Raw genomic sequence first — 72089 nt, 5'->3', positions numbered from 1 at the left:
GTATAAACACATATGACTTTTCTACCCTTTACAAAAGTATTCCCCATTCCAAACATAACGTTTTGCCATGATGGCTTTGTCAGTTTGTTTTCGACTTATGAATTTAGGGGCATAGTTATTGCATTTCACCATTTGTTTCTTGCAAAAACACTACACATTTTTGTGTACATTTACATGAAATGCCAAAGTTACTAGAGACTGAAAAAAACGTTTTGTAGATTATAACGTTAAATGTCTAACAATGATTTGTTGGGTTTTATGTTGCTTGATATGCATCTATGTCAAATGAATGGCTTTGTTATTGGTATTATAAATAATCAAACTAGATATATTTGCCTAAGTGTTTCCCTTAGTATCTCATTAATTATAACGCCTTGTTACAAACCTGTATACTAGAAAAAAACCCGCGCGAGCGCGGGTTGAAGACTACTTGAAATGTTTATGTTGATACACAGCTTGAGTTTCGTTTTTCTCAAACTGTTTTTATGCACTGATAGTTTTGATAATTAGTTTGTTAGTTCTTCCTCCATAGGAGTTCGAATGTCCAATTAGTAGCTACTATATCGGTGTTACACAGGTGCTCCTAGAACGGAGGAAATAACTAGAGAAAGAACACTGATCATTAAAACATTTCTCAGTTGTGCTAGGTTGTAGTATTTCTTTGTTTTCGTAAGGTTCGAGTCAAATTATGTCTCTGTGTAACACGGGTGCTCCAAGAACGGAGGAAATAACTAAGAGTAGACAATCTAGAACTCTCTGATGGTTCAGAACATTTCTTCAGTTGTGCGAGTTAGTAGTATTTTTTCGAGTGGTGCGAGTTCTGTCTCTGTGTGACACGGGTGCTCCGAGAAAGGAGGCATTTATTAAGAGAAGAAGAAAACAATCTAATGATTAAACACATTTCTTCGAGTTTGTTATATTTCTTTTTTTTTTAGTGGTGCGAGTTTGATAAAGTGATGCAAGTTGTTATGATTAGTGAGAGTGTTTGAGTGTTTAAGTAACCAGCTACGGAACTTTATTTGGGGTTTAATTAATTAAGCTACGCTAATTAAAGCAATTACTGTATGAAGTTATAAAGTCCATTACATACATTATACTAACTATTTATTATTATATAATATTTCAGACGATCGTCGTCTCGGAGACAAACCGGCTAAACAATTTTGGTCTCCAAATTTAATAGTATAGATTGGAAATTTCATGATCATCAATCATAATATTGTTTATAAAACTTGTCAAAATAGATTTAACATATCCAAAAGCAGTTTTCACATAAGCATGATAAGAACTGAATCAGCATTGGTTAGAAAAAAACAGAAATATTCAAATGGCCAAGTTCAGCAGTTGAAATCCAAGAGACACGTCGCCGTTTTGGAGAACGTTTTTAATTCCAAGCAAAATACTTGGTGCTATTGATAGAACTCATATCGTTATAACTGCACCAACACAACTTTCCCATCCATATTTTAACAGAAAACGTTTCTATTCGGTCATCCTACTGGCATCTTGCAATTCTAATATGGAATTTAACTATCTTTGGACGGGAAATTCCGGGAAGTTGCCATATGATGCAACTGTTTTTAAGAAGCTGTGATCTTTTTACATAAAGTTCTGAAATTGTTCCTCGAGGGTGTGTAATACTTAGAGAGTCAGCTTTTAGAATTCAAAGATGGTTGACAACCTCATTTCGGGATCATGGAATCTTGTCTAGAGAGAGAGAGAGAAAAAAAACACAGTTTAACAAGACGCATAGTTCATGTCTTGTGATAGACAGAGCATTTAACTTTATAAAATATAGGTTTCGCCGACTTTTACAATTTGAATTCAGAGACTTTAAAGTTTTAATAAATTCACTCTTGGCTGGATGTTTTTACAAAATGTTTGTTTTAAGACCAATGAAGAATGCGATTTCCCAAATGCAGGCAACATGGTCAACTTAGAAGAAAATGAAATATTTCAAAGAGATTGATATGACCTGTAGGGCATTTAAATAAGACAACAAATGATAAATCAGGTTTTAAATTCGGTGTGATGACTGTATTATGTTAATAAATGCAATGTGTACTTGTATACATCTAAAAAAATTTACTGCTATAATAAAAAAGAATTATTAAAAAATATTTTTGTAAGGTAGAAATGGGTCTTGATTAAAAGTCATAATTTTTTTTTTATAAATTGTCAAAAAGTAGTATAAATACATGTTTTTTTTCAAAAATATAATAAAAAGTATGAGTCACTGGGCTTATTTTTCACGCTATAGGTTGTGCCAAAATTGTCAGATTTTGTTTAGATTATGCATTGAAAACCCAATTTTGTTTGATAAATCTACACCATGAAATTTTAATAATAAAATATAAAAAAATAGCTCTAATAATATGCTTTCAGATAAGAAAAAGAAAAAAATGGGTCACTAGACTCGTTTTCTTGCTACATAATAAAATAGATAAATTCCCAACACATTCTATTATAGAAGTTCCTTTATCTGAGTTAATTCCCCTTATGTGGCAAAGTTGAAAAAAATGAATCAAACAAAATTTTTCTGTTTTTTGTAAAATACAGCCAAAATATATGATACACATAATTTTTCCATATTAACATGAAAAGTTTTACACGTGAATTACATACTACTCTCGAAATTTGCACATTTCATTAAAGATGTAAACCGATTGTTATCTGCTATTTCAAAATCCAAGACGGAGGGAGACACCCCTGCTACCTAAATGACTAGGAAAAGGGTAAAACATATAAAATATTTTTTTCAAAACAAAAGAAAAATCATTAAAGTTCAAAATTACAAGAAAATTGAACGACTAGTTCACATTATTTTGTCAATGAGTTTTACATTAATTTGGTTTGGTTGTCTTCAAAACATTTTCATCTCTCTGTTCGCCAGGAGAAAGGAAGAAAGACCATTCACAATCTGTCTTACATTTGTTTTTCTCCTTTTTAATTAGATAAAAATAATAAACCTTTCAAATATAGAGTTCAAAAGATACAAATATTCCCTGTGGACACCTCCCCCCTTTTATTTGTGCTCTCTATTTTCAACCCTCGAATTAATCTTTCGAATCTAATTAAAATCAAAACCTTGCTTTCTAACCAATCTATTCATGTACCGGACCGGCAACTTTCTTTATTTAAATCTAAATAAAATATAAAATCTACAGTGCCGTTATACACATGCATGTTGTTTGCTTGGAGTCCCCGCCCGAAAAGAAATAGACCAACCCCAAGATACTATATTTCTGCATCACGTGATTTTTTCCACGTGGAGATAACATTTGAATAAATACCGAATATGGAAAGTGAAACTATAATTCAAAATATAAAGTCCGAAGGCCCAAATAAGAAAAAGAAAGGTTTTTTAGCTACATAACTAAGGCGAAATGTGACCTTCTGTAAACATTGTAATTAAGTAATGTTTTGTTTGCATTGCAATTAATTATTATTTGTTATTTTGATGTCAAATTCTACCATGAAATTTTTACTATTAAACGAGAAGACCTCATTTTGTGTGTCGCTTCTCTTCCTTCCACAATAAATTAATCATCATGCCTCTGTGTTCTTTAAGTAACATGCATAGTCGCATTTGTCATCCATTCTTATGATTATTCATATTGAGTTATTTTGGGAGAAAAACGACAAAATAGGTGTCCGGATATTGTTTCCGTTATCAGACTGACCTTTAGTCATAGATAAGACTTCCGTTTTTAAATATGCACAAGAACAACCAATCGTATGATAGATTACAAAAATGAAAAATAGATAAGCCAATCAGAGCGTTCTCCATATCATGGTTTTTAGATCGCAAGAACCACAACTATTATACCTCCTTAGAGACAATTATGTTTTTGCGTTTATCCACCTGTAAACTACAATATACAGAGATTCTCTGTATTCTGTCTACTTTTTTCTGAAATATTTACTAACTAAGGGGTCATACCAGTTGCATATATATTGAAATAAGTAAAACATATGGAAACAAGAATGTGTCCATAGTATACGGATGCCATATCGGCACTATCATTTACCATGTTTAGTGGACCGTGAAATGGTAAAATATCTAATTTGGCATTAGAATTAGAAAGATCATATCATAGGGAACATATTTTCTAAGTTTCGAGTTGATTAGACTTCAACTTCATCAAAAACTCGACAAAAACTTTAACCTGAAGCGGGACAGACGGACGGACGAACGAACGAACAGACGAACAGACTAGAAAACATAATTCCCATAAATGGGGCATAATTATTTATTGATGCAAGTGAAAGTAGTGATTTGGCCAAAATGAAGTAGGGTAGAGATTATAGGGAGGTAGGACTTATTCGGGACGTCGGGATCGGGTGTTTTTAAGCTCGGGATTACGGGATTAATCTTTAAGGGATGCGGGAATACTTTTTTTAAATGTCGGATGTCAGGATATGAATTTCGTTAAAATACGCACCTCGGGATTTCATGTTTTTAAGCCCAGAATTTCGGGATCAGGGCCTCTCAGACCACCCCTCAAATTAGCCTTAGTCATTTATACGAGATTCAAATCCTACCATTGGCATGATAATAGGGCTCACAAAAGGAAAAGAACTGATGGACTGTCCTAGAAGCACATTTTATTAGAATAATAATGGTCTATAAGCAGTTTCATTTATTTCATGTTTAAAACGGTGCAAATTTTTAATTTAATTTGACTTTTATCAAAAAATGCATTGAAGCAAAGGGGAAGAATAATTGTGGTATAAGGCCAGAAACACGAAAATAATTGGATTTAGCAGAAAGGAAACACATAACGGACTTTGTAAAAAAAAGGAGAGGGCTTTTAATACCTTATATGCAATTCTCCAGTCATAATATCTTTTACAAAATTTCATCCTACAACAGTTTACAAGCTGTACATGCCCGTGATTTCGCGGGTGTGTTCTAGTATTATTTATATTTGGTGTCCCACTTTTTAAATAATTCTTTTTTTTATAGTTGCTCTTCTTTTTCTGAATTTTTCTTTACTCATATGTTAAATTTTGTAAATAAAGTCTTATTAGATATGACAAATTGTATATGGATATTAAATTCTAATTCGTAAACTCAAACGAACATAAAATATTTATCAAATAACCACAAACTCTTACATGGGAGACGCCACTTGCAGAGACAAGCGCACATTTTATTATAAATATGAGTATAATATTGTTGAAAGTTCATATAAATATATAGCTATTAAGCAGCCTGTACTGGTTCCCCATACTTGTTGTCCACAAATCTGAAAATAAATAATATGATGATTTATTATATTATTTATTTTGCAAAATGCTACTGTACACTTTGACTGCAATGGCTCGAATGACTTTAAACCACATGAGTTCACTCGTGCATGAACTCAATATCCCAATCGAACCGACCTTACTATAATTAACCAAACACGTGTTAACTATAAACAAACAACATTTTACATGTTCGATTTTGTACAACTTTGATAAATACATTTCCATATTTCAATGAATAAATAAAGACACATATCATACTAAGTATCATAACAAATATTTAATTTCTGAATCAGCACTGAATTCAAAACACAATTTGAATTTGCTTACTTATAGAGAATTGTACATGTTATAAATAATAGCATGAGAAAAAAGCACTAAAACATATAGCATAAGAATTATTTCCATATAGTTCATAAACAAGGCACTGATGTACACATTTGAATGTTCAAAGTTCATTTAGTTTCCAAGTTTGAGGATGTATGATGCTGCATCACCATACTAAATATAGTTAGTTGTACCATTGTGTAGGGTTTCCTTCAAAGTGGTGAATCTTTCTTCTATTTCTCTATACTTCTTTGCCCTTCTCCTCATCTTGCCACCTGCTTCACTTTTTTTTTACCTCGTTAGCTGCTTGCTCTTTCTTGAACACATTGATAATTTCAAATATGTTTGGATGTGCATTTTGGCTCTCTTTTTCAGCTTGTTATGCCAGCCCTCTGAATCATTATTTGTCCGGGGTTCTTCTGTTTGGCGGTGGCAGGTTGGTTTTGGGTATCTGCCTGGCTGGAAGTTTTGGTTATGTTGGTTGGAGATGTGGAGAGTTGTCTCATTGGCAATTATACAACATCTTCTTTTTTTTACTTTTACATGTATTATCTTTATTATATAAAATTAACGCAATTTAAAAAAAAACAATTATTAATTTAATTTATTTTATTAAAGTTTCTGTATTATATGTAAACAAGTTTTTTTCTTTCTTTTTTAACTCTTTGTCTTGCATAATGTAAAGGATAATTGACTGATTATTAAGAACTTTCTAATTGCATAAAATTTATACAATTGAAACTTATATTTGTTTAGGCATAAACGAAGCAACTTTCCTACTGACTCATGTTTTATTGGGGATTTTTTTCTTTTAAAATCATAAAAATGGACACTTTTATTAAAAATAATAATCCAAGAGAAACAATTCCCTAATCAAAAGTTGATAAAATTGCTATAAAAACACAGAGGTTTAATTTGTTTATTTGATATTTTTATCTAAATTCACATTTCGCCTTAGATCAATTCCCATCTTTTACCTTTTTTACCTGAAATTCACAGCTAAGGCGAAATGAGAACACACCATTTACAGACATCAACAATGAAAAAAAAACCCGGTTCATTGTTGTCAGGCAGCATAGACAGGAAGAGTTGTGGCTTGGCGGCTTACAAGAAAATATAAGAAATATAATAATAATCATTTTAATATAAATAAGAAAATTAGAGAGATTAAAAAGACAGGACTAAGCCACTGGACTATATATAAAGTGCTCCCTTACTAAATATTCAGTAACAACAACGTGAATTTTAAGTAAACAAATTAAACATCAATGAACGATCACGTGTGTGCCTGTTGTGCTTGAATTTAAAACGACCCATCAGCTTTATTTACACGAATTTTTGCTGAGGCAGACGGTTAAACATGTCTGTTTACATTATAAGTTTTATAAAAAATGTATTTATTGTTATGACTTGTGTATGCATGGAAATATATGAAAGCTAACATTGATTTTTAACGTAAAAAAATGAATACACAACATTCTTAGAGGTGTACAAACAAAACACATCCCACTTTTGTAACGATGGATGGTAAAGTATAGCCACTTTGATAACAGTAAATGTCATTGGATATGCTACCCAAAACAATAAATAATTTGCATATTCATGGCCGGACACGCAATTGGGTCAGCTTTTGTTTTGATGGAAAAATGTAAACATTGGAATCCGCCATTTTGACGTAGGAAACAACCTAATTTTCAATCTTGGATTAAAGGACATTGCGCACATTGCCAGCGTATCAATAGATTACCTTAGCTGTATTTGGCAAAATTTTTAGGAATTTTGGTCCTCAATGCTTTTCAATTTCGTACACTATTTGGTCTTTTTAACTTTTGTGGATTCGAGCGTCACTGATGAGTCTTTTGTAGACGAAACGCTCGTCTGGCGTAAATACAAAATTTAATCCTGGTATCTATGATGAGTTTATTTATCATGTATACCAGTCATGTGAAAAATATATCTTTTAATTTGTTTTCTACACTTACAATTCTATGTTTTAGTTAATTTAATGTTTTAATATCCTACAGAACGGAACATCATTCTCACAAGAGGACGAAGATAAATTATGGGTTGCGCTGTTTGTGGGCCTAAACCAATAAAATCAAGTGTAAATACGGGTACTTTTTGTATCGACAGATTGACCTTTATCTGTCAGATTATGGCGTTTGCCGTTCAACTGTTAGGTTTTCTGGTCTGTACTGCTGTTTGCTTGTCCAGTACTAGTTAATTTCATCTTAATTGGAGGTAAACGTGTAAGTTTTGTTTAGTCATGATGTGAAATTATGAAATATATGCCAAGTTTTGACCCAGATTTAGCAGTTTAGTTATGATGAAATTATGATAAATTAACAAATTAAAGGTTCAGTTTAACATGTTTAAGGTAGTTTACAATGCATTTGTTTTCACATTATCTCTATTTTCCAGGAAATGAATGATGATAGCTGCAACACTGTTATATCAGTTGACACATATTGTGATACTGCTTATGCAAAATATAAGAGACAGGTGGAAAGTTATGAACTAACAGGTGGTTGCGACAAAATTATACCATAGAGGGTAATTAGTACTGTAATCAATATTTTTAAAAGTTTATCAAAATATACGAGTCATGGTGTCTATATCTAGATTAGGTCAGTAAAATATTGAATTTTATTGTCTCGACTGCATCAAAAGTATGCATAACATACAGACTACTATTCTGCGGTGGGGGCGTAAATTATTTGAATAAAGCCCAATATTTCAGAAGGTAGAAGACCTGGATGATTCATACCTTGTATGCAGATACCTTGTATGCTGATACCTTTTGCAACATAAAAATCAATGGTCAGTTGATAATATTTTCTCTGGGTAACAATCTGCTCTATCAGCTTTGTTATATTTATATGAGTGGGAAAAAAAGTTAGTTTAACCATGCATGGGAAATATGTAGCCCCCTCTCTTATTCATGACTTATTTTTCCATATATTTTTTTGAAAACCAGTCAACTGACTTGACCTTAGAAAAATGAAGATAAGAAAGATTTGGTAGAATTGCCAATGGAAAAACTATCCACCATACCAAAACATGCGTTTACAAGGAACTATAGGTACAAAATGTAGCAGCCTCCAACAATGAGTTAAATCAATAATCTATAATAGTTATAAAAGGCTCCAACATGCCATTCTAGGATTCATCTCGCTTGAAGAACCACCAATACTCTTTAATTATTTAAATAAATATAGTGTGTGTGATAATATAATATTTCAAAATCATTTATATAATTAACAAATTTAGCTTTTCCGGGCATTGTAAGGAGCAATTTCTAACAACAAATTGGAATTCCTTTCCAAGGCTTTGGAAGATGGAATACAGAAAACAGCTATACATGTTGAGAAGGCTAGGGCCAGGGAGAGCGTAAAGAAGGTTTTTAAACAGCATGTAGGCAAAGATAATTGCGAAGAGGCTATGAAAAAAATACCCCATTGCTGATGAAGACCTAGAAGTATTTGTTGGTAAGAACAAGAATATAATAGAACTTGATAAGAATTAAACAGGGTCAAAGTTTTGAGTAATTAATTCTTATTGTTAGGTGAACATCAATTTGGGATAGTAAAACCTACGTTTTACATATGCCAAGCTAAAAATACAATACAGTTATCTCCTATCTTGTATCAGTATTCATACTCCAATACTATGTAAGCTATAAAATAAAGGATAACTTCAAAAAGAACCTGGTAACTACGTGTATCAGCTGGAACAAAAGATTTAAATATCAAAATGTTGTTTTTTGAAATTTTTATTGAAGGAAATTTTACATGAAGCATGTACATGTTAAAAATCAATTGAGATCGTCAATAGCTTTTAATTCTAATATCTTAAAAACAGCGATCAATTCTTAAATTTACAAATTGTCAAAATAAGACTTATGTATATTTTTAAAATTTTATTCTGAATCTAAAACTTTAAACACAAACCTTAAACACATTGAGTGTGTATTATTATTAAAGCAGTATCTTCTTTTGTATGTTATATAGGTGAAATGTGCATGGTAGTCTTTATTTCAAATTAGTTAGCTCCAGTTGGATCAAACTAAAGACTTGAGTATTGGTATTTGCTGCTTTTTGCCTCATAAAGGAGTAATAAGCAAAGACTGGTTATATCATAATCAGAATAATGTGTTCTGGTAGGTTGACATGTCTTCCCATGGACTGTTATCTTATGAAATAGCAAGCTTAAAATCTAGCTCAGCGTGTTGGTCTAGTACAAGACGGGGTGTATTCTCATATTTCATATTTTCTTCTTAAATATGCATTTAATTTGCTATCCATTGATCCATAAATTTTTCTTTATTAAATTTTGGTAATATGTTTTTATCATAGGATAATAAATGAAAGTTTCAAAATTTTTATAAATAAAATTTTATTTTATTATTTTGTTAGATGTTTTAGATAATTTAAAAAAAGTGAGGCCAGCTGTATTCACTTAAAATAAATATATATTTTTCTGCAATGTACAACCATTGTATGTATTCTGCAATTTAAAACTGATGTGGTTAAATTTAATTTTAAATCCCAATCATTGGATTTGAATAAAATCAACATGGTATCAGTATTCCTGCATGACAATGATACAGTTTTAAAAAATTTAAGGATACCCCTTTTTTTTTAACTTTAGATAAAAAGTGTAAGAGGAGCTGCTATAAAGAGGCAACTGAAACTGGATCACGTGAATATTTCAACATCGATATCAATATTTTGTATATAGAGAATAATACATGGCAAAATCCGTATCATATGTCGTATCATCCCGAGACATCAATGTCAGCCCAAGGGCCTTGTTTCAAAGGCCTTAAAAGAACTGTTCAATTACTTATCCGAAGCACCTGGGTTACCGTACAATTTGTGTGCTGTTGTTTTAAAAATATTTTGTTTATTATTGTATTAATTTGTGTGTTTTGTATTTTTCATAGTTGCATTTAGTGTGCAAAAAAATATGAAAACTTGACGTTCGTGACGTCACATACAATGTGAAAAGTAGGGGTGTGATAAAGGGTCGGGGTGTGATAAAGGGTATGCGATAAAGGGTGCGCATCAAAGTTGCGCGATATGGATTAAACAGCAGGCTATTTATCACATATGCAAAACTACTGTATTTACTACTAAACATATGATAAAAAGATTTTGAAATTTCTTCTAAAATTACAATTTGAAGAGTAAAGAATAGAAATACGGTAGCATAAAACAAAAGATACATTAATTTTTTAAAATTTAGTATTTGACAATGACTACTGTCACTAGCTGTATCAAGATTGTATGGGGTATAAACAAAAGAAAGCAGACCTTTACAAACTATAACAAAATGTATTTAAGATGTTGGTATGTTCAAAATATGATACAAATGCTAGGTAACAGGGCTTGGTTTTTTTACTACATTTTGTGAAAATTAACAAATTTGATTAGGATTTGAATGGAAACATGAGAAGATCTTTTTTAATTTTTTTTTTTTTCAATTAAACAAATAAATGGAACCAACATACCTTTTTCTTGCTTTAACATAAGACAAAAATATCTACTTTTGATCCCTTTATAAATTCCAATTATCTGATTTTACTCCCCTTTAAAGGTAAGTATAAGAAGATGTGGTATGAGTGCCAATGAGACAACTCTCCATCTAAGTCATAATTTATAAAAGTAAACCATTACAGGTCTTCAACACGGAGCCTTGGCTCACATCGAAGAGCAAGCTATAAAGAGCCCCAAACACTACTAGTGTAAAACCATTCAAACGGGAAAACCAACGGTCTAATATATATAAAAAAAAAAACAACGAAAAACGAGAAACACTTATGAACCACATCAACTACTGAACATAAGATTCCTAAATAAAAAGACAGTGCAGTGAATATTATTGTTAACATGTGATATTGTTAAAGTTAAGAAATATAGCTAAAATTTTAGATTGTGATATTAAGTCTTCCAATACAGTCTAGTTCTTTTATATTTGTACATTTTATTCTCAGGGTGTCTCAACACATTGGCCTAAAAAAAATGCGATCTTGCACTGCTTTAAGAAAATGTTGGCAGTATCTTTTTGTAATTTTGGCATTTTGAACAGTATGTTTCTGAATGGAATGATATAATGTAAGTTTTTTTCTTAATCAAAGTATCAAACTGTAAAAATTTTCAGTTGAATAATATGTTTTTCTTGTCATTGTAAATGTAGATAAATATATAAAAAAAATTAACATTTAATCGTTAAAGATCTATGCCCATCAATGAAAATTTCTTCCTTATCAACCTACCTACAACTATCTTAATTAAAAAACAAAAAAATATAAGGAATTTAAATTGGATGCACTTCAAAAGCTTGTAAATCAAAACTGTGGTTGACTTGATTTGGTATGTTTTATAATATAATACCTAGCAGTTTGATACTATATGTTCACTTTGCAATATGATTTTTATTGCAGTGTGTTTGTGTTGACCTTGAAGTTTAATTAAATATTTTTATTGTGAGATTTTCTTTAGTAAATTGATATCAATTCTTGTAAACATAATTTAAACCTTAAAGCTAACGTATCCTATACATAACAATTTAAATATATGTTTATTTTCAACAAATTTCTTTTCATATTTCCAATGTATCTGAAGGGCTACCCGATTGATTGCTCCATAAAATGATAAAAAAGGATCTATAATATTCAGTTATTTTTCAGTGAAGTTCCAAAGTATGTTAATACTCTTTGTACAATCAAATCTTGGTTTACTGTATACACGGGTTTAAAATCAACCCATATATTTTGATTTCAGATGTCAATGTTTATTACCATGCTAGGGCAAACATCCAAACAAACAAAGAAAGCAAGTCGAATAAGTTTCAATATACAAACATTTGTAGAATAGCTCTAACGTTTCGGTTTTATAATACTTTTTTATCTTGAAAAAATGTAAAGGTCTTCCTTTGAACATGTGACTGTTGCAGTTAGTGTAAAGGTTTAACGTTAAATGCCAAAAATTAAGTCAATTTTGAAGTAAAATACAAATTTGTCTTATTTCCAATTTTTTTTCTATCCTGAACATTCACATCTTTTCGTGTAAAATCCATATATTTGTATTTTAATTATGTCAAGTGAATTACCAGTTTAATATTATCCTTTCGTTTTTTTATCAATTATTTTGAAACAGCTTTTAAATATTAACCATAAAAAATTTTTTACTTTGGAGGAGTAAAATTGTTTAGATTGATGAATTTGGATTGTTTAAGTCATTTAGACGAATGCGTGCGACTAATATCAATAGAAACATTATAGTTTTTACTATTTAATCAACAAATATGATTAAGAACAATCTGTTTTGTAAAACTTTTGTATGAAAAATGAGTTTATGTTGTGTTCACCTCATAGAAACATTTAAATATTAATTTTAAATCTGTATTCGTGGAATAATGATATGAACAGTCAGTGACTGTATATCACATGAATTTAAACAATCAACACATTTCTTTTCTTTATCTATTTAATACAGTGCAATAGATTACTTATTGAAAATTTCTTTAAATTTAATATAACTATATCATTTAATTTTGGATGTAAAACGTCTTCTGATTGGCTAAAAGTGTTTTGTGTATCAGCTCATAGACATAATTTTGTCTCCTTCAAATGGAATTTAGAATTAAGTTATAAGGAATGACTGTAATATTATTTCTGTCTATTCGAAATAACCTTAAAAATGTGCTCCGTAGTTTTAAATATCTCGCTACGTTTCACACCACATTTTTGATGTTATTTCTTCATAGATAGAAAAAAATATTAGTCATTCCTTAAATAAACATAAAAGGGAGACAATTTGTACTTTTATTTTTGTATTTTTATTGTTATACTATCAAATTGGTCATTTGATAACCTTGGAGACTGAGGTGTTATTGTTAATTTTCTTGTCATCTGTATTTGTACAGCAACTAATATGTTTCAAATCTGTTATACATTAATATTTAGATATTTCAGTTTCCATGTTGTTAATTTTTCTATTTTGGAATTTGATGTTCCTTTGGGTCCATCTTACATTGTTGATATATCTCAACTTGTTCGCCATCCATGTATGAAGTGACGTTTTAAATTTCAATAAAAGTAATCAATGTATCACTGATGAATTTTTAGTCCAGGAATTTAGTTACCACACATTATTTAAAACCATTACTAATTTTTAATATTAATACAACGATTTCGTTTGGAAGTTTGGCTATACCTATATAAAAAAACTTATTACAACATTATATCAATTCATTATTTTTAAGGTGATGTTTTTTTACAGCCCGAAAATTTAGATAAGGCCATGCTTATTCATTTGATCTTCTAAAATACTTATGCTAAAAGGTTTATATCAATTTACCACTGTAAATATATCTTTTAATATTGCTTTTGTCAGTAAAAGAAATGTAATAACATTGACTTTAACATATAACTAAATATGTATTGCTATACAGTGACAAACACTTAAGGTTCCTTCATCCACTTGATACTTATATAGTCTGGCATTGCACAAAGTCATGTTTTCCTAGACGTCTGTTTTTGACAGTTTTACACTAAATCCACTGGATGTGGACTAAAGATATTTTGTCTTGGTTACATGAATTTTAAATTAGTTGTTATTGGCTTTGCATCAGCTTAAACATGTTAAAGTAACTGTGGTACTTGTCTGTGTATTTAGTGTTTTCTTACTATTTTAGTGCTTTATATGTTTATATAGATCTGATGAGTCAAATCATTTTCAACTGATTTATATAATTTGTTATTATGTTGTGTTGTTACGCCACTATATCATGTAAGGGGGGGTTGAGGTAGTCTGTCCCAATTCAGGAGCCTTCAATTCAATGGTTGACATTTTGGTGCTGTGTGTAATATTTTTTTTATGCCTCCGCAACTGAAAGTTGGAGGGGAATATAATTTTACCCCTGTCCGTCCGTCCGTCCGTCTGTCCCATTATTGGTACATAACTATTCCAGATAATTCCTCCTACAGTTTGAATGTTAGGAAGTTTTAACTTTGCTGGCTGTTTGTACATTTATTGAAGGTGTGCATGTAGTCAGGGTTTTGATTTTTATTGATATTTGCTCTTTTGGGAGATACATTGTAGTTGAACTTTGTCATTTTTGAAGTATATACTTGCATAAGAGGTGAATAGCTATTCTAGATAACTTATCCTACAGTTTAAATGCTAGGGAGTTTCCGTTTTGTGCCTGTTTGAACATATATTTTGAAGGTGTGCATGTGGTCAGGGTTTTGATTTTTATTGATATTTGCACTTTTGGGAGACAGTTGAACTTTGTCATTTTGGAGTGTATACTTGTATAAGAGGTGCGATTTTGTTTTCGGATAACTCCTTCTACAGTGAACCATAGACCCATTTGTTCCCATGCTCAACATTTCGTATTTTAAAATAACACATTGCATCTGCGGGGGCATCATTTGTGTCTCCCAGACACAATAATATCTCAAAGAAAGTCCTACATTGACTTTGTTATAATAAAGTTACTTCATCAATTTGTCTAGTTTTCATTTGTTGTTATGTACATATGTCATGTCGTTTGTTTTCAAATTTGAATTGAACTACATTTTGTCATGTCGTTTAATTGCTTGCTATACAGTCTGGATTTTGCTCATAGTTTAAGCAATGTGACATATAGATGCTAAAACCTACGTTCTTTAGTCTCTGGTAGATAGATGTCCTTATTGTTCAAATTAAGGAAATTATTTTACACAGGATATTTTATATCAAAGGGAGACAACTTGTATTAATTTAAAAACAAAAAGCAATGGAAATCTTATAATACCAGCATATATGTATGAATATCAATAACATATGAAACAAAGTCCAACAAAAATAAAGAGTAGTGACATATTTACTGCAGCTGTGACATTTGCGCAGTCAAATTGCACTGAACGTATAATCATTTGTGATATACAGTCACTGACAGTATATCGCCTTGTTTATGACATTGACAATGCGTTTCCTTAAGAGTTTTAGTTATGACGTCATTAAAAGTACAGGTTTGCGGAATTTTTACATCGTTCGTTCCAAATTATAAAATGATGGTTTTTATCCTAAATATTTCATTTGGAACAGTTGTAGGAGTTGCAGTATATAAAGAATAATCGTACATTTTCTCGAAATATAAATATACAGTTGAACGGCAAACGCCTAAATCTATCAGATAAAGGTCAATCTGTCGACACAAAAAGTACCCGTATATAATTGTTTACGCCCACAAATAGCGCCACCTGTATTTTTTTTTCTACGGCGACTTTGAGAACAATGCTCCGTTCTGTAAGAAATTAAAACATTAAATTAACTCAAACATTGAAAAGTAAGTATAGAAAACAAATCAAAAGATATATTTTCACATGATACGCTGGCAATGTGCGCATTCTCCTTTAATCCAAGATTGAAAAATAGTTTTTTTACCTACCTCAAAATGGCGGATTCCAATGTTTAAATTTTCCCATCAGAACAAAAGGTGACACAAAAGCGTGTCCGGGGATAAATTTGCATATTATTTATTGTGTAGGGTAGCTTATTCAAATAAACTCATCATAGATACCAGGATTAAATTTTGTATTTACGCCAGACGCGCGTTTCGTCTACAAAAGACTCATCAGTGACTCTCGAATCCAAAAAAGTTAAAAATACCAAATAAGTACAAAGTTGAAGAGCATTGAGGACCAAAATTCCTCAACATTTTGCCAAATACAGCTAAGGTATTCTGTTATATCTATTCCTGAGGTAGAAAAGCCTTAGTATTTCAAAAATTCAAAAGTTTTGTAAACAGATAATTTATAAATATGACCAAATCAATGATAATTCATGTCAGCACAGAAGTGCTGACTACTGGGCTGGTGGGAATTAAAACTTCACCAGCAGTGGCATATAAAACTGTTATATAAATGGCTATACGTTACCATCCATTGTTTCAAAAGTGGGAGGTATGTTGTGTGCACACATCAGAAATGATGTGTATTCATTTTTGTACGGTAAAAATCAATGTTATCTTCATTATATTTCCATGCATACACAATTCATAACAACAAATACATTTTTTATAAAACTTATTATGTAAAGTGACATGTTTAACTGTCTGCTGTAGCAAAAATTCGTGTAAATAAAGCTGATGGGGTCGTTTAAATTCAAGCACAGCAGACAAACACGTGGTCGTTCAATGATGTTTGTTTACTTAAATTGCACGTTGTTGTTACTGAACATAACTTTTGTGTTATCATAGTTTAAGAGCAGATATAATAAATCTTACAATTGCATTTTAAAACTTTCAAGAGTTATATAAACACCATGCCTGAGAAATAGGTCTGGCTAGGTCCAGGGACTTCCTAAACTAGGTCCTTACACACAAAAAATGAGACTGTAATCATGATGTTAATAACCATATTTACTTTGCATTTGATATTTTTCATATACATGTACATGTATGTACATAGAGGAAAATAGAGTATATAAAGATACATGGGTTTAATTCCCACCCTAGGCATTAATTTTAATAGGTTGGAGCAAATAGGGCAGATTGGCCAAAATGCTACAAAATGTAGTGTCTCCAACATCTTTTTTTCTAAGTATACAGCAGCTCCTCTAAGGATTAGTAAGGGAACACTTTATATACAGTCCAGCGGCTAAGTCCTCTCTAATTTTCTTATTCATATTAATATATTTCTTATATTCTCTTGTAGTAAGCCAAAAAGCTATAATTCTACTTTTTCCTAATCTGTCTATAACAATGAAAGTTTGTATATTCATTGTTGATGTTTGTAAAGTGACTTATAACTGCTAACAGACACATTTATTTGGACTCCGGTGGATAGTTTTAGACTGTTATCTCATTTGCAATCATACCACATCTCTTTATTTTAGTACAGGTTAAGTATTTGATTGTTGGTTGCTTAACGTCCAGTGGCAAATATTTCATGCATATTTAGGACGAGAACAAAATAAAAATAAACACAATAGGTAGGTTGTTATAATAGAGGATAATGGTCGGGGAAATTTGGACTGCCACTGGAAAATGAGGGTATATTGGATAGAGACAGAAAAGTTGCCTTGGACCCCTCAGAGAGTTGTTGCAAGGGTTCTTAACATGCAAAGAGCGTTAAGTATTTGAAGTAAATGGCTTACAAACATTAAATCATTTGAAAAAATAATTCTGCAATGATAATGCATGAAAATTAAAATTGTATTAATGGTATCACTATGTTTAAAATGACCACTGTAATTGTGAACAGCCATGACTGTCTTGTGCAAAAATTTCATTTAAATAAGTTCCCTAATGAATAGTATATAGATGTATAAAAACACATGTAATGTACTGATTCAAGGCTATTAATTCAAAAACAATTGATTTTATTTAATTAATTGAATAATAACTTATTGCAATTATCATGATCATGATAATAATACAAACTAGCATTCTAAAATGTAATACATATAATACAACTTTATGCATCTTTTTCTTAAATAGTAATAATCCAGTTATGTCATAAAAAAGAGATTTTTGGTAAAAGTTAGCAAAATTGTCAGTATTTCAACCACATTTAGGCCTAGGAAACTTATTTTTTAAGCATAGAGGTTGACAAGCTAAGTACTGTAAATTCAGAAATTATCATGAGGTTTTAATTAAAGTAAATAAAGTGATCAAATTAATTATCGCAATAATAAGAACTCGCATTCGGATTAGAAGATTTTTTCTGATATCAGAATGATAAATACACGTATCTCATTTTTGTCCATTATTCAAAAAATTTCTGAATATACTGTAGCATTTTGGAAAGTTCAACTTGAATAAGTTTACGTCGAATATATTTTGTGACCTAAAATAACTAGGTACTAGAGTGAAATTCCATGTATTACTTTAAGTAAAGGGGTGTATAATGATGCATAGTTCCGACTAGAATTAAACAAAATGAGTTCAACAGCTCTGTATATAGATAGGAATGATAATCAAAGAATCAAGTTTCAGGCAAAAAGATAACGAACAAATAATTAAAGTGGAAATAACGACCGCAGTTCACTTTGAATAACGAGGTCTGACATGATATTACAGAATGCCGACATGATTGATTTAACTGATAAATCGGTGCACCATTGGTAGCAATGGATGCTCAAGTTTCTCAAGGTTAAATCCTAAAGAGAACGAGGGTTATGATCCCCAAATACGTCGGGTCGTCTTCGCATCAACCCTGGTGTCAGGGAAGTAAAGATTAACAATTTTTATATCTTAAAACTATATAAGCACGCTGAATACATAGTCCATACTATGTATCATAAAGCAGTCAAGCTCGAACTGGTACCAATTCAGAACCAGCCACTAAGGGTAGACATGAGATGGTCTCAACAGAACTTCCTGCGGTACCGCAAGAAAGTAACAACCTAATATGATCCGACGTACAATAACATGAAACGATCATAACCCCTTAATCTTGCCAGATCCCAACATCTTTTTGACTGTGACGAATGATTTTATTACAAAATAATGAACAATTAGAATCAAGTAATCAAGATAAATGCTGATCTTTATCTAAATAAAGTCAAAAGTTAAATGCATTCCAGGTGAAGAACTAATAACAGATAAATAAAACAGCAGCAGACAAAAGAATTGTTATTAGATGGAAGATTGCAAAGGGAGGGGGGTTGGCTTTTGAAACTTTTACATATCTAACAGAGTGGCTAGTTCAATGTAATGCTGAAGTGTCATGTGACGTTGATTAGTAGGAAACGAGAACCGGATCCGACTGATGCAGTAATCATTTCTTTTTCATTAAATTGGTTCATCTTATAAATGAGATAAACCGTATTAATCAAAGAATCAAGTTTCAGGCAAAAACATAACAAACAAATAATTAAAGTGGAAATAACGGCCACAGTTCACTTTGAATGACGAGGTCTGACATGATAACAGAATGCCGACATGATTGATTTAACTGACAAATATGTGCACCATTGGTAGCAATGGATGCTCAAGTTCCTCAAGGTTAAATCCTAAAGAGAACGAGGGTTATAATCTTCAAATACGTCGGGTCTTATTCGCATCACCCCCTGGTTTCAGGGGAGTAAAGATTAACAATTTCTTTATCATAAAACTCTATATGCACGCTGAATACATAATCTATACTATGTATCAACATAGTCTATACTATGTATCATAAAACAGTCAAGCTCGAACTGGTACCAATTCAGAACCGACCACTCAGGGTAGACATGAGATGGTCTCAACAGAACTTCCTGCGGTACCGCAGGAAAGTAACAACCTAATATGATCTGGCGTACAATTACGTGAAACGATCATAACCCCTTAATCTTGCCAGATCCCGACATTCTTTTTGACTGTGACGAATGATTTTATTACAAAATAATGAGCAATTACAATCAAGTTATCAAGATAAATGCTGATCTTTATCTAAATAAAGTCAAAAGTTAAATGCATTCCAGGCGAAGAACTAAAAGCAGGTATTGATAAATTTCATTTTCATACTGCTGGTGTCTGAATATTTAGATAAAAGTGGTAGCCATTTATGAGAATTAGCATTAACATATATAGTTCTCGAACGTATGATTCAGCAAGCAAATCCAGCGGCTTGTTTGTCTCCTCTTTTTTGTCAAAATTTTATAGATCCGGCCTGTTCTGGTCATTCTGAAAAAATAAATAAAACAGCAGCAGACAAAAGAATTGTTATTAGATGGAGGATTGCAAGGTTGAGGTGGTTGGGTTTTTGAAACTTTTACATATCTGCAAGAGTGGCTAGTTCAATATAATGCTGAAGAGTCATGTGGCGTTGATTAACGGGAAACGAGAACCGGATCCGAATGATGCAGTAATCATTTCTCTTTCTTAAATTGGTTTATCTTATAAGTTAGATAAACCGTATTAATCAAAGAATCAAGTTTCAGACAAACACATACCAAACAAATAATTAAAGTGGAAATAACGGCCACAGTTCACTTTGAATGACGAGGTCTGACATGATAACAGAATACCGACATGATTGATTTAACTGACAAATCTGTGCACCATTGGTAGCAATGAATGCTCAAGTTCCTCCAGGTTAAATCCTAAAGAAAACGAGAGTTATGATCTCCAAATAAGTCGGGTCTTATTCGCATCACCCCCTGGTTTCAGGGGAGTAAAGATTAACAATTTCTATATCTTAAAACTCTATATGCACGCTGAATACATAGTCCATACTATGTATCATAAAACAGTCAAGCTCGAACTGGTATCAATTCAGAACCGGCCACTCAGGGTAGACATGAGATGGTCTCAACAGAACTTCCTGCGGTACCGCAGGAAAGTAACAACCTAATATGATCCGACGTACAATTACGGGAAATGATCATAACCCCTTAATCTTGCCACTTGAGTGTGTCTATACACACTCATCAGAATCCCCCACTTTTCCACAACCTAAAAGTCCATGTAGGTGAACTAGCTAAGAAGGCATAACTCTTTGTTAATACGTTTGAATCTTGGACAATCATATTTTTCCTTTTGTAATAGCTTTGTTATAATGGGGCTGTTATCCTTCCATGATATCCCCTCAGCAATATTTGTTTTGGGCTATATCACTTCTTTAATTGTATTATCCATATTATATATATATATATTTAATATCATCATAAAAACGCAATATTTTAGCAGTAATACATCCACTGATAAACCGATCATAAATTATAAATAGGTTTACTAAAAGAGTTATCTCGGCTTAACCGGCTTAGTTGAACAAATTTGTTCTAAAACACATATGTTTGGTACTTGTTAAAATATTTTGAATAATGCGATAAATCAGGAAGTTTTCTTCATAGAGATAAACAGTCTAAGCAATAAAATTGAACATCTGTCTACAAATTAGGAGATTTTGGTAACAACTAGACTGATCGTTAACTGCAAAAGTACAATCCAAGATGGTGGTATACCATGTATCTACCTAATTGCTTTGTTAATCTGCAATATGCACTATTAGTTTTACAAATCTATGTTCTTCTACAAAGTTAACTATAAATGCATTACCAGTATATATAATGTATGTTATTCTAGGCACCCCTTCAAAGTCGTGTACATTGGTATATAATTTTTTTTTCAACAAGTAACGTGACCAATATTTTAAAATCATGGATGTATAACGTACAATATAAAAATTAATTCATTCGTATCAATCAATATATAAAAAGTACCACACTTCCTCTACTACTAAATCGGCAACAACATGCATTCCTACTAGTACTTAAAATTCGGATACAACTAAGCAGCCCGTACAGCTTTTTGGAAAGATCAACTTGAATAAGTTTACGTCGAATATATTTTGTGCCCTAAAATAACTAGGAGCTAGAGAAGTAATGGGTGTATAATGATGTATAGTTCCGACTAGAATTAAAAAGAATTCAACAGCTCTGTATATAGATAGGAATGCTAAATGTTCCTTTTAATAGAAGAAAATAGATTAAGAGTTTTTGAAATAAATTAAAAAAATTATTGAGGCTCCCATTTGGATAATATACATGTTTGTCTGTAAATGTCATTAACTTATATACCACATATTTGTTTTGTTTCTAAAAATAGTTGTGGGAAAGCCCATAATTCGTGCTGACATGTAAAAGAAATGTGATAGTTAAATACAAAGGTATCCTCAATGTTCACATATTCGTGTTATATGATGATGACAATCAAAAATATTATAAACAATACATGCATATATACAATAACATTATCGCACTTCAAAGAAAAGAAGATATTGTGTACCATGCTCTGTCTGCTGCTTCGTGAGTTTAAAAAGTAATTTAATTATAGTGACAAAAGTGCATTTGCTGCAAGTTGTTGATAAATTAATTGTCCTGTGTGCAAGTCTGAGTCCAGTTGCCTAATAACTACTGGTTTGAAGAAGACGTAGTTTATCTTTGTGAACTGATTGAAATGTGAATTTGGGCAAGGTATATAGAGTCGTCCAACTCGTATTCTGGCAATGTTGGTGAAGTAATGTATAGGTTATGTCGTAGATAAATAATTTCTTTACTGATTGTTTTGTTATGTTATGAATAATGGTTGATGTTCTGGTCGTATTAAATTTATTCGTAGCATGTTATGCTGTTGTTTTGGAAGTCCAGTGTCTGTTGCGTATATAATATACTATCAAGAAATTTAGGGAATATTATTTAATAGTTTTGTGTTTAAAAAATCAATAAATCTCAAAACTGCAAAATTTTCAGTTAAGTGGTTGATGCATTAAACCCTCGATATATACTATCAAGAACAACGGTAAATGAGTTTTAGTTAGGTATCTGAATAACCTATACCAAAAGTTGTTGAGGCCATTTTTTTTTAAATATCAACTCAGCTTTGCTTGTATAACTATATTTACCTGCATAACTATATTAACTCTGTTTGCGTAAGTAAGACATGTTATTAAGGGGCGGGCATGATATGTATGATTCAACAACGTGAACATGAGCTCTGTAGATCTCTCAACTGACTTGATACTTAAAATAAAAATCAAATATCAAATTATAAGCATATTATACAACAAGAACACATGCATAATGTAATAGCTAGGCAAACATGCATAAATTAGAGCAAGCAAGCTAACAAGAAAAGAAACGCAAATTGAAAAGTATAACTCACTCATTGTAAGAATTGATATGATTGCCAGTGAGACAACTCTTCTCACAAATAGAAGTACGATGGAACAAATAATTAGACTTGATAACGATATACAAAAATCATTTTTAAAGAAAGAATATTTAATTGGAGTATTTATTGACTTTCAGAAAGCATTTGATATGATATGTAAGTATGGACTTCTAAACAAAATGGTTAAAATTGGGATAAAGGGTAACATGCTCGGTTGGGTTAATAGTTTTCTCACTAACAGAACATTACAGGTCAAAATAAATAACACTCTTTCTGATATTCTCACGATCCAAAATGGTACCACTCAAGGAAGTTGCATCAGCCGGACATTATTCAATATTATGGTAAACGATCTCCCATGTATTAATAATTGTTCTATTTCCCAATTTGCAGACGATAGTGCAATATGGCTGTGTGGTAAAACTATTGGTTATATTCAAAGGAGAACACAGAAAGATCTTGACAATATAAAATCATGGTGTGATAAATGGGGATTTCTCATTTTCCCCTCTAAAACTGTAGCTATTGTCTTTAGTAGAAAGAAAAAGTCTGAGAAGTTATTATTAACGTTAGGTAACAGTCTATCACAAGTAGTCAATGAGGCGAAATTTTTAGGAATAATTATTGATAGTAAATTGACTTTGTTAAAACCTATACAATATATAGAGGCAAAATGCAGTAAAACTCAAAGTATACTTTACTTATCAAGATTACTAAATTCTGAAATTAATCCATTATTATACGAATCCTTTTTACTTTCTAAAAGTTTAGATAATTCAGGTTGCTATACCTGGTTTACATAATTATGTTAAAAATATTTTGAAAGAGGTAAATATGGACGCATCCATTCTTGAGGAAAACAAAAGAAAAAATTACTCAAAGTTGTTAAAAAAAACCTTAAAACATCAATTCTTAAATTTCTACACAAATATATTTGAACAAAAATTTGAAAAAATAGATAAAAAAAGTAAATTGTATTTATATAAAAGTTTAAAGCAAAATTTAGAAATGGAAAACTACTTAAACTGTAAATCTTTTGAAAAGAGAAGGAACATAGCAAAAATGAGAATTAGCGATCATAATTTAATGATAGAAAAAGGAAGACATTTAAAAATACCTAGAGAAAAAAGACTATGCACATCCTGTAATACAATGGAGGATGAAGCCCATTTTATTTTATACTGCAAAAAAATTGCTAAACTAAGAGATAACTTTATAGGAAATGTAATTAAACATATGCCAGATTTTATGTCCTGGCAAGAAAATGAAAAAATTAAATATCTTCTTTGTCCATCAACCTCAAAAGAAGTAGAAAGCTTAGGGTCCTATTTTAAACAGGCATTAGAACTGAGGACAGGGGACTCTTGATTTATTTATAAAATATATTTATATATCATATAGATAGATTGTTTTGCTTTTTTGCTTTTTTTGTTTTCATGGTTTTGTTTGTTAAATGTATTTTGTGTATGTTTATTATTTGTCACAAACTTGTTGTTCAGAGTTTATATGACAATAAATATTTGAATTGAAGTAAAGTCATAAATTGCATGAAACTTTTAACAGGTACTAAGTGGGGAGCAAACAGCCATGCTCTTAGAAACATATATATTGCACTTAAAAGATCCAAAATAGACTACGGATTGGAAGTATATAATTCTTCCTCACATTCCGTAAAGAAAATACTGGACCGGGTGCAAAGTCAAGCACTTCGGATTTGTACAGGTGCATATAAAAATGTAGCCAAAGGTGGACTGCAAGTAGAAATAGGTGACCCACCCTACGAAGAACGTAGGCAGTGCCTTTTTACAAAATCGTTTTTAAACATATTTAGTCATGAAGAGAACCATCCAACTAAGGAAAGTTTAGCAAATAGGCAACATTTCTTTGCTACTCCAGGGAAATAAAACAATATAAAAACATATTTTATTGTTTCAAAAGATATGATTAATCAACATGATGTAGATATTAATCAAATATATAAAAACAAACAATTCCCAACACCCCTTGGCATTTGACTAAACCCCGTGTATGTACACAACTCTCAAATCTCATCTCGAAAAAGGATAATCCACACTTAATTCGAAGTGAAAGTAACTTCATGATTGATACGCAGTACCGCCAGTTTTTAAAAATATATACGGACGGATCTAAAGATCCAAATTCTAATAAAACCTCATGTGCATTTGAAATACCTGAAATGGGAATAAAAAAAGGTTTCAAACTGCCTAAGAATATATCAATTTTCACTTGTGAGCTTAGGGCAATATTTCTGTCTCTTATATGGTTACAAGAATTTAAACTAAATAATGTTATTGTGTTTGTCGACTCTTTTTCAGCTCTCCAAGCCTTAAAGAGTAATTTATTTAAGGTAAAAAATTATTTATTATACGACATTATATTTTTATACAACCAGTTAGTCAAACTAGGTAGAAACATAATATTTAAGTGGATCTCAAGCCACGTCGGAATATTAGGAAACGAAATTGCAGACCAGACTGCCAAAGTGGCTCTAAATAAAGATACAATAGATTGTCATATTCCCCTATATTAAGAAGACATCAAATGTTTAACAAAAAACATTTTAAAACAAACTTGGCAAAAACAGTGGTAAGACAACCCAAAGGGAAGATTACAACACTCCTTCCAAAGTAATGCATCATTTAAGATTACTATACCACAAATGAATAGACATGATAGAGAAAATGAACGAATAATATTCAGATTAAGATCTGGCTCTATTTATGTCAATAAATATCTACACAAAATAGGGAAAAGCCCGAGTGAAATTTGCGAAAACTGCAAAGTCACAGACGATGTTGTACACTTTCTATTAGTTTGCTCAAAATATGATGTTCAACGTTAACAGATGTTTGATACGCTAAAAATAATGGAATCGTAGATCTCTCATTGAAACACCTTCTATCCAGATACACACACAATTTAGTCCCGTGCATAACTATCTACGGGAAACTAATATACTTATAAGACAAAAGGAAGACTCTCAACTACATGTATAAGTGCCATTTAGCTTAGTTTAGAGATTATAAACCAAATAATTATGTATATTGAACTAGTGTATATGAATTATTTCTCAGATGGTCCATAAGTTAAATTAACCACCAATATTAAAGATAAATGAAAAACTCACCCGAATTTGAAATAATTTCCCTTTTAAATTTATTTAGAATTAGCATAAGCAAGCCAAAAGTGCAATGCACACTTCACCTTTGTGTCAGTCTATTAAGCGTAATCAAACAGGGGTCGCCTCGATATTCCGACACCCCATTAGTCCGACACCCCATTGGTCCGACACCCAATAGTCCGACATCCAATTTGTCCGACAAAGGTAAATAACTGCTGTAATAAAAATGTTAGAGAATAATGGCAAACAGTATTAAGAATACAGAAAATGGCATACCAATTAAAGATTACCAGGCTGGTACATGATTGGGGAAAATGTTCGCCAACCCGCCAACCTTGTCGCAAACGTCGTCAACATTCTGAACAGTACCCCTGTTCGCCAACGTCGCCAACATTCCAAACAGTACCCCTGTTCGCCAACGTCGCCAACATTCCAAACAGTACCCCTGTTCGCCAACGTCGCCAATGTCGCCAACATTCTGAACAGTACCCCTGTTCGCCAACGTCGCCAACTTCGCCAACATTCTGAACAGTACCCCTGTTCGCCAACGTCACCAACATCGCCAACATTCTGAACAGTACCCTTGTTCGCCAACGTCGCCAACATTCAGAACAGTACCCCTGTTCGCCAACGTCGTAAACTTCGCCAACATTTTGAACAGTACCCCTGTTTGCCAACGTCGCCAACATCGCCAACATTCAGAACGGTACCCCTGTTCGCCAACGTCGCCAACATTCAGAACAGTACCCCTGTTCGCAAACGTCGCCAACGTCGCCAACATTCAGAACAGTACCCCTGTTCGCCAACGTCGCGAATGTCGCCAACATTCTGAACAGTACTCCTGTTCGCAAACGTCACCAACGTCGCTAACATTCTTAACAGTACCCCTGTTCGCCATCGTCGCCAACATTCTGAACAATACCCCTGTTCGCCAACGTCGCCAACTTTCTAAACAGTCCCCCTGTTCGCCAACGTCGCCAACATTCTAAACAGTGCTCATGTTCACAAACTTCTTAAAACATTCTAAATAATACCTTCAAATCTTCAACATTGGAAACATTCTTAACAGCACTGGTATCACTGTTTGCTTACTATCTAAACATAATGAATGTTCGCCAACTTAAAATTTATTTGATGTTATCTAAATATAACATCTTCTTAGTTTCGCTTGTGTTTGTAACAATGCATTTGATTTAAATAAAAAAAAATCTCTGTATTACTAAACACTTATTACACCAGGGTTTTCATTATCACAAACTAGTCATTACATTGACTAAATTTCATCATTGATACAAAGACATAATTCTTAAATAAATCAACATGCAGACATCTTATATGTTAGGTTCATGACAATTAAGTATTTGATAACCAACCTTTTATGGTAATATACTATACAAAACACAAATTTGTTGTCATTCCTCAAAGCTAACAAAACCTAGTTATTCAGAAGGGATATATCAAGATATAGATATAATCCCATAATCCTGTTCGCCAAATTCCACAACTCCTAAATGATTTTAACAAGTACCATTATTCTGCAGTTTAAGAGTCTTTCAAACTAGTACCACCTGTTTGCCTTAAAATTGCCAACATTCAAATCATTAAAAAAACATATAAAAATAAGAATAGATAAAAAAAACTCATAATGACAATCAATACTTAAGAATATAAGGGATATATACTTGACCATCTTTTGTGAAATAAAAAAAAATCATGCAAATCTAATACCATCTCTAAAAAGTAATAGTTAAATCAAGTTGAACAATTGCAACATATTCAGAAACTAAATAGTGCTACATTTTTGACAATTAAATAGCTATAGCCCATAAAAAGTTTCCAAAAAGGAGTATAAAAATCTTCAAAAAAGACTTATCAGCCTGCTAACAGCCATTTAAACATCATTATAAAATGTAACAAGTGCTTTTAAAATAATATATAATTATATATCTGCATAGAAATAAAATTTAAAAAACATTCAATTCTTTACCTTTGAAATAACTATAGGCTTTCACGAGCCTGTGTTGTTGACCTTAGTCTAAGTGCATATTCTACAGAGGACACATACTCTACAACATTGTTCTTGTCAGATTATCTCAATTCATTACAGTTAATAACTAAATAATACACAAAATTTTCATTTTTAACTGTGTACTATTTTTGACCATGTTTTCCATCTATGTTGGCAGGGGGGCGTGGTCAGAGGACATATTTTAGAAAAACAATACATACTCCAATTATGATTGTAGCCATGTCTGGTAAAATTTTACCTACAAGTTTCAGATTACATTTTTGTTAAAGTAAACCATGCAAAGAGACAATTTTAAATGGACATTAAAAGACAATGACTCCATTCCGTTATTATTGAAGATCTTACCTTGCCGATCATTTTTGCTTATCTAAGTTTTTATTTTAATATATATTATGATAATAAAGATATAAGGCAAACACACAAAATATTAGTAAAAATAGTCATTAAAAGGCAATATTTTACTCTAATAAGGATTTGACTAATGATTTTAAACTTAATGGTAACATTTTTATTTCCTGATCATTCTGGTATTTTAATGTTTTTCTCTAACTATTATATATGTTATAATTTATTTTCTCTGTCTATTATATATGTTACAGTTTTCAAGATAATAAGCACAATTGAGAAAAAAGAGTATTTTTTTTCTTTTAAGGGCAATAACTCTCATAATTCTTAATAAGGTTTTGTCATATAGAACAAATAGCATGAATAGTAGTGCTCGACATTCTAAACATTTTTGTCCTGTCAGATTTTCTCTATTAATAGCATTTTTCGCAATCATTAATAAATCTTAAAATTTATTCCTATGTTCTATTTTTTAGCCAAGTTGGCCATCTTGGTTGACAGTTGAGGTTATCAGACAAATTTCTTAAACTTTATACCCCAATAATGATTTTAGCCAAGTTTACTTTTAATTTGTCCTAGCAGTTTCAGGAGAAGATTTTTGTAAAAGTTAACAACAACAGACGATGACAACAACAGACACGACAGACGACAAGTGATAAATAAAAACCCACTGGGACATTTGGGCCAGGTGATCTAAAAATGTTTAAAACAGTTAATGTCATTGCTAACCCAAGATTGAATGATACACATGTATGTAATTCTGCGACTTTTAAAAAAAAATAAACTGCTTTGCTGAGCCCATCTGGATACACCTGCAGTTTTATGCATATTAGTTGAAGCCCAACGACCATTACTCTGCACAAAATTATCGGATCAAATCAAAATTTAAATTGGAACTGTTACTTGTCATGATAAAGTTATATACTAATTATCAAATCTATATATTCAAGAATGACAAAAAAGGTGAGGAAAACTGATTATTTTAGTAAATTTTCAAAAATCAAAGGACCATAACGTTTAACTCTGCCCAAAATCATTAGACTGGAACAAAATTCAAACTTCTTTGTAACTTGCAATGATAAAATAAACCAGATGCTCCGCAGGGCACAGCTTTATACGACCGCAGAGGTTGAACCCTGAATGCTTGGGCCAAGTATGGACACAACATTCAAGCTGGATTCAGCTCTGAATTTGGATTGTGATTAAATAGTTGACAAAGCATAGCTATAGGTTTCTGACACAAAATGAATGTGGTCTAACGAACTTAAACATTTTTTTTGCTTTTGAGCAATTCACTTTGCTGTTGAATATTAATCCTCTCAAAAAAAAAAATGTTTGAAGAAATTTTCTTCTTATTTCTGAAATCTGAAAAGTTGAACAACCCCCCCCCCCCCCCCCCCTTTCTAATGGTGTTTGCAACAATAACTACTCATTTAAATACATCATAAAATATTAAAATATAAAATGTCATGGTTAAAATTAATTTTAATTAATAGTAACTTCTAAAAAAATAAATGGTGATCGAATGTGTCCAAAGGGACACAGATGATGCCCCCACTAGCATATAACGTTAAAAAGGAACATAACTCAAGAACTGTAAAAGTGAAGCTGCCAAAAATTAAACTTGAACTGAGTTTAGAGGTACTAAGAATTATATAAACATTTCATTAAATTTAGTTGAGACAAACTTAAGTTAAGAGAACAGAAACGAAAATAATCTTCAATTTTTCCTCTTGTAAAGAGGCATAAGCCTTTAATGGTGATCAAAGTGCTTAACATCACTGAATGGCAAAGATTGTTTTAATTTATCAGTTGGTAGTAAAAGTGAATATTGCATTGTATATTGTATATATCATTGATTTAAGTTGATTCAACTACTATTCTTGACAAAGAAAGATAACTCAAATTTTCAAAGAATAATAATCATGGCTAAAAATAAACAAAAAAGCTTCATCAGCAACATTTCATATTGGCAAATTTCCTATGAAGTTTATTAAACTAAAGTTATTGGCAAATTTCCAATGTACATAATTTAAAAGCAGTTTAGGTGAGATAAACAAAAAAGCTTCATCAGCAACATTTTATATGGGCAAATTTCCAATGAAGTTCATTAAACTAAAGTTATTGGCAAATTTCCAATGGAATTTATTAAATAGTAAAGTTTTTGGCAAAATTTCCAATGGAATTTATTTATAATAAAGTTTTTGGCAAATTTCCAATGGAATTTATTAATAATAAAGTTTTTGGCAAATTTCAAATATACATAATTCATAAGCAGTTTAGATGAGATATTCAAATGAGTTTCAATTACCAACCTTACACTGCTTTTAAATTATGTTTTGTACTTAAGTAATTGTCCGTTAACCTGGAAACCCTTTCCCCCTTTTTTGCACCTCATTCCTTAACGGTTTGAGCCATAACTCCCAAAGACAATTCTTACCATCCCTATGTGGTATTCTAATATCCAAAATCTAAATACATGGTTAGATTCAGCATATCAAAGAACCCCAAGAATTCAATGTTTGATGAACATGATGAAATCAAATAAAGTTCAATTTTGGACCCTTTAGACCTCACTGTGGACCAATTTGATAACCGGGCCCAAATACCATAAATCTAAATACATGGTTAGATTCAACATATCGAAGAACCCCATATATTCAATTTTTGTTGAAATCAAACAAAGTTTAATTTTGGACCCCAATTGCCGGTTCGCCGAATATCGGTTAGCCACGCCTACTGCTTAACAACGGTAGTCAAGAAGCGTATGCCCGTCAACTTTGTAAACAAGTATGGCCGACATCTTGCAACTACAGGATGTCCCAGACGACTTTTCAGCATCATATCTTGTTTATTTGCCAACCCTTCGACAAAAACAAAGGGCAACTGCTTTTGTAAAGGACAGTTATGTTAAATCGGTGTCAATATTTAGAGCAGGAAATGAACGTATTGCGATAAAATCCAATGTTTACCGCAGCCAGAGGAAGAGTGAAGATCCACATACTATTAACCTGGACGTGAATGAAACAACACGTAAACTAGAAGATACACACTGTAGCTGCAAGGCAGGGTTAGGATTATTTCTCTTATGTTTATAAAATTTCCTCTTTCTCAATTATTTGCACGTATTTTTCTTTTATAATTTTATTGCCCAAATGATGCAGAGGGGTTTGTTACTATTTGCCTTCTTTTACTTTAAGGGTTCCTATACTTTAGAGTTATGGAGCATTCATGGTTATGGTTAGGTTAGGGGATGTTTTAGGTTAGGGTAAGGCTAGTGTTAGGTTTAGGTATGGGTTAGGGTAAGGTTTGAGGTTAAAAATAGTTTAGTAGAGCTCTTTATGGGTTGGGATGAAATCAAACAAAGTTTAATTTTGGACTCCGATTTGGACTAACTTGAAAACTGGGCCTATAATAAAAAAACTAAGTACATGTTTAGATTCAGCATATCAAAGAACCCCAAGAATTCATTTTTTGTTAAAATCAAACTAAGTTTAATTTTTGATATGTGATAACATTTGCACTGAAATTTAATTCAATTTTTTAGTCGGTATTTAATGTTTGGAACTTACAAAAATAAGGGACATACTGTATACCATTTCCCAGCACTATAATGTTCTATAGCACCAAGTAAGACTCAGTAAAAGGTTAGCGTTCAATTTTCAGGGAAAGTTAGAGAAAACAGATGTTGACAACTTGTGTATTTCCAGAGACAAGCACGGATACATAAGGCTGAAATCCCAATTTAATTTTCGCCATAAAGTTGTTATAATAATATATTTATATCTACATTTAATGTTTACACACATGCTAAACAAAACATAAAAAAATATTTTTTTGCAAACTGTGCAAACAGTTCATCAGAAATAATGTTGGAGATGTTGGTGAATAAAACATACAAAATAAATGTTGGCGAACTTGGCTAAGTTGGCGAACATTACATATAAAATAATGTTGGCGAACTTGGTGAACAATAATTATTATGTTAAGGTTGGCGAACATTAATAATTCTAAAAAATTGGCATAGTTGGCGCACACTTGGCGAACAGTAAATGTTAGTCAAAAGTACAGGTTTCGTAAAGGTTGGCAATGATAGTGACATTGGCAAACAGTAATGTTTTCCTGAATGTTGGCAACCTAAGCGAACAGTATTAGTTCGCAAATGTTTGCGAATAGTTATGACTACATAACTATTGGCAATGTTGGCGAACAATAATGATTTCCTAAAGTTGGCGACGTTGGCGAACAGTAATGATTTCATAAATGTAAGGGACGTTGACGCCATTGGCGAACAGTAATGATTTTAAATGTTGGCCAAGTTGGCGATATTGGCGAACAGTAATGATTTCGTAAATGTTGGCGACGTTGACGAACAGTAAATGAGTTTGTAAATGTTGGCGAACAATATTGATTTCATAAATGTTGGCGACGTTGGCGAACAGTAATGATTTCATAAATGTTGGCGAACAGTAATGAGTTCGTAAATGTTGGCGACGTTGGCGAACAGCAATGATTTCGTAAATGAATGGCGACGTTGACGAACAGTAATGAGTTTGTAAATGTTGGCGACGTTGACGAACAATATTGATTTCATAAATGTTGGCGACGTTGACGACGTTGGCGAACAGTTATAATTTCATAAATGTTGGCGACGTTGGCGAACAATAATGAGTTCGTAAATGTTGGCGACGTTGGCGAACAGTAATGATTTCATAAATGTTGGCGACGTTGGCGAACAGTGATGAGTTCGTAAATGTTGGCGACGTTGGCGAATAGTAATGATTTCGTAAATGTTGGCGACGTTGGCGACGTTGGCGACGTTAGCGAACATTTACTCAATCCTGTACTAGAGACAAATTTTCATTTCTATTTTTTTATGCACAGTTATATTTATACAGCGAAGATCCTCAATAAATAAAATTAAGCATTTCAAAGTATTAATATTTGAGAAAATGAAAAATGAAATAATGTAACTACGGTAATAAGACAAGATAATGACACCGAAAAAATCAAACCAAGGAAGACGAGTCATTGATGCAGGTTGAAGATGCAGATTACACTACAGAAACAATAAACGAATATTGTGAAGACCATGTAGAGAGTGATTTAATGAAGTTATTTTCCATAGTTACGAAAGAAATAGCTAGGTTTGGATTCCTTCGGTATCTTTTGATGGTCTAAAATTTAATAGCAAATAAGAAATTTGACTCGACAAATATTTGCTTGTTATTGTTTTGTGACATGAGGTTTTGGAGCTCTCCTACAACAATATTAATGCGATATCCGTGCCAGGAATGCGCCAACTTATACGCAAACAAACCTAAGGACCTTAATTCCGAATACACTTATGGCCCCATTTCCCGTGTCATAACAGGAGACCTTAACATCGTTTGCGACCGAGAGTTTAAGTCATTCTTCAGTAAAGGACCTACATATCGTCCCCCGTCAATTATTAATTGGAATGAGTGTCGTAATATCATCCACGACTCACTCCGTACCTACTGTTTAAAATGGGTAAAACAGGAAAAAGCTGCTACAAAATCTTTGGATATTCGTATACAACATTTTAAAGAACATTTTACTATTAACTACAACCATAAAAACCCTATTTCGCGTATCAAACATAAACTAAAAGAACTAGCCAAGGAATTTGTGTTTGTCCTGGCTGATAAAGCTGCTAATAATATCATTATTGTTTGACGTAAATTTTATATTGTGGTTCTGCAAAAGGAAATCACGAATTCACTAACATTCCAACTGACTTCATTTTCAGAAAACGACATCTGTAACAAACACAAACTTTTTGCTACTTCTTTACAAGCAGAACTAAATACAATGAAAGTCCCAACTATGTACTGGCTTCCGAAGCTACACATCCCCCAAGGGTGACTGGGGAATAGAAATATGGTCACTTGGTCTTCTCCCGACCGGCAGTAAAACGCTTGCCGAAGTGGGGCGTCCGTTTGGCTGTGCGGGATGTATCAAGTTCGCAGTCACGTCCGGTCAGAAGGGGACGTTAAATCCGATGTCTCGTGTAAAGAGAGTTCCACGCTCTTTGCACGTTAAGAACCCTTGCAACAACTCTTTGAGGGGTCCGTAGGTGGCCTGCTGCAAGGCAAAATTTCTGTCCCTATCCAATATACCCTCATTTTCCAGTGGCAGTCCAAATTTCCCCGACCATCATCCAAGATGGCCTCTATTGTACCAACCTACCTATTGAATTTATTGTGAACTTGTTCTCGTCCTGAATATGCATGAAATATTTGCCACTGGACGTTAAGCAACCAACAATCAATCAACCGAAGCTACACAAAAAACCTTACAAATATAGATTTTTTTCATCTTCAAGCCATTGTTCCACTACTAAATTGTCTATTCTACTTACTAGTACACTTGGTACAATAAAAAAAACCTGATAATAAATTGTTCAAATAAGGCCTTTGAAAATAGAGGAATTAATTACTTTTGGAGTGTCAAAAACTCGTTGGAAGTACTTGATAAATTGCATGCATATATTGGTGATTTTGAATCTGTTCAAAGTTTTGATTTTTCTACCCTATATACCACTTTGCCTCATATTCTAATTAAGAAAAATTTCACATCCCTAATTAACTGGCCATTTAAAAAGTCAGAATGCGAGTACATAAGTTCAAACTCTTTTAGGTCATTTTTAGTAGCAATAAACAACAGAACTATGTCAACTGGAAGGCTTTCATACTATATCTGCGCTTGAATTTTTACTTGATAACATTTGAGTTCGCTTTGGACATTCCGTATATCGTCAAGTTATTGGAATTCCAATGGGGACTAACTGTGCACCACTTATTGTGGACCTATTGTTTTATTGTTATGAGCTACAATTTATGAGTAAAATTAGCAAAGACCCATCGAAACAACATTTGATACAAAATTTTAACAATACTTTTAGATATTTGGATGATATATTGGCTCTCAATAATGACGACTTCAGTATGTATATTAAAGAAATTTATCCTGTTGAACTTACTTTGAATAAAGCTAATACTAACAATGACAACTGCCCTTTCCTCGATCTTGATATCTATATCATTAACGGGAAGCTTAATACAAAAAAATTATGATAAAAGAGATGATTTTTCATTTCCTATCGTTAATTATCAATATTTAGATGGTGACGTTCCCTTGTCACCATCTTATGGTGTTTATATATCTCAACTTGTACTATTCGCTCGTGTATGTAACAACGTATTAGATTTAATTATTTTATGTAATACTGAAAAATTATTACACCAGGGTTTTCGATATCACAAACTAGTCAAAACATTTACTAAATTTTATCAACGGTTTTAGGAAAAAATTCGTAAATGTAACCCAACATGCAGACATCTTATACGTTCAGGTATTTCACATCCAATCTTTTATGGTATTATTCTTTACAAAGCACACAAATGTCAGTATTCTCTTCAAAAACTTACAAAACCTTTAAACAGACTTATTAAGAAGGGATATAGTTACGATACTGTTGTCAGATCATTAAAGATTGCATATTTTGACTTTAATATTGATTCACTTGTAGGGTCTTTGCATCGGAACTAAACACATTTATTTAAAAAAACAGTTGTTGGCATGACACGGGTTATGTTCTTCTCATATATTTTATGATAGTATGATACTAAACCCCTAACGGGAGGGATTGTTCCTGATATTCATATGATGAAGACATAATCTTTCAATCAGTTTAATTGAGGTCTGGAGCTGGCATGTCAGTTAACTGCCAGTAGTCTGTTGTTATTTATGTATTATTGTCATTTTGTTTCATTTTCTTTTGTTACATGTTCTGACATCAGACTCGGACTTCTCTTCAACTGAATTCTAATGTGCGTATTGTTATGCGTTTACTTTTCTACATTGGCTAGATGTATAGAGGGAGGGTTGAGATCTCATAAACATGTTTAACCCCGCCGCAAATTTGCGCCTGTCCGAAGTCAGGAGGCTCTGGCCTTTGTTAGTCTTGTGATTTTTAATTTTAGTTTCTTGTGTCTTGTGTCCATTATCAGTGAACTAGTATACATATTTTTTTAAGGGGCCAGCTGAAGGACGCCTCAGAGTGCGGGAGTTTCTCGCTACATTGAAGACTCATTGGTGGCCTTCGGCTGTTGTCTGCTCTATGGTCGGGTTACTGTCGCTTTGACACATTCCCCATTTCCTTTCTCAATTTTATCTACATACTCGATAAGTTAATACTGAAAGATCAGAAAGAAACTGGCAAACACTATACTCCTACGTTATTGATGTGATAAATACCAATGTAAACACGACAAAGGCTCTAATTTCAGATGCGTTTTGTAAAACGTTACCAGTGTCTAAGCAGAAAGTTGATGAACCAGGGGTATGTCAAAGAACGTATCATCCTTTAAAAAAAAATCTTCGGAAAGTACCAAGAGTTAAGACTTTGTTGATAAATATTCGCTTTACAAATAACACACGAGGGTCTTGAAGTACAGTTGGGTACAGACCAAGCATTACATGTAAACGGGCCTAAAAAGTTAACGCGGCGTTAACTCGCGTGCACTTCATGTAAACGCCGCGTTAACTCTGCGTTAACTCCGAAATTTTAGTAGACATAAATAGTAAACGGGCGTTTACTTTCGCGTTTACCTCCGCGTTAACGCGAAAACCGCGCGTCTTCTAATTTTGTAAAGAGTAAACGGGCGTTTACTTTCGCGTTTACTTCGCGTTAACGCGAAAAAGGCGTGTCTTCTATTTTTGTAAAAAAAAAAGTAAACGCCCGTTTACTGTTTGTAGTAAACGCGCGTTAACGCAGATTGACCTCGTATCCTGGATACACTGACCTAATATATCACTTGATAAGGTACATCAAAATATCCATCTGTCCATTTTCGATCAACATATTGACGATTGCATTTAATGAAATGACACCGCTTTAATTAATTTATTGAAAATTAATCATTGCATATAAGAACAAAATGGAAATTCGTCCTGGAGCTGTAAAACCATTCGTGAGAGGATATTAAGTATAAGAAGATCTGGCATACTGAAGTTAGAGATGAGTTGATACGATCAGATAATGTTCAAGTTTCTAGACAGGGGATAAGTGCATTTCTACGACGTTTCCGTCAGAATGGATCTGTTACTGACTTTAAAGTAAACACTAGACAGAAAATGTTACAGGAAGTACATCTAGAATTTATTACTACTTTTGAAATTATTATGACGGAAGTCAAGTCAGAAGTTGATAAATTAAAAACCAATTACGATTCCCTAATATCTCATCTACATGACAAATTTAGCACTATTGATTTTGAAAATGGGAATCTGCTTGAAAAAAATGCTAGTCTGCATTCTGATCTTAGAAAAATGAGGGATGTCGTTGATGAAAACAACAGGAAAGCAACTGAAAGTGTTCGGCTTGGTAACTGGAACGAACAATACTCACGTAAGAAAAATGTGAAAATATACCAATTGCCAGAAATTCGAAATGAAGACCAACCACATTCTCTTCTTAATGAACTAAAAAACAAAGTCAAATTAGATATCAACCCGTCAGAAATTGTTGCAATGCATAGAATACCAGGGAAAGAAGGGAGTCCAAGACCAATTCTCATAAAATTTCTTAGAATGGATACCAAAATTTCACTCCTGCGTAAGAAAAAGAGTATAAACGAAGCACTCAAAGTTAGAATTGGTGATGATATTACAAAACTCAACCAGGGTCTCCTAAATAGACTGTACCAACATGACAATATTATAAGCTCGTGGTATTTTAATGGTCATGTATATGGATCTGACGAGGAAGGAACTAGACATCGGTTCGAAATATTTGACGACATAGCCAAAAAACTGAAAAAATAAAATGTGTGTAAATCACTTTGAACTATAACATGCTTTCAATATTTGTGTCAAATATGTATTTTTATATAATTCCTGTTCATTTATCATAATTCTTTATTTATAACACAAATGTGAACCTAGGGTTGACATTCTGTCATCTTTTTCTCTCATACCAATCAACTATTTGTATTTCATACTTATTTTCCGGAAAATACACGTTTCCTACGTATTTGGTTTAATTTTATAAAAACTCCTATTTCCGGTTTGCTTGCAGATTTGTAAACATATATATTTTATTATTATATCCATTGGTAACTAGTTTTACACATGAGATTTACACAAAAACCAACTGGCAAATGGTTACAATAGTAAAGCTTGTCCCACACATTTATTCTCATAACAATAGTATTACCAGAATCCAAAACATAGAGAATTTAATATGTGTTTCACTTCTACACTGATAAATGAAATTTAAGTCGAGTTTACTATTTTTTGTCTAGCATATTCTATTGATTAATCTAGTTAGTATCACTGCGCACTATTCAGTGTTTGTCTGAAATGCAAGCTAAATATTTTCCTACTTTTACTTATTTATTTTGATTTGTTTTGTTTTCTACATTTCACAATGTTTCACAGTCTCACAATTTACAATTACTGCCAACATCTTTGTAACTCTAAAACAAAGATTATTGCATGAACACAGACCTTGCTATATTTTTTTTTCAATAGTATTACAGTATCACAATATAAGTGATAATTGATATCGTTAACATTTGTTATTTATCAATGTTTTCTTTTTGTATATATGTTATGTACATGTATGTTTTGTTTTGTACTTTATCTCGTCTAGTTTTGAGTGTCCTGTTAATCAATGCATATGCCGGCTTTTGGTTTCGAAGGTCTGTCCAAAGTGTACATCATGTGCTTATGTTTCACTATATATTCATCATAAGTTTTGATAGTTTTGACTGATCAATGTTTTTAACATTAATCTGTAACTTTGTAAACTATAATATTAATCACTACATAATCCTCCCTATAATCATTAAAAATGTTTTTATCCTCAATAGAATTATACAGTTTTTGCTACTGGTTGCTGGAATTGAGCAAAATCCAGGTCCAGATCAGAGTAACAAAAAGAATTTGAAAATAGTACACAATAATGTGTGTAGTTTACTTCCTAGGTTAGATCTCATTAACAATGAACTACATGATTATGACATTATTTGTATATCAGAATCTCATCTTGACAAGTCAATTACTGATGACCAAATTAAATTAAATGGGTTTCATAAGCCTATTAGGTTAGATAGAAATAGACATGGTGGAGGTGTGACCATTTATGTGAAAAATAGTCTACATTTTATTATACAGAATGACATATCTGTAAGCAATCTTGAGTTGCTTTGGGTTGAAGTGAGGAATTATAGTAATGAAAAATTTTTAGTTGGTGTTTTATACCGGCCTCCAAACTCAAATTCTAATATATGGGAACTATTTAATGAGTCAGTTGATAAAGCACTTGATTGTAATTTGCCAATTTTCCTTTGTGGTGATTTCAATTGCGATATGATGTCAAACACAAGTAACTCTTTTAAAAAGTTACTTAACCGTTTCAACTTAGAAAATGTTGTTTGGGAGCCTACCAACTTTACAACCCAAACTGGAACTTGTATTGATTTATGTGTGACTAATCGCAAGAACTTAATTAAATCAGTAACTGTTCTTACACCGATATGCAGTTCTCATTCTCCTGTTTCAGTCGAAATTTCATTTAAAACTTTTAAACAACACTCGTTTAAAAGACAAATTCGTGATTTTAAGCGTGCAGATTATGAAGGTCTTAAAAACCAGTTGAACGATACTGACTGGGATGATGTTATTTTTAATTCAAATAATATAAATGATGTTTATATGAACTTTGTCAGAACATTCAAAAGTACTGTACATAGATATATACCTACTAAAACTATTACAGTAAGACCAAATGATAAACCTTTTATGAACAACTTAATAAGAAACAAGATAAGACATCGTAATAGAATTCACCACAAAGCGAAAACTTCAAATAATCCAGATCACTGGAAAAAATTTAGAGAAATTCGTAATGAAATTATTAGCTTAGTTAGAAAGGCAAAAGAAGATTATAAGTGCAAACTGACATCTCAACTTATTGACAAAAATATTCCTCCTGGTAAATGGTGGCGCATTACCAAGTCTGTATCAAATTTTACTAAAAATAGAGATTCTCCCCCTTTTTTGGAACATGATGGCCAAATTTTTATTCATCCATTGGACAAATCAGAGATCCTGAACAATCATTTTGCTAATATAGCTAATATTGATACAGAACCAGAAATTCCTGATAATAAAGAGCCTCCTCCATGTCATTTAAATAAATTTGTCATCACTGAGAAAGAAATTTTAGATCAATTTAAAATCTTGAATGTTAACAAACCTGCTGGACCTGACGGTATCAGTCCTAGAATTTTAAAAGAGGTTGCTAGCTTTATTTCTAAACCATTAACTAAGTTATTTAATATGTCTCTATCAGTTAAACAGGTTCCACTGTTATGGAATATTGCACATGTTAATCCTATTTTTAAAGGAAAAGGTAGTCCACATTCAGCTCTAAACTATCGTCCAATATCTGTTACTAGTATTGTTTGTAAGATTATGGAAAAAGTTCTATTTAAACATTTGTATAATTATATGAGAAGTAATAACCTTTTGTCAAAGTTTCAATCTGGTTTCCAGCCAGGTGACTCTACTGTTAATCAGTTAATTGAAATATATCATAAAATTATTAGTAATATGGATAGTGGGAGGGATGTAAGGTTTGTATTTTGTGATGTATCTAGAGCTTTTGATAAAGTTTGGCATAAAGGACTTTTATTTAAACTTAAACAATCTGGCATAAACGATCAGCTCTTATCTTGGATAGAGAGTTATCTTTCAGATCGTCAACAAAAGGTCGTTTCAGAAGGTTTTTCGTCAACCCTAAGAAGTATACATGCAGGTGTCCCCCAGGGATCAGTTTTAGGACCCTTTTTGTTTCTCATTTATATAAATGATATAGTAAATGACATTTCTAATGATATTAGACTTTTTGCAGATGACACCTCCTTATTTGTTATAGTAGATGATGATCCTGCTGTAGCAGCTGCTTCTTTGACTGATGACTTGGATGTTATCTCAAATTGGGCAAAATCATGGGCAGTTCAATTTAACTCTAAGAAAACTAAAAATATTGTATTTACTAGAAGGGAAAGGAAACACCCACCTGTATTTTTTGGAATAAACGGGGAAGAGGTTGAGAAAATAAATATTCACTGTCATCTTGGGATAACATTTCAGTCATCAGCTTCATGGAACTCGCATATTGATATTATTTATAAAAAAGCATGCTCTCGTCTATCTGTGCTTCGTCAAGTTAAATATTTATTAGACAGGAGTTCACTTATACGTATTTATTATGCTTTTATTAGACCTATATTAGAGTATGGTGATGTTGGATGGGGCAATTGCTCCCAGCACGAGTCTGAGCTTCTTGAAAGTATTCAGATAGAAGCCGCTAGAATTATTACAGGCTTACGACGTAATTCCTCCAGACAAAAACTTTATATTGAATTAGGTTTAGAAACTCTGGAGAATAGACGTAATAAACATAAGCTTATACTATTCTATAAAATATTAAATGGGATGACACCTGCATACTTATATGAGTTAGTCCAGCCATATCTTCCCAGACAAACCCCTTATACTTTGAGGAATGAAAATAACACTTTTCATCCGCCTCTTGCTAGAACTAGATCTTATTTTAATAGTTTCATTCCTTCCACTATAAGACTTTGGAATAGTCTTCCTTTGAGTTTACAAAAATCCCCAAGTTTGGGTATATTTAGAAGTGGACTGGAAAAGTTTTATAGGACTGATGATATATTTAAACCTTTCAACTATGGGATAAGGAAACTTAATATAAGTCATTGTCAACTCAGAAATAATGGTAGCAACCTAAAATCTCATCTGTTTAACCAGTTCTTATCAGAGAACACTGTTTGTGTAAACTGTAATCACCCTGTTGAGGATAACAAACATTTCTTTTTCATTTGCCCTAAGTACAATGATGTAAGACAGATCCTTCTTGATTCCATTAACTCCATTGCTGACAATGTTGATATAAATATTGAATTATTACTTTTTGGAAACAGATTATTTTCATATGATATGAATATTGCTATTTTTAAATTTGTTCATAAATATATCAGTGACACTCATCGTTTTGTTTAAAACTTACTTATTTTTTGCTTCATTTAGTTTTCTTTTTTCTTTTTTTTCTTCTCCACTTAAACATTAATTCATTTTATCTACTAAGCAAGCTTAGTGTCTCTTTCAAGCCATATATATATATATATATTTCTAATGACTTATAAAGGATATTTGCATGTTTCAAGGTTCTTGAATATATGATGAGTAATTGCCTATATATACTTAAATATACTTTGCATTTAGTAAGTAACACTGTAAACATTTATTTTCTCGTGTGTGCTCAAGTAGCATGCATATTCCACTGTATTGCATTATTTTAAATACAGTTGTTATAATTGAATTATACCTTGAACATGTAATATGGAGAGAGCTTTTATAGGCTGTGCCTGTTGCTCAATCCTTTTCATATCTTAATGAATAAAATATGTTTAAAATCAAATCTAGAATGTATTGACGAAACAATTCGTAATGATCTAGAAATATCCGCTAGATAAATGTTTATATTTCTAATAAAAAGTGTTTTTGAATGTTAAGGTTCAAAACACATATACGTAAAATATTAAGTCATTTTAACAACATAAATAAATGTACAAATGCACACGACGATTATTTTATAAGATACACAATTAGTTAACGCGAAAAGTAAACGCGCGTTTACTTTCAAGTGCACGTAAAAATACAATTGAGAAATCTGTAGTAAACGCCCGTTTACTTTTACGTGCACGTAAAATTACACTTGTGAAATCTGAAGTAAACGGCCGTTTACTACTGACTAAACGGACACAGAGTAAACGCGCGTTTACTCGAGTAGACATTAGAAATTTCCATTTTGACCGCGTTAACGTTAATGAAGTAAACGGGCGTTTACTAGTAAACGCGAAATTTAAAGTTAACTAACGAAATATGTGCACGCCGCGTTAACTTGCGTTTACTTTATGTAATGCTTGGTCTGCACCCAACTGTATAGTCTGTCTGGGTACTGACGATGTTTATCATCTTAATAATGTGTTATTGTATTCTGTCATTTGTCCTTATGAATATAACATTTACTGTTTAGTCTGGTTTTTTTTGTGGTATCTATTTGACGTGGCTCTTTACTTATACCTCCTGTCATTGTATTTTTGTGCTATATTCGTGTCATATGTTTGCGAATATGCTTTATCTATATGTGTTTTTGTGTATCTTTGTTTCATATGACGTGACTCTGTACTTATGCATCTTGTAATAGTGTTATTGTTCTATGTTAAATGTTTGTTTACAAATTGGTTTATTTTTATACTGATGAAGATAATAACACAATTGTGACTGCTGTACCCCTATTTTTGTTTTTACATTTTTACTTGTTATGTCTGTTTGTTTTTTTACACCTCGTTGTCAATATAATGGAAATTTATGCGAATGTCATACAAGTGAGACGTTTAGCTAGCTATCAAACCAGGTTTAATCCCCCATTTTCTACATAAGAAAATGCATACTTTGACAGGTGTTGTCCATTCGTTTGAGGTGTTTGAGCTTTTGATTTTGACGTTTGATTAATGACTTTCAGTTATAAATATTCCTTGGAGTTCAATATTTTTGTGATTATACTTTTTTAAACAGCACACAATAATATCCTAAATGCTTTTTTCACAGTTTAGTTAATCCAAAGAATATACAATGGGCATATGCAATAAATTTGATTTGTCTTCATCACCGTCATTCGTCATCGTCACATTTCGCCCATAGACAAAAAAAAGTGAAGACAAAGTGACCCCTACAACCTAATAAAGCAAAGAACCAAGAGATGGGAAGAGACCAGAGGCTCAATCAAAATGACAGAAAGCAAAGCACACAACCACTTTGTCTTGACATTTAAAAAAAAAAAACAGAAAGCTCTTTTCAGGGAGCAATAGGTTAGAATACACAACAAGGACTAAATGATATTCAGAAAAAGCAATGAAACATGGAACTGGAAAGAAATAGATACGTTAGCTACCCTTCATTCAAATGTTTTGCCATCATATTTTCCAAATCTAAGTTGTTACGAAGAAGGTATTAGAATTGTGAAAAATGGAAGTCGTGATATCGTTGGGATGTCTTCCGACGGAAGTTTACGAATATCACAGAAAAATTTGATTATTTCAGAAAATATCAAATTTGTCGTAGAAGTTAAATGCCCGATATCAGTAAACCAAAACAACACTTTTGTTTATTATTAGATTCCAGAAAGGTATATTTACCAGGTTATGTTGGAAATGAGAGCATTGGGTTGTAATGCGTTCTATTTTGTTTTTTGGTCTGAAGAAAGCAGCTCTGTGTTTAGAGTTCGAATAAAGCAAAAGCTTACTACATTGATCTTGAATGAAACCATGGATGTTTATTACGTGGAGAACAAAATGAAATTACTAAAGTCCACTGTTATGTTTGTCAGTGAAAAGACATGAAAGAACTCTGCAAAGCCGTATCTGAGCAGTCAGACTTTATTGGCGGATTCCAATCAATATACGGGACTGTAACTTGAGGGAATTTCAGGTCATGTGCTGGACCTTACGTTGTTGGAGATGGCACGAGAGTAAAAGATCTTCTTCAAGCAGTTTTGTTGTCGTTAAAAGCATGCAAAGAAGTTTATCAGTTGAGTCGCAAAAAAAGCCTCAGAGATTATTCCAATTTTGATTTCCAGGTTGGATAGAAAATTTAATGTTGAAAGCGGGCATTTGGTTCCAATTGGTTATTTTCTCAAAGGTTATAGTCTTTATACCCAAATAATTGCTGATGAGTTCATGCAAATTTGCCATCAGCATGGATTACACTTTACTGTACAAACTGTTGACGGGTATTGGATAAATCTTGTCACAAGAGATTTCAAAAGAAACCCGCTTACAAAGCTACAACTCCAAAAAGATTGTAAACAAAAAGTGAAACATCTCAAGATATTAAATACCAAATGTCATAGCCAAATAGTCTTCGTCGCAACACATTTATTAGTAATCAAATCACATCATGAACTGATTTATCATTAAGTTGTAACAATTTTGGAACTTATTGGATGTATTGAAATAATCACGCATTGATCCCTCATGTTCACTGTGACCTATTTCACAGTTTCGCCATGTCCCTAAAATGTTTTAGGAGGGAGAAAGTGTGACACTCCGCTCATATAAGTCGAATACAATCAGAAACACCATGGTCAAAAGGGAAACGACAAACAAACAAACAAAAAATAAACAAACAAAATATAATGGAAATAGGGAATGTGCCAAAAAGACAACAACCCGACCAAAGAGTAAAAAACAGCCAAACGCCTACAATGGGTCTTCAACTCAGCGGGAAAAAAAACCGCACACGGAGGCGAACTTTAACTTGCCCCTAAACAAAAATGTTTACTAGTTCAAAGCAAATGGACATCATATATACTAAACGTGCGTATTGATGTGTGTTTGTTTATTCGACATAGGCTTGAGGTATAGAGGGAGGGTTGAGATCTAAAAAAAAAAACACCATGTTTAACCCCATCGAATTTTTGCGCCTGTCCTAATTGAGGAGCCTTTGCCCTTTGTTAGTCTTGTATGCTTTTTAATTCTAGTTCCTTATATATATTTCGGAGTTTAGTATGACGTCAATTTTCACTAAACTAGTATACATATTTGTTTAAGGGCCAGCTGAAGAACACCTCCGGGTGCGGGAGTTTCTCTCCGCATAGAAGACCCGTTGGTGGCCTTCTGCTGTTGTCTGCTCTTTGGTCAGGTTGTTGTCTTTTTGACACATTCCCCATTTATATTCTCAATTTTATTAACTCCTTAACATATAAATGAACTAAAAATAAAAAAAATATTTATAAACAAGACTAACAAATACCATAGATTGGCAAAAAATGCGGCTGAGTTAAACATGTCTAGTGAGTTCTTAACCCTCCCCCTATACCTCTAGCCTATGCAGATTAAATAAACACACAGCAATACGCAGAGTAAAACAAAGTTTAAAAAGAACACCGAGTCCGATGTCTGAATATTTAACAAAAGAAACTAAATAAAATGACGGTGTTATATAAATTAACAAAGGAATACTTGCAGTTACTGACATGTCAGCTCCAAACAGAAAACCTAAAAACAACACAAATTATACTTTGTGATCCAGATGCTCTGGGTGGACCAGTAGCTACTTGTGCCGTAATTCTGTAATAAAAGAACAGCGACCAGAGATGCATATTTTTTATCTGTCCAAGGACAATAACTCCAAAATATTTTTTTCTGGACGTTTTACGTTTGTCCAGCCTAACCCTATATATCTACTTTTACATCCCCTTCATTCAGAGATATGTAAACATACACTTACTTTATTCCGTAGCCAAAATGCTTTTTATTACTATTATCTTTTTTTCTTGTAAATTAATAACTAGTAGTTTAATTTGCAGCAAAATATATTTAACTCCCATTCAAACTTAAATATTCTGTTATTCTACTCGCAAAATTGCACAGATGAAATATACCATTATAGCTCAAATAACGCACTTTATTCTTTTTTTTTATCACGTATCACGCTTGTATAATGTCACAACATTTGGTAGCGATATGGTCTTAAATATTATCTAGCTATCATTCAATCGTATGATATTGCATCTAAATAACAGGCGGAGGCGATTTGCAGTGGCCAAAATAGAAAGATTATTCCGATTTCGAGCAATCGTAAGCGGCATCCGTCGTGTGGGCATTTACAACAGAAAATATTTTTCAATGTTTATTATTGCATTTACTTTAAAAAAAAAAAAACATGTTTAAAGTTACTTATTAACAAGACCAAATGTTGAAAAGGGTTGGCATAGACATATTGTTATTGAATTCAGCACAGAGAAACGCACACATCAAATATATAATAGTCTACACAACATACAAACCGCAGAACAACAAAGAACATATATAAACATACTATTATTAAATTATGTGGAAGAAAGATGCAAAATGAAAATTAATCTTAAAATATATCGAAAGTGCACATCGTTCCAAGAACACAGACAGCTAACATTAGACTATCAAAACAGATGTATCGTCCTCTTTGTGTCTAAACTATAATTATATATTTTATTTGTAAAATGTATGGAATTAAAAACACAAATGAAAATACAAGTTATTAAATTCATGTGTCCAGATTTATAAAATGACTATTTTAAAATTATGAATAATATATAATACATCTATATTTGTGTATACCTATTATAGCATTGAAAGATTTTTTTTCTAGTTACTATTTTTGTTTTAATCAAACTTCCATATACTACAGTTCTAAGCACTTTTTTGGATTTAACTTCATCGGGAACGCTCAAAGCCGGATACGTGATAGACGATCGCGAGAAAGTATAAGAACTGAAACAAATGAAGAGCTTTCAAAATAGAATGACCAACTGTTTATATATTAAAATAATGGTCATAACACCAGAAGAGCCACGTGCGTGATTATCACGATATAGTGGAGTAAAGAGACACATGCACACTTTTCCCTGATGTTACATATTGACATAAAAATATTTGAACATACAGTATACATCTGTATATAGAACCAAATTGAATGATTGAAAGGACATTGATTTTACCCAGGTTTTTATTCAAAGAAATCCTATTACAGGTTCCTTTTACACTGATGATTTGTATGATATTAAAGAAACCAAACCGCTGTTTGATAATTTGTTTTTACTGATACTGATAGGGACAAAAGAGTTCATAAAAGGCAGAATTATCTCTCTCTGTTTTTCTACACAGTTGAGGACGAATCCTTAAACCATGTCGTTTCAAAGTACAGAAAAGTAAGACAGACCATTCAGGGCTACCAGTTCGGTGACAAGGTGTGCGGTTGAACAAATCCCCGAACTTTGCTTAAGTAGGTAACAATGAAAGTAAAATATACATATTGTTTTGGTGAAGATTCCTGTTATTACATACTTTTTGGACTTTATTGTTTTATGTACGGATTTGTTTACTCTTCGTTTGATCTTTAAAATTGCAGTTATCTTTTTTTATACTTTTTATTTTTATTTGAATTTGTTAAATCATGAGTACCAATATATATTTATAAAAGTCTGATCATTACACCTAACAGTGTTGAAATTAGATTTTTTGTCTGTTCCTTAGCGGGATTCGAACTCACTCCTTTGATACACTACACCATCAATCGCTCAGCATTATGTCCAGCGCTCTTTTTTTTCTTGATAAAATTTTATTGCACATATATATATTTATCATCTACATCAATTTACATCTTCAATATCAAAAACATCAAGTCCTGATACTATCAGGCACCTCACTCTTATCTCACATGCAGCTCACTCATTCAACTTATTTTCGAAACCTACACAGAATACAAAATTAAAAAGATTAAAATGCCAAGCGCTCTAGACCACTACACCACATTCGCTATATTGAAATATAACTTAAATAGTCGTAGTGTTACCTTATCACTACATTTTTTTTGCACAGAATTAAATTTATAACTATTTTTTTTTGTTATGTTGAAATCACAGTTAAGTAAACTATGGATATGAAAACAGGGTTATCAGTACAAAGCTTACAACAACATGTATATCGTATCCCAATTTTCAGGGTGATATGGTCGGGTTCACATGAATATCAATAATGTGGTCATTTTTATAAATTTCCTGATTACAAAACTTAAAATTTTTCTTTTCTTATCCCAGGCATAGATTACCATAGCCGTATTTGGCACAACTTTTGGGAATTTTGGATCCTCAATGCTCTTCAACTTTGTACTTGTTTGGCTTTGTAAATGTTTTGATATGAGCGTCACTGATGAGTCTTATGTAAACGAAACGCGCATCTGGCGTACTAAATTATAATCCTGGTAGCTCAGATAACTATTGTTTGTAGTCTGTGAATATAGCAACAGTAACTATCCATAGATAAAAGAAGATGTGGTGTTAGTGCCAAGGAGACAACTCTCCATCCAAATAACAATTGATAAGAGTAAACCATTATAGATCAATGTACGGCCTTCAACACGGAGCCTTGGCTCACACCGAACAACATGCATGTTTATCGATTCTTTGAATAAACTTATTCTAAATTGGATCATCAAATTATCACTGATATAATATATATGCGATCATATATTTGAATATAGTTTTGATCAGTATCGAAATTGCTTTTGCTTTCAATAAACTTACTTTGGTTAGCGATATGGGGGAGGTTTGAGATCTCACTAAACATGTTTAACCCTGCCGCATTTTTACGTCGTCCCAATTCAGGAGCCTCTGACCTTTGTTTGTCTTGTATGATTTTCAATTTTATTCATTTATATGTTTTGGAGTTTAGTATGACGTCGATTTTCACTGAACTAGTAAACAGTTTTATTAAGGGACCAGTTGAGGATTACATCCGGGTACGGGATTTTTCGCTGTGTTGAAGAACTAGTGGTGACCTTATCTGTTTTCTGCTCTAAGGTCGGGTTGTTGTCTCTTTGACAGTTTCCCGTTTCCATTCTCAATTTAATTGTTATACAGTTGTAACACACACACACACACACACACATTTCTACATCCTGTTGATACTGTAGTTTGGTATCACACTAGCTTTAAGTAACTGCAAGTACTTCAGATAGGTACATTGTGCCTTACATAATTTTGTTAATTGTTTTGGCGCTTTGTATCGATCTAATTGGTCAATTCCTCTTTTGCGCTTTTATACAACTGTCAAAGTTAGGGGAAGGGGTTAGCGTTCGCAAACCTGTTTATCACCGCACTATGTATGTGTCTGTCGAAAATCCGGGTCCGTGGAATCAGTGCTTGCTATGAATTACCAGATGGACACAAGTAGAATATGATCAAGTTTCAAAATTGGGGACAGGACCTGGATATGAGATGTCCAAATTCTTATAAAACTGCATAACAAATATCAGTCGATTTATCAATTATGGTACCCTGAAACAGACTCACTCAAAAAAATAAAAGACAACGACTAAGAAAGAATGATGAAGTTATCTCCATAGACATAAGATGTGCCCTTACTAATACAACTGCATATTAAATGACAATTACATACCACTACTGGTTCTTTTTAAACTGAAATTATCAAAGAATAATGCAATACATTGTTAAAGCTGCTTGAAACATCACATTTATTACAGACTTCCAGCATTTGCGACGTCGTAGAAGAGCATGTAATGTAACACAATAGACGCACTGTTGAACTCAACAGTTTTGATGTGCGCATATAACGATTGTTTGACTTTTGCTTGCACTTATCGTTTAGTGGCAATTATTTCCTCCTTTTCGGGAGAAATACAGAAGGAAGGTTATGTAAGGTGTAAAGGACGAAAGACAGGGAATTTGAACTCCAATTAAAAAAAACAATAGCATGATTGATAAGGCCGAAGTATTCCTTTGCAGCAGGGAACCTACAAACTCTTATAGATGTGTTGCACGGGTTTATGATAGCATGTTACTCAAATGATATCGGATATGTTCCTTACGTCGTAACTACAATCCCCTTCCCTTTCATGAATTTGACCTACCGAATTAGACTATTTACCGGATTATATTTTGTAATCACATAAGCAACACGACGGGTGCCGCATGTGGAGCAGGATCTGCTTACCCTTCCGGAGCACCTGAGATCACCCCTAGTTTTTGGTGGGGTTCGTGTTGTTTATTCTTTAGTTTTCTATGTTGTGTCATGTGTACTATTGTTTTTCTGTTTGTCTTTTTCATTTTTAGCCATGGCGTTGTCAGTTTGTTTTAGATTTACGAGTTTGACTGTCCCTTTGGTGTCTTTCGTCCCTCTTTTACTCTCTCCGCACGAGAACTATGTTTTATCGCCTCTATAATGACCGGACGTTGTTAATTGTCCATCTTGCACAACCAGCCGAACGCTCTGCATTGACAGGTATATGTTTACCTGAAAATTAAAAGACCGAAATTATCATACATCTATACCACAGTCACCTCTTCATATACTGACTGGATCGAAGCTTAAACAAGGAACTATGTAGGTGTCTCGTCACAATATTATGTTTCAGGTAAAGGCCAGCTCTCTGGTAGCACTAACATTCTCAATATAATATAGTTGATATTCGAACTGTCATTTTAATGTTAATTGTTCTGTTTTGTAATTCCCGGATTTATTGTCTAAAGACATACATAATGATAATTTGACCATAAAGATGAAGGATGCACGCTACTGTTTTGATCAGTGATATATATTTTGACTCGTGACTACTTTCTAATCAGATGTTTGAGTTAACCCCCATTTCGCAGTTCCAAATACCAAATTTGAAGTACACACAATTTTGTGGATAAGCATACAATTTTGGAGTCGCATAGCTCAATGCTCTTCGGTCAGAGTAAGACAGGTCGTTCACGGCCTTAAAAAATAGTATTGGCAAACCACATGCTTTTCAATAGTATATCATTGGTTACAGTTTACATTGTAAAAATATGTTCAGATTATAATAAAATTAACGGTACCAATTTTCTTGCACCAGATGCGCATTTCGACAATTCATGTCTCTTCAGTGATGCTGATAAAAGGGCTTTGATATGATTGCCAATTACACAACTCTCCACAAGAGACACAGAAACATACTGAAGGTCAACGTACGATTGTAATAGCAATGAGCAAAGCCCATATCGCATAATCAGCCATAAAAGGCCCCAAAAAATGGTCGTCCCGTCATTCCGTTTTTGTCAAGTCACCTCTTTGGAACAAAAAATAAACATTATTCACTAAATAAGATTTATTACCAAATTACAATAATTCTTATATCTGAAAAAAATAAAATAATCATAAAACTCTGAGGAAAATTCAAAACGGAAAGTCAAATGATAAAACGTATCAAACGAATGGACAACAACTGTTATATTCCTGACTTGGTACATGCATTTTCAAATGAAACACAGTAGCAAATAAAAATATTTCAATCTAGTAAAAATTATGTTTTTGTATCTGCTGTTTTCCTTTGTATTGGTTTTGACTTAAGACTCTGTACACGACTTGTATTTATATTAGCAACAGCAACAAAGAACCCTTGCAGCCCACAAAGAATTGTAAACAAGACGTCTAACCACTGCAATTCGCAGATTGCAGAGATGATTCCGGTGGTCCAAAAAACTCCGGACAGGGCAACAAGTCTTAGGTAAATCTGTGCATCTTTGTATAAATTCAGTTTGCGTATGTGTCTCAACTCCAATCGTGCCTTACAAATGTAGGAAATAATGTATGTTAGACAAACAAAATCTATCCCTACTGACAAAACCACGGGTCCCGAAAACAAAACTACATTTGAAGGATACCGATTTGGAAAGCACACTGCACCACCATATCCTAGTGACCAATTCTCTGGGCCAGTTTGATCAATTACAACTCCTTGCACAACAATCAGTAAAGGGATTAGAATACCAATAGAAGTTATTTGGCGCCGTTTGCGCACAAGGTCTCGTTTTGGCTCTTCTCTCCCATTTTTTATTGCTAAAAGGTCAGACATAATATAAAGAACTGCAATTGACATGAATGCAAAAACAGTCAACCATAAAAAGTGAAGTGTTACGCCAACCACATAGCATAGTATTGGAATACTTGATGCTCCAATACCAAATATGAAGAACAGGTTTGATACTAAAAGTGATATTGACAGGTTCTCTAAATTTGAGCCTGGAATACTTGAATTAAGTTCGTGTTTCCTGTTAAAAAATATCAACACGACTAATGAGATAACGGACACTGAGAAACAAATAAACGTCATAATTGCTGCAACTGACCAATTTGAGGAGGACTGGTCATTACCAATATCATCGGTATTGGGACAACGGACATTATCTGCATCAATGTTAAATGATCCATTAGGCATGACATCAATAGTAACTTGTTGATATATACAAAGTTTATCAAAATTAAAATCAGTATACAAATCTTTTCCTTTTAAAAAACGTAAAAAAAATTCAAGTGTAACTGACACAAATGAAAAATAATATAGTAGATAAAATTCAACTGGTTGATTTCCCATGCTTATGATATCCTTTATGTTTTCTATCTGAACAATGTTTTCCTTTGCACCTCTTCTGATAATGATATTTGTGTTACGTCCATTAAATGAGTTTTCTAATACACGTTTTTCATGATGGAATACCTTCTTCAGAACTTTTACGGTTACGTCAACTTTAAGCATCGTTTTACTTTCGCTTGCTTCTATTACAATTAGTCCTGTGAATTCCGTTAAGTTTGTAACGGAGAGTGGAAAAACTGATACAAATCCTATTCTGACGAGCTCCTCGTCTGTATAATTCTTCGTTGATATCACATAATAAACCAGATGTATATTGAAATTGACATACGTTTCTAAATGTGAACACATTTTACTCCTCTCAACCTGCAAATTAATAAATGTTTAAAAAAATTAAGAAATACACACATATGCGTCTCCCCCAATCTTCTGTTTTTGATCAAACGGTCATTGAAGTATTATATTTAAAACAACCATTTAATATAGGTTTCTTCTTTGAGTCTGAACGACTTAGAAAGCACCGTATCATTCCATGAAGACATTACCATGTGAATGTGTTTAGGGTATCTGTATCGTTCAGTTAATGTAAAATTAATGTATACCCCAGCAGAATTATAAATAAACAACCATTACCTTTTTAAGAGACATGTTAACACAATAAGTGCAAATAGATGGAAGAAGTGATGTTGTATTTGGTTCTTTTGTTAAACTCCGAATTAGCGTTTATCTCGCTACACTACGTTTGAACCGATCTCACCATTGTGTCGAAGTTTGTCCTTCTGTTTATCTATTTATGAAAGACAAAGTGATCAACTTTTAATCTTATGTAAATGGTTGATTTAAAAGTTTATGTTTTCCTGCATTCAGTTAGAAATTTAAAATTTAAAGAAACGGCGTTCACTTAGGCAGCAACAATTCAATTTTCTGAGGGAGGGGGGGGGGGGGGGTGGATTTTTTTGGAAGTTTCCAGTTTTTGGAGAGAAACAAATTTGTTTTTGACCCTGAGAAAAACAAATTTGTTTCACCCTCAGCTGCCACTATATGTACTGCTAAAATTGAAAGAAAAAATAGTTTTCGACTTGTTGCCAAAAATATAGATTGTTTTTCGCTGAAGAAAATAAATCCATAGCAACCCCCTCCGCCTAGAAAATCAAATGGTTGCTGCCTTAAAAGACAGATTTAAGAATTCAACCAAATAAACACTGTGATCACCGAGTTAGATAACATAGATAAGTAATGTACAAACGAGGCAACGCTTATTTTCGGTTTAAAGTTGTTTATTACAATCTCATTGCATGTTACATGTGAACTTTCCATTTCTAAGTAGCAACATTCCAGCAGCACCTGCATACGGGGTATATATCTCCCAATTGATACGATATTCCCGTGCTTGCATTTCCTATCATGATTTTCTTGATAGAGGGTTACTGCTCACAAGGAAGCTATTAAACCAAGAGTTCCAAATGGTGAAGTTGAAATCATCCCTTCGTAAATTTTACGGACGCCATCACGAGTTGGTTGACCGTTATGGAATAACCGTTTCACAAATGATATCGGATATGTTCCTTACGTCGTAACTACAATCCCCTTCCCTTTCAGGAATGTGACCTACCGAATTAGACTATTTACCGGATTTGTAATCACATAAGCAACACGACGGGTGCCACATGTGGAGCAGGATCTGCTTACCCTTCCGGAGCACCTGAGATCACCCCTAGTTTTTGGTGGGGTTCGTGTTGTTTATTCTTTAGTTTTCTGTGTTGTGTCATGTGTAATACTGTTTTTCTGTTTGTCTTTTTCATTTTTAGCCATGACGTTGTCAGTTTGTTTTATATTTATGAGTTTGACTGTCCCTTTGGTATCTTTCGTCCCTCTTTTACTTAAAGTCGTAATTATTGAATAAACTAATACACTATAAATAACAATCTGCAATGTAAATTTAGGTATTCCTATTAAATGATTATGAAATTGTAACAATTACACAAGCCCATTACAGGCATTGTAGATTGTTCGAGTTTACATATTTGTTGTAGACACTAATTAAATTATTTAGATATTCAAAACTCTCCTTTTATACTTTGTATTAGTTGTCGTTTTAGACAGTCCCAGGTGTATTTTTTTGTAGACTGTCCGCGTTGCCTTGCACCCGTTTAGCCATTAGAATAATGTAAAAGAAATGTACTTTCAATCGAGAAATAAACCTTATGTTCAAGGTTTGTTGATCCAAGTTCTTCGTTATGTGATGTAAATAACAATAAGATAAAAAAAAAATGCAAACTTAATAATTACCTCTATGGACCATTCTTTGCAGGAGTTAACATCATCTACATATGACTTTGGTTCTCTGAAGGAGAAAATGACAGACAAACTGCGGATTTCATTAAATTGCCATACAAAATTCAAAAGGTTTATGAAACAATAAAACATATGTTGTCTTTCATTTATAGATATACAAAAAGAGTTCCTGTATACATCAAAACTTCTTCCATCAGTTTGCACTATTGGATTGACATATTTCTTACATAGAGGATGGTTATTTACTATCATTTCTGCTACACACGTCCTTAATTCAACATCAGGGGGTGGTATGAGTTCGTAATCAGCTTTTGTGAACAATAAAGTCAGCTTTGACAATTTTGTTAAATTTGAAAATTGGTCCATTTCTTCGGCAGTCATTTTTGCATTGTAAAATCTTATTTCAAATGGAATATAGTCAGTAACATTATTACAGATTGCACAGTACATATTTTTGAAAATATTAATGTTTTCATAGTCGACAACGGGTGGACCATTTTCTATCATGTTGTCTTCCTGGCATTTTTCTTTAATGGTATTATCGTGATATTCCAAAGAACACATCGATATTGTCTGAAATCCTTTCATGTTGTATTTCTCTGTAGTTTGTTTTATACACTTATATCTATCTGAAGTAATGTTCGTGATCAAATTGTGTTTTTCACAACAATCTTTGTAAACATTACATTTTTCATCACAGTAGCAGAACCGATCTAAATCTTTCGGGAATTTACACACACCATATGATAAACATTCATCCTCTAACATGTTCGGGTTAGTAGACGTATGTTCATCTGACTTGGTTGTTTTTTCTGAAAGAGTTGCTTTGCCTATTTTATTCCTATACATGTCAGTACCATTGACTTGAAATATACTTCTAGAAGTTGTATCAGACGTTGTTTTTCCGTTTACATTATTCCATGACCCGTCAGTACTGGTTACTTGTTCCTTACTATTAGATGCTGTATCTGATGTTGTTATTCCGTTTACATTATTCCATGACCCGTCAGTACTGGTTACTTGTTCCTTACTATTAAATGTTGTATCTGATGTTGTTATTCCGTTTACATTATTCCATGACCCGTCAGTACTGGTTACTTGTTCCTTACTATTTAATATTGTATCTGATATTGTTGTTTGATTTATCCATTCTTGTCCACGTACAAGAAGCCATAAACGCAAAACAATAATTAAAGCTAAGATAAATAATGAAAATTTCATCGTTCCTGTTTTTATTTAAATTTTTCTCTCATGAACACAGTTTTATACCAGATGATATGAACAGATATTTTTATTAATATGTGTATGTGAATAAACATATTCTTATTAATAGTTTTTATATATTGCAGAACAGATCCTTAAATTATGAAATTGTGTAATGTTTGTTTATTAGTTGATCAATTATTGTCATGTCCATTCGTTAATTCTAATGCAAAACTCCGCCTCATTGGGCGTAGTATATTTTGTAACAAACTCCATCTTTTTAAAGGTAGTTTAAAATGTGTTATGAAAAAGGGAGCGGTATATATATCAAAAACTATTTTTTAGGTGGCACATTTTACAATTGTTAAGCATTTTAAAAGGCTTCAATTTTTGTTAAATTTTCTTGTTTACAAATGCTAAACTTATATTACAATAGCATAACACTCATGACATGACTTCATTTCAAATGCACATTAATAACCTGATAGGTTGACAGAAATTAATAATTGACAATAACAACTGAAACATAAATAGAAGGAAATCTACCTCTTTTTTCTATCTAGATTAGTTTTCAAGATATATGATAAAATGGAATGATAAAATTGCAAAACAAATTCCTCATTTAAAAGTAATAACTTTCTTGATGAGTATGATGATGGTATGTTTTCGGTTCCTCTAATATTCAACTTCATGTTTTCCGAAATGTTTTGTTATCTTTAAAATGTCATGCACATATCAAATGAAAAATTACAGGCAACAACTCTTAGTTGAATCACCTAGTTGTTTGGTCATATTCGCATGTGGGCAATATATGGAGCAGGATCTGCTACCCTTCCGGAGCACCTTGGATCACTCCCAGTTGTTGGTGGGATTCGTGTTGATTAGTCTTTAGTTTTTTTTGTTATGTATTCTGTACTATAAGTTGTCTGTTTTTCTTTTTCTTTTAGCCGTGACTTTGTCATTTATTTTCAATATATGAGTTTGACTGTCCCTCTGGTATCTTTCGTCCCTCTTTTTGTAGATCTTGTATTGCTAGTATTTTTTTTGGCTATCTTTTATCACTTTCTGAGTTATATCCAAGCACGAAAAAAAAGGCAAAAGGGAATTACTGCAATATGGAGTCATCTGATAATGTTTGTGCAACTGAGAAGTAGGTTGATCTTAAGCATGTTAAGATCTTAGCAATGCTGGCCCTAGTCGGGTTTTCTCTATATATTATGGTTTTCAAGGTACAATACACTTAATGTGTTTTACTCTTTAAGTTTTTTTGATTAACCAATGTTGCCATGTTGGCCGATATACAGGTACAAATAGAATACAAAACCTCTATATAAGTGATCATAAGCATCTTTACGTCCGTATAGTCGGTTAAAAGGATAGACGATTTTCCTAAAAGTTTACTACAACTACGATGGAAGCAAATTGGGCAGCACAAAATTCTTTTAAAAGGGAGAGAAGATAAAAATTGATATAAACGAAGTAGATAACTTTTGTATTTATATTCATTGAACTTGGGAAAAGAACGAGGTAAATCTTCAATGATGTGATAATAGAAGATCCAAATCGTGAAATTCGTGCTTGAACAATTCCCGAGGAAATGTGTGTAATCGTGGTTTTACGTAAGTAACGTATCGGACGTAAGTGTAATTGATACTATTTTTCTTTATTTTCTGATATAAGATCTCCTTGTATCAAAATTCTTAGTAAAAAAAGTTGGTATAATTCTACGAGTTTATTAGCAAATTACTTAAACATAAATTTATCACAGATTTCCAACATGAAATCAAACTTGGAAAGATTTATTTAAAAAAAAATTAAAATTAAAAAGTATACTAAATTGTGGTATTCATCTTAAAACGAAGACCGAACAAATATGTCATTTGGAAATAAACTTAAAACATACAATCTTTTTAAGAGAAATATAAAGCTGAGAATTCAGATGACAACATTCAGAATTAGTAACCATGATCTAGAAATAGAAAGAGGTAGATACAGGGGACTTCAGGCAATTGATAGAATTTGTAATCTTTGTAAAAAAGAAGTGGAAGATGGACTCCAATTGGAGCGCCAATGCAGCATATCATAATAATTAAAAAATATTTTGGCGTAAAATGACATAAATGAAAAAGTCCGCAAAACTGTTGCATTGTCTGAAGCAACTAAACAATGTGACGTCATGTGTATACTCATGCATAGACATAAACACTAGACAAAATGAAGAATTTGAGGCTCAAAATGTGATTTTTATGAATTTAATTTGTGAGAAATTACACACCGAGAAAAATGGGAATTCAAAATGGTGGCTCTCTTAGTTACGGACTGATAGAACGTGGAATTGCATTAGAATGTTCATCTTTAAAGTCTGAGAGAGCTTCCATTATTTCCAACAAAGTTAAAAGTTACAAAAAATTTCACAATTTAGATTTTCAATCACCATTTATTTGGCTTAAATCCAATGAAGATAGTCACATCTGTAATCAAGTCAGCAATTTAATAAATAATTTAAATGCTGTTCGAAAACAACTATTACAAACTAAGTAAAGTTATAGATTTTACTGTAAAAAGACATAGGCATAATTTAAATATTTGTAATTTTAGCTTGTTATTATATGCTTATAAAAGCACCAGGGGCCAGTTTCACGAAGCAGTCTTAGGACTAAGACAGGTCTAAGAATGGTCTTACGACATATCTTAGTCGTTAGTGGGTTTTACAAAGTGGTCATAACTTATGACATCTCTTAAAGTTTGTCATAAAGTTAGGTCTACACGATATGTGTCTTATGATGGTCCTAAGTTAAGACATCGTTACGATCGATGTCCTAACATGAGTTGTAAATAAATATGGCGGCTGTAGTATTCATGTACCTCAGACGACAACATCAAAACATACGCAGAAATAGAATTTCCCGAGACCCTGACAATCCATAGGATTACCTAGATGACACAGAAATAGTATGAAAATACAGACTATCACGTCTTATGGTAATAGATATGTGCAGAATGTTTGAATTTGATCTTCAAAGACCAACGAGGAGATCTCGCGCTTTCCCTGTCTCTTTACAAGTCATGGTTGCTTTGAGATTTTTTGCAACGGGAAGTTTTCAGCTGGTCTATACCGACGTACACAACATTTCAATCTCGAATGTTTCAAGAATTACCCGTGATGTGACGATGTGTCTGAAAAATGTATGCAATAATTATATAAAGATGCCAACTGATCGAGCACAGCTGCACGACATCATGGAAGGCTTTTATAGCATTGATGACTTCCCAAATATCGTCGGAGCAATAGACGGGACTCACATTAGGATAAAATCGCCAGTAGAAGATGAACATTTATATGTGAAATAGAAAAAAATACCACTCTATTAATGTTCAAGGAGTTTGTGACTCAAACTTGAAATTTCTGAACAATGTAGCTAAATGGCCAGGTGTAACTCACGACGCCTTCATTTGGACTTATTCTAGGCTAAGTGAAATGTTTGAGGACATATCAATCGATCATGGATGACTGATGGATATAGTGGGTATCATCTACGACCATGGCTTCTCACTCCCGTGCTAAACCCAACAACGAGAAATCAAAAACAATACAATGCTTCCCATATGAAGACGAGGAGCGTTGACGAAAGGAGTTTTGGAGTTATAAAATCACGTTTCCGTAAATAAATAAATTCAGTAATAAAAAATAAAAGAAACCCAACAATTTTGAATTACATTTCAAATCGAGCAGTAATCTATCTATTCCTGGGATCAGAAAATCTTTAGTGTTTCGTAAAATTCAAAGTTTTTGATACAACTGGGACATCACTTACATCATGGGTAGTCTCCAATATTGGTTCGGCTATGTAAATATTTAGTTCTTTCAAACAAACTGTGCTTGGTGCTTCTGTAATAAATTATGGTGCAACAGGTGGCACTAAAGTTGGGGTGTACACGTGAGGGGGAGGTGGCATCACTTTTTCTCAGGGCTTATTATTATCTTTCTGGACTCTGGGGATGAATGATCTTGTGGGGGAGGACCTGGTGGGAGACACAAAACGCTTACTTTTCTTTTCATTTACTCTTTCTTGTTACTTTTTCCTTATGAATACTTTGTCTCGTGTTTATTGTTCATTTCTGACTGCTGTTCCGCACTTGGTCATTTTTGTTGCTCTGCTTCTCCAAATGAAAAGTTTCTCCTCTTTACATATTTTAAATCCTTTTCACCGGATTCTCCCTTTTTGCAATTTCTATGTTTGCTATCCTTTCTAAGAAAGATTCTTTTGCATTCTGGGCACATATAATCAAAGTTGGAATGCCTTTGGGCCAGGTGAGCTAAAAACGGGATGTGGTATGTTAGCCAATGATACAAATCTCCACAACGTCAATAGACAAAATGGCACAGAAATTAACAACTAAAGGTCGCCTCCAACAATGAGAATAACCCATACCGCTTATTCAGCTATTAAGTATATGTTTTTTTCGGTGCAACAATCACGTCAATGGTTTTATTTCAAAGTATTAAAAGCCTTAATATTATAGTAGTATTTTTTTAACTCCTAAATGAACCCCCACCATAAATCTCTAAATGAATTTGATTAAAAATAAGGAGTTTATATTAGGATATAAATCAACATTGTTGAAATTCTACATATGGTTTTATTTTCCTTAAGCCCCAGTCCCACTAGAACCTGATATAAAAATAAATTCACATCGTAGTGAGGTCGCGGTATGAGCGGCATGAAAGTGTATTTTTTTGTTGCTTTCACGATGATACTACGTCCTCATTACGCTTATACAACGATCCCGCTACGATAATAACACGTTCTCACCGCGCTTATTCTGCGACCTCCCTACGCTTATCAAGATCTTTCTACGATCATCACGATCTCACTACGACATACCACGAGTTAGCCGATTGCAACACGATCGTACCACGCATCTACTGCGATTATAGCATGTTCTTACCACGATTATACTACGTTCATATCGACCGTACCACGTTTTCAGCAATAATATCAAAATCGTGTTCCATATCATACAGTTCCATTCCCTCTATTTCTGATAAATACGTAGATTTCTCGGAAACAATACAGTCATGCCACCAAAATCTACTAGAACACGTGGGCGTGGTGGTAGGGGTTGATTCAGAGGCAGAGAGAGCTCTGATAGTTACGAAAATGATCCACCAAATATGTCGGAACGACCAATACAACCTGAATTACAACCTAGTCATGGTCCATCAAGCTCAAATGACGATATTTTAGTGAACGATAGTAGAGATGACACAGATATGTGAATATAAAATAAAATTAGAAGATGTGGTATGATTGTCAATAAGACAACTCTCCACAAGAGACCAGAATGACACAGAAATTAACAACTATAGGTCACCGTATGGCCTTCAACAATGGGCAAATCCCATTCCACATATAGTCCTCGAAATGACAATGTAAAACGCGCAATTCCAACGAGAAAACTAACGGCTTTATTTATGTTAAAAAAATGAATGAAAAACATATATGTAACACATTAACGAACGACAATCACAGACTTGGGATAGGCACATGCATAGATAATACGGCATGGTTGAGCAGTTAGAGAAAATGGACAAGAAGTCCTTATTACATACAGACAAACAAAAGCTGGAGAGATTTAATATATCTTATGTGAAAATGACAATAAGAATGAAAGTCGTAGTATGAACGTAGGCAGGTCGTAGGAAGAGCGCGCTGAGGGCGGCAAGGTCGTGATTAATCGTACTGTGGTCTTGAACAGCGTAGTGTAAACATGATATAGTCGTTTTGGTAGTGTAGTTGGGTCGCGGTGAGAACGTGATGATCGGTTTGAGGTCGTAATAACGTCGCTGTTAGATCGTAGCGCAGTCTCTCCGAATAGAATCACGCTATCGCTTCGATGGTACAGCGACCTTTACGATCTTACTGCGCTCTCACTACGCTCTTCTACATGTACGACCTGATTTCGCCACGACCGCACCACGATTGTTTTGAACATGTTCAAAGTTGGCCACGATCATCAAGACCTCACCACGACCGTACTACGATCGTGCAGATCGCACTACGATCGTAATTTTTTTCTTATTTTTCACAGATCGTAATGCGATCGTGGCCTAGTGAGACTGTGGTAAGAGGCAGATGTACATATTTAAGCACCTGTACGCGATGGCGGTGTGTATATGGCCTGATCAAAGCAAGTGTTTTGTTACGATGACAGAGCTGACAGAATTTGTCAAAATGCAAGTCGTGATTGGTAGAGGTAGAGGAAGAACATGAAAAACGATTGATGTTTACTTAAATTGATTACATAATGGATGAAGCGCTGTACCCCAAATGATAAAATTTATCACGCTCACATATTTGAGAGGTGAATGTCGTATACCGTTAAAATGAAAAGTGTTTGGTCGGAATTTTTTTCTGTGTGATAAAATAGAAATATTAAAGCAGAATAAAAACTGTGCACATTGTGTTGTCAAAAATACTCCTTATTTCTGTCTCCACACCGCTTTCGATGCTTTTGAAAGAGGCGCGATATTTGCATAATATGGTGTATGAAATTGCTGCACTAGCTTCTTTTTGCTTTCGGCCGCCCCTTTCTCTTTCTTATTATCATTGTATATTCTCTTGGCAACTTTGTTACAGTTTGACCATTTATCTTTAACATCTTTGGGAGTTCTGATGGAAACTCCCAAGGTGGGAGTTCTGATGGAAACTCCCAAGGCACTTATCTGATGAGCAATAATTTGCCAATTGTCTGCCTTTTTTTTTTGTAACTGTGTTGGTTTGTTTGAGCTGAGCGTTTCGGCCATATTCATGTATTGCTGTCCCAGGAAATAATACATAGGTATAATGCATTGTGGGAACATAAATCCACAGTTAAATTCAGCCCTTGGTTAAAATCCCTGGGTGAAAGCAAGAACTTGGGGGGGGGGGGGGGGGGGGGGGGAGGAGTTTTAGCTCAAGGTGTTTGAAGAACTACATAGGGAGAAAAATGTCCAGTACATATTTATAAAGAGTACAGGCACCATTGGCCTACAGAAGACCGATATTCTGAATTTAACTTAAGGCCATTAGTGAAATGAAAAACAACTATCTGGTTTTCCTAATAATGTACAGGAAAAGACCAGCAAGGTAGTATTATGAATTACATAGCTTAAAAGGGAGAATTGCAAGGACGTACGGTAAATCATTCAGGCCGTAACACTTTCGCAAATATTTTACTGCAAAGTGGTAAGCCTGTAACAGAGGTTGCACAGTTGGGAGGTTGGAAAAACATAGGGTCTTTAAATCATTATGCTGTTCCGTCTGTCAGGAAGAAGCGTCACATACCATTTCTAGTGTAATGATAACGGAATCATCTGAATATCATGACCATATATGGTGGACAAATTGGAGAAATTGTTAGTGTAAATCAACCGTGTAGCATTGTTCCTATAGTTGGGCCGAGTTCATGTGAAGCAAAAATGTCCAATCCATCTAGTAATCAAATGGAGACAGAAAAACAAGACCAGAGCTCCAGATAAGAATTCACAAGTTGGGGTTTTTACCCACCATTTTTTTTTATGTAATTAAGGGATCAAGTGTTTTAATTGCATTATCAATTCCAATTCACCACTCAAGCAAATATCAAATTGGGTTTTTCACCAACAAGTTCCTTAATGTATTGGTTTTTTTCATCAACAAAATATTTAATATTTAGGCATGTTATAATCACATTATATCAACCCTAGATGTTTTTCCATCTTAAATATGCTTCTTTCTTTGTATATAAGATAGCTGTTTTATTTGGGTTATTCACTGACGAGCAATTGTACGTTTAATTTGTGTCCCGTTTGAAACGATCTGCAAGATTTGTATGTTCTCACAACCTATATAAACTGCAGCTGGTGTCACTAGTTGGACAGTAACTAATTACCTTTCTAGACCCATATGATCACCCTACAATTTAGTTGGGGTAGGTGTGGCTAAGTGTTTTAAAAGATTTTTATGTAATATATTTGAAATTTAGGTGCTGTAAGAAGGTTTTCCCAGTCCTTTCACCTATTTGCCAGATCTTCTTTTTAATAAAAATAATAAGTAGTTCCAGATATAAGATATACCCCAAAACCTTGATCAGATTAATAGTGTAGTTTTATTATAATAATGACGGCTCATATATGACGGAGACCACATTCAACTTCAATTTACAAATAATTCTGCAACATCAAATAAATAAATGACAATGTTATACTGCACTAACCAATAAGACAACTATCTTAAGCATACAAAACAATTAGACCAAAACAAAGAAAGTTTCAAGCTGCATTGACGTTAAACTACGGATATGTGTATTCACTCATCAACTAAAATGAAAAAAATAATTTATAAACTAATATTATACTGGAATGTTTTTGTTTAATTTAATTTACATAACTATGGTTTAAGTTGTCCCTTATTAGAACTTTTTGTTTCCGATGCTTTCCAACTACATATCATGTCATAATTGATTTGGCCTTTAACTTTTTCCAACCTGAACTGATTTCGTTCTTGACGAAACCCCGTATTTATCGTTCAAGCAATCTTAACATCGTTCAAGACAGAGAGTTAAAATCATTCCTCAGTAAAGGACCTAAATATCGTCCCCCGTCAATTATTAATTGGAATGAGTGTCGTAATATCATCCACGACTCACCCCATACTTACTGTATGAAATGGATAAAACGGGAAAAAGCTGACAAAAAATCTTTGGACTCTTTTTTTAATTCAGTAATGAAGATAGTTGATATACGTATTCAACATTTTAAAGAACATTTTACTATTAACAATAACCACAATAAACCTATTTCTCGTATCAAACATAAACTAAAAGAACTAGCCAAGGAATTTGTTTTGTCCCGGCCGATAAAGCTGCTAATAATATTATTATTGTTTGACGTAAATTTTACATTGAGGTTCTGAAAAAGGAAATCACCAATTCACCAACATTCCAACTGACTCCATTTTCAGAAAACGAAATCTGTAACAAACATAAACTTTTAGCCACCGCTTTACAAGCAGAGCCAAATACAATGAAAGTCCCAACTATGTATTGGCTTCCGAAGCTACACAAAACCCCTTACAAATATAGATTTATTTCGTCTTAAAGCCATTGTTCAACTACTAAATTGTCTATTCTTCTTACCAGCACACTTGGTACAATTAAAAACCTGATAATGAATTGTTCAAATAAGGCTTTCGAAAATAGTGGAATAAATTACTTTTGGAGTGTCAAGAACTCGTTGGAAGTACTTGATAAATTGCATGCTTATATTGGTGATTTTGAATCTGTTCAAAGTTTTGATTTTTCTACCCTGTATACCACATTGCCGCACATTCTCATTAAGAAAAAATTCACACACCTTATTAAATGGGCATTCAAAAAATCAGAATGTGAATATATATGTTCAAACTCTTTTAGGTCATTTTTTAGTAGCAATAAACCAAAAAAACTATGTTAATTGGACATGCTTTGATACTATATATGCCCTTGAATTTTTACTAGATAACATTTTTGTTCGCTTTGGGGATTCCGTATATCGTCAAATTATCGGAATTCCAATGGGGACTAACTGTGCACCACTTATTGCGGACCTGTTTTTGTATTGTTATGAGTTACAATTTATGACAAAAATTAGCAAAGACCCATCGAAACAACATCTGATTAACCAATTTAATAATACTTTTAGATATTTGGATGATATTTTGGCTCTCAATAATGACGACTTCAGTATGTATATCAATGAAATTTATCCTGTTGAACTTACTTTAAATAAAGCTAATACTAACAATGACCACTGCCCTTTTCTCGATCTTGATATCTATATCACTAATGGAAAGCTGAATACTAAAATTTATGATAAAAGGGATGATTTTTCATTTCCTATCGTTAATTATCCGTTTTTAGATGGTGACGTTCCCTTGTCACCATCTTACGATGTTTATATATCTCAACTTCTACGATTCGCTCGTGTATGTAACAATGTTTTAGATTTTAACGAGAGAAATTTATGTATTACTGAAAAATTATTACACCAGGTTTTTCGATATCACAAACTAGTCAAAACATTTACTAAATTTTATCATCGGTATAAAGACATCATTCGTAAATATAGCTCAACATGCAGACTTCTAATGCGTTCAGGTATTTCACATCCAATTTTTTATGGAAATATTCTTTATAAAGCACAAAGGTGTCAGTATTCACCTCAGAAACTTACAAAACCTTTGAATAGACTTATTAAGAAGGGATATAATTACGATACTGTTGTCAAGTCATTAAAGATTGCATATTTTGGCGTTAATATTGAGTCACTGATAAGGTCTTTGCATCGGAACTAAACACATTTATTCTAAAAACAGTTGTTGGTATGACACGGGTTATGTTCTTCTCATATATGTTATGATGGTATGATACTAAACCCCTAACGGGAAGGATTGTGCCTGATGTTTATATGATGAAATCATAATCTTTCAGTCAGTTTAATTGAAGTCTGGAGCTGGCATCAGTTAACTGCTAGTAGTATGTTGTTATTTATGTATTATTGTCATTTTGTTTATTTTCTTTGGTTACATCTTCTGACATCAGACTCGGACTTCTCTTGAACTGAATTTTAATGTGCGTATTGTTATGCGTTTACTTTTCTACATTGGTTAGAGGTATAGGGGAGGGTTGAGATCTCACAAACATGTTTAACCCCGCCGCATTTTTGCGCCTGTCCCAAGTCAGGAGCCTCTGGCCTTTGTTAGTCTTGTATTATTTTAATTTTAGTTTCTTGTGTACAATTTGGAAATTAGTATGGCGTTCATTATCACTGGACTAGTATATATTTGTTTAGGGGCCAGCTGAGGGACGCCTCCGGGTGCGGGAATTTCTCGCTACATTGAAGACCTGTTGGTGACCCTCTGCTGTTGTTTTTTATTTGGTCGGGTTGTTGTCTCTTTGACACATTTCCCATTTCCATTCTCAATTTTATTCTTGTTAAGGTACGCAAACACGCCCGTGCGTTAGATTGACACTTCATAAAAACATTAACTGGGTCTTGTTATCATCATAACTTTCCCTCAGCTGTCAAGAAGATGAAAACATTCTTCTATTCAATATTTTTACCGGACATTTACTTTCGTTTTAATTCATTGTATGTTGTGATAAATCCCGAGCTGTTCGAAAAAAATATGACATGACAAACACTAATTGGATAAACGCCGAGAAGATCGAAATGTTTTCATAAACACGTGTACCTTTTGAGCAAAGGGAAAATCCCAACCGGGACCCATTCAGCTACTCGATGCTCAACGCTCTATTTTTAAGAACGAAAGGACATTTTCAACTATAAATATTATAAAAATAAATTTACGCTACGACTGTAATCAGATAAGGGTAAATAACGCAAACGATAGCAAATAAAAAGTGTGAAGAACTCATGGTTTTTGCATATAATTGGGTTTTCCTTTGGATGAATTGGGTTTTAGAACCCTGCAATGAGCATTTGCATTGGGTTTTTAATATTTATATTGCGTGATCATGCAAATACGCAGCTTATCTGGAGCTCTGCAAGACAATCCATTGTTACTGTTTTGTGGGGTCGTAGTTAGTGGTGGTACCATCAAGATTAAAATGCTATCTGGCAGCAATGAGAAAAAGAAAATATGTACCAGCACTGTTTCAAGTGAAATTGTTTCATCTCAAGAATAACTGCATACAATAAATAGACTAGTTTTATTGTTCCTGGAAGAAAACATGAACAAAAATTCTTACTATTCAAATGTTCATTTATATTATTATTGAAATGTTGAACAATTTAAATATTTCTGTATTTTGTCCCATTACTAGTAGTAAATTAATAAAGATATCATAACGTGGTTATTTCTGTATTGGCATAGTCATTTGTCCTCGGCCAGCTGTAGTGGCCTTCGGCTTCGCCTCAGAACAATACAGCAAGCATCGGACCAATAACAAGACCAATACAGAAATAACCACGTAATAATAGCATACTATAATCAGAAATAAGACTTGATCCAGTGTGTTTAAAAATCCTAAGATTTAAGTAATAGTGTTTTGTGAACACTCATCTGATAATTTTGTTAAAAGAGAACTGGAGAAGAGTTAGAAAGTTTTTACTTCCATTGTAACCTATCACATTTAACAATGACCTTCAACCATCTTTATATCCATACAAATGTTGGATATAATATTGAAGGAATATAACTATTACCGTAGAGTAACCTTAGTTATATCGGACAAGACTTGTATGCCCTTACATAATGTACATAATTTTTAATGATGCGTATTGCATTTACTTTTTTTCCAAATAAAGATGTTATATACATGTATGTCTATGTTATTTTTAAAACAACATAACTACATAGAAGGGAAATTTCTAAATGAACTGAAAACAATTATCCAGTCAGTATTCATGATCTTAATATCTAGATGGTAAACATAATATACAGAAGTTTGCAATTTGTGTTTTCATCTTCTAAATTTAAAATACGTTTTTAAATTGCATTTCTGGATGGAGCATACAAATTTATGAATATATCAATTCTTATAAACTGACGATACAAAAGCATCAATATAGCAATTATATTACAAGGTCATTTTCTACTTAAATTTGCATATTCCTTTTAAAAAAGGAAAATACGTCAGATAATTCATGTTCAACATCAAAGCAAAATTGAATGTTGAGAGAAAAAGCTCGCTTTTCTGTATACTACTTTAACATTCATTGTCTGCTATGATTTGCTAGCAATTTAATAAATATATCATATATAGTATCATGATCATTACTGAGATTGTAAAAACAAATTGTTAAAATAAGGAGATTTATAAAATCTGTTTTTGTAAGTCAAACGGGGACTTTGAAAAGAATCGTCCTTTCTTGGCAGAATCTTATTAATTCCTATAGTATCTCAAACTACAATTTACTGTAATAAGCTGTTCATTATTAGTACTGATACCCTGCAGACAACAAGATAGTGATCTACAATTGTGCTCTGATGAATGACACCAATAACACGCATAACTTTGAAATATTTCATCAGAAAAGAGTCACTACTTACTTCTATATTGTAAGACTTTGTTTGATTTATTCATAAATAATATCATAACAATGCCAAGATATAAGACTGAAAACTCTACTGTCTTATGTTCAACTATATGAGGATATCTTTTTTTTAAAGATCTGGTAATAAATGTACATGAATGTATCATTTTACTGACAAAAGTCAAATTATTTTATTCATAATCTTAATCTCCATTAATTAATTTCGAGAACTGATAAAACCATCCAATATAATGTAATGTTATTTCGATTCCACACTGCATTTTATGTCAAACATCATGAAAATTATCCAGTGCTCCACGAACCATCTTTTAAAATTATAAACATCAATTTTATCAGCAATCAAACCCGGGCTTCAAAGTTATTGAGAAACAGCCTATTCTAGAGACGGCGTGAATCAGATGTGGATACCAAAAAATTCCAAAGATATTTTAGAGTACTTAAATATTGTAAGTAGGGATCCAAATTACACACGATGCATGACCTTATATAAATATATCCTTTATCATAATAGATGTACCTATTTCATTTTTGAGTCGAGGACTCCTATGTTTTCTGTCAACATTTGACGTATCATTTCTGTTCATGCTTATAAAGTTTACTTCCGGTATATTTTAAAATTGAGAATGGAAATGGGGAATGTGTCAAAGAGACAACAACCCGACCATAGAGCAGACAACAGCCGATGGCCACCAATGGGTCTTCAATGCAGCGAGAAACTCCCGCACCCGGAGGCGTCTTTTGAATGGTTTGAATGATTACATGAGCCCGGTCCAGTGCAGAGGGTGCAATCGAACAGTTTTTTTCAATGACGTCATTATTTTTAGGAACCATGCATAAGTGACCTTTAGTGGTGGTATTGTTAATGAAGATACTTATACAACTAGATATCTCTGGAATCAGAATTTTCTCTTGTATATAATAAAATCAAAATGGAGTGTAAATTTAATATCATACAAAAGTTCCATTCAGAGAAAATGAAAAAAATAAAAGCCTAATCTCAACATGAAAAACCGGAAATCAGGTCATGTGTATACTCATGTAGACATGATACAGGCACATTTTAGATAATCAAACTGTATGAATTTCATAGATTATTACTTGGTCTTTTAAAAAAAATCTCGCTATAAGGTACGGTCTCCTGCTTCGGAAAGAGCTACAGTAGCTACAAATAAGTTTTCACTACATAAAAAACAGGAAGTTTACAGTGTCTCCCCTTAAACATGTATATTTAATCCAATTTTAAAAATTATTTAAATCATTCAACCTGTTTTTATTGAAAACTTACTAACTAATTGTTCCCATCAAATTGTAAAAACATGATACTTTTTCACTAATTATGTAAATAAAATGGGATTTCCCTCCATTGCTGTTTTTATATAGGTTTTTTCTATTATACGAAACTGTTTATAGCACCCAGAGTCTTTGCTGTTTACACTTTGACGAGTGCAAATAATCCAGGTTGTTACCTATATAGAGGTAAGAAGCAGCACATATATCTATATGCCTCGCATAGTCTAAATTATTTATCATACAAGTATCGTTTAGCATTTCCCTTTCTAGTCCGAGATTGCTCTGACGTCAAACGGCTGTTTTGCCAGACAAGCAGGGGCGTGGCAAGTCAGAGCGCGTCCCTTATCATAAAGTGGATATTTGCCTGTTCAAAATGGATTCGTTGTTTCTTGAGCCGA

Source organism: Mytilus edulis, chromosome 1, assembly GCF_963676685.1.
Source record: "Mytilus edulis chromosome 1, xbMytEdul2.2, whole genome shotgun sequence".
NCBI classification, from domain to species: Eukaryota; Metazoa; Mollusca; class Bivalvia; order Mytilida; family Mytilidae; genus Mytilus; species Mytilus edulis.
The sequence above is the reverse complement of the archived record's forward strand: the minus strand, read 5'-3'. Positions refer to the sequence as shown.